This window comes from Eulemur rufifrons, chromosome 6, assembly GCF_041146395.1.
Source record: "Eulemur rufifrons isolate Redbay chromosome 6, OSU_ERuf_1, whole genome shotgun sequence".
Classification (NCBI taxonomy): Eukaryota; Metazoa; Chordata; class Mammalia; order Primates; family Lemuridae; genus Eulemur; species Eulemur rufifrons.
In genome coordinates this window covers 92,343,340-92,415,428 of record NC_090988.1, presented here as the reverse complement: position 1 = coordinate 92,415,428, position 72,089 = coordinate 92,343,340, and the positions used below count along the sequence as shown (strand labels likewise).

At 39.8% G+C, this 72,089-nt stretch overlaps 2 protein-coding genes across 2 annotated transcripts; one reads left to right on the top strand and one right to left on the bottom strand.

Moving 5' to 3' along the window:
- The first annotated feature begins 21,241 nt into the window (after window positions 1–21,241).
- LOC138384504 (fatty acid desaturase 2-like protein FADS2B) lies at window positions 21,242–57,203 on the top strand. The gene is made up of 12 exons (XM_069470010.1): window positions 21,242–21,562; window positions 31,141–31,251; window positions 34,153–34,350; window positions 35,671–35,772; window positions 41,343–41,468; window positions 44,801–44,858; window positions 50,294–50,374; window positions 50,534–50,663; window positions 51,655–51,751; window positions 54,120–54,199; window positions 55,425–55,550; window positions 57,030–57,203. Exons 1-12 carry the CDS (start codon window positions 21,242–21,244, stop codon window positions 57,079–57,081), a joined length of 1,482 nt encoding a protein of 493 aa, XP_069326111.1. The 3' UTR covers window positions 57,082–57,203.
- Window positions 57,204–69,825: 12,622 nt separating this feature from the next.
- On the bottom strand, window positions 69,826–70,758 carry LOC138384982 (putative olfactory receptor 5AK3). Its single transcript, XM_069470619.1, has one exon. It carries the CDS (start codon window positions 70,756–70,758, stop codon window positions 69,826–69,828), a length of 933 nt encoding a protein of 310 aa, XP_069326720.1.
- Between the last annotated feature and the right edge of the window lie 1,331 nt (window positions 70,759–72,089).

Here is a 72,089-nt window from a genome sequence, read left to right as displayed (position 1 = left end):
AAAACACTTAGGAATATATTTAACTAAGGAGGTAAAAGACCTCTACAGGGAGAACTACGAAACGCTGAGGAAGGAAACAACAGAGGACGTAAACAGGTGGAAAACCATACCACGCTCAATGGGTTGGCAGAATCAACATTGTTAAAATGTCTACACTACCCAAAGTGATCTACAGATTCAATGCAATCCCTATTAAATTACCAACATCATTTTTCACAGATCTACAAAAAAATAATTCTACACTTCATATGGAACCAGAGAAGACCCTGTATGGCAAAAGCAATCTTAAACAAAAAGAACATATTGTGAGGCATCACTTTACTACACTTCAAACTATACTACAAGGCTATAGTAACTAAAACAGCATGGTTCTGGCACAAGAACAGAGACATAGACCAATGGGACAGAACTGAGAACTCAGATATAAAACCATCCCCATATAGCCAACTAATCTTGGACAAAGCAGACAAAAACATACACTGGGGAAAAGAATCCTTATTCAATAAATGGTGCTGGGAAAATTGGATAGCCACATGTAGAAGATTGAAACAGGATTCTCACCTTTCATCTCTCATACAAATCAACTCATGGTGGATAACAGACTTAAACCTAAGGCATGAAACTATAAGAATTCTGGAAGAAAATGTTGGAAAAACTCTTACAGACATTGGTCTAGGCAAAGAATTTATGAAGAAGACCCCAAAGGCATCACAGCAACAACAAAAATAAATAAATGGGACCTGATCAAATTAAAAAGCTTCTGCACAGCCAAGGAAACTACCATGAGAGCAAACAGACAACCTACAAAATGAGAGAAAATATCCACATGTTATACATCCAATAAAGGGCTGATAACTAGTATCTATATAGAACTCAGGAAAATCAGCTAGAAAAAAATCAAACAACTGTATCAAAAAGTGGACAAAGGACATGAACAGAGACTTTTCAAAAGAAGATAGACTAATGGCCAACAAACATATGAAAAAATGCTCAACATCTCTAATCATCAGGGAAATGCAAATCAAAATGACAATGAGATATCACTTATCTCCAGTAAGAAGGGCCTTTATCAAAAAGTCCCAAAACAATAAATGTTGGCTTTGATGCAGAGAGATAGGAACATTCCTACACTGCTGGTGAGACTGTAAACTAGTGCAATCTCTGTGGAAAGTCATATAGAGATACTTCAAAGAGCTACAAGTAGAACTACCATTTGATCCAGCAATTCTATTACTGGGCATCTACCCAAAAGAACAAAAGACATTCTATAAAAAAGACATATGCACTAAAATGTTTATAGCAGCACAATTCACAATTGTAAATATGGAAACAACCTAAGTACGCATCAATACATGAGTGGATTAATAAAATGTGGTATATGTATACCATGGAGTTCTACTCAGCCACAAAAAACAATGGTGATATAGCACCTCTTGTATTATCCTGGACAGAGCTGGAATCCATTCTTCAAAGTCAAGCATCACAAGAATGGAAAAACAAGCATTGTATGTACTCACCATCAAATTAGTTTTAACTGATCAACACTTAAATGCACATATAGTAATAACATTGATGGGGTGTTGGGCAGATGGGAGGGAGGGGATGGGTACATTCACACCTAATGGGTGCAGTGCGCACTGTCTGAGGGATGGACATGCTTGAAGCTCTGACTTGGGTGGGGCAAAGGCAACATATGTAACTTAAACATTTGTACCCCCATAATATGCTGAGATAAAAAAAATAATAAAAAAGACACTTGGTGTACAACAGGTGAGCTTCGAGTGAGTTGCAGAAGGCTCTATGAAGCTTATGTCCCAAGCTGAAATAAAGTGGGCTCTGCAAGTTACTCAGAGGACCAGCTCTTCAAGGTTCAGTCTACTGTCACCTCAGGCATGAGGCTTCATCTATGCCCAGATTGGTGTCATCTCCCCAGACACTGGACTCCTTGATGTTTTAGCCAGACCTCTCTCATTTTAGACATCACAAGTATATATAATAGTTGGGCATGGTGGCTTATGCCTGTAACTCCAGCACCTTGGGAGGCTGAGGCAGGAGGATCACCTAAGCCTAGGAGTTTAAGACCAGCTGGGCAACATAGCAGGACCCCGTCTGTACAAAAGAAAAATTACCAGGGCATGGTGGCGTGTGCCTGTAGTCCTAGCTACTGGGGAGGCTGAGGTTGTAGGGGATATTAGAAAAGGCATAGAGACCTGTGTAAAGGGACTGTGAGAAAGGTGGAAATCTGGCAGTCCTGCAAACAGGACTTGGGACGTGAATGCTTATCAGCCTGCTGCATACAGGAGGCTTTGGAATGCGTGGGAGTATGACTGATGTTGGGTCTCTGCCCTTTTCTTTATAGCCTTAAGGAGTCACAAGGAATCCGAAGATAAATATGGATATGTTGCGTATCACTAACTAGATTTCTTTAGAATATTGTGTTTACTGGCACCGGAGATTCTTATCTATATGTTCTTTTCAAACATTCTCTCTGTATGTTCTTTGCTTTGACCTTGAATGCCTTTCTCTGCAATAAATACAGAGGTTTAGAGAGGTACGGGAGCTCTTTGAAAGGAAAAGAGCTTTCCTCCTCCTTCAGCCTGAGATTGTGATCTGGAGCATTCTTCGTTGCGTCGTGACACTGGTAGAGACACTGGATGATCTCTGCAGAGGTGGGAGAATCACTTGAGTCCAGAAGGTGGAAGACACAGTGAGCGGTGATTGAGCCACTGCACTTCAGCCAGGGTGACAGAGTGAAACTCAGTGTCTTAAAACAAAAGCAAAAATGAAAACGATATTACAAGGCACAGTTCTGTACTACGTAGAATTCTTCTTGAGGCTGGGACCTATACTGGAATGAGCACTTTATCCCCACTCCCTATAATGCCTGGCACATTCTTCTAAAAAATAAATAAAAACCTATATACATATATATTTGGCAGGTGCCATTCTTACACAGCTTGTAGCATATTAGTGTCAGTTACACCAGAAAGATAAACTAAGATTGGGCCACCACAAACAACGAGGTCAGAAATCAACTAATCTAAGACTTAGTTTCATGGTGCATACAATGGAAATGATAACAGTATCTACTTCATGGAATTATAACAATGATTACATGAGGGAACTTAGAGTAAAAATCTTAGTGCATTATCAAATAGCAAGTTTTCAATAAGCATTTGCTATTGTTATAATTAATTCATTCAGAAAACAAGAAGTAGAAAAACCAGAGCTAAAAAAATCCTTGTAAAACATGTTTAGCATAATGTTTAAGGATATGTGTTCTTGAGTCAGAATTTCCTGAGTTCAAATCCCAGCCCTGCCATTTATCAAGCAGGTTATGTGCTCTCTCTTTGCCACAGTTTCTTTAATTTCAAATCAAAATAATTGTTTTACTTTAGTCATATAACAGATATAATTTATTTAATAAATATATTGTAATCATAACAAATATTAGGCTATAATAATCAATTTTTTCGGCTATTTTGCAAAGGAGAAAACCACCACCCAAAGTAGTTATGACTTGGCCAAGGTCACAGAGCAAGTTAGTGGCACTGTTAGAACTAGAATCCATGCCTTCCTGATTCCCACCCACGCAAAAGAGTCAGGAAGCTTCCTAAGATCCAAAGAGAACTGGGAAATCTAGATCCAGCTGAATTGAGTCTCCTGAAGTAGCCTTCAAAACCTGGCCATTGACAAGAAAGGACCAACAGGTGGCAGCACCTGCACATACAAAGAGGTCAGCTGTACTGATTTCCTGTCTGCAAATTTTTTCTGTTCAAAATCACAACAGAAAACCTCAAACGCGACCATTAATATCCAGACCATACCACAGTATCTCCTCTTCCTGTGTGAGCTTTGAATATCCTCATTCTAAACTCTGCTACCAACTCAGAACAGAATCTCTCACAACAGATTGCTCCTGAAATCCTTGTTAGTTAACTGATTTGCAGAACCAAAACAACCTTTTAAAAACTTAAGGAGCATCACTGCACCTAAGATGTAAGTAGTAAAGCATTCTGGTGTTTATAAAACAGAAAATAGTAAGTAGTTCATGGGAGTAACATTAAGGTGCCTCTTCTCCACTCCCACAGCCCCAAGCCCCTGCCAAAACAAAATCTTTGAAATAAAATAACAAGCAGCAAGATAGAATCAGTAATAAAAATCCTTCCAACAAAAAAAGAGCCAGACCAGGTGGATTCACATCCACATTCTACTAGACCTACAAAGAAGAACTGGTACCCATACTGCAGATGTGTAAAGAACGGAGAAACAATCACCACATGTATGTGCTATTAAACTCGAACTGATGAGCACACGTGTGCACAGAGGGAAGTAAAACATAGTGGAAATCAAGCAAGGGGAAGGGCATGAAGAGGATGGGTGAAAACCTACTTACTGGGTACAACAAACACTATCTGGGTGATGGGCATACTTATAACCTTGAATCAAGCATAACAAAATCGATACATGTAACCAAAACCATTTATACCTGTGTAATATTTTGAAATTAAAAATCTAAGAACTTCTATTCATCAAAGACATTATAAAGAATGTGAATAAGCAGTCCACCCATTGGGGGATGGTATTTGCAATAGGCATACCTGACAAATCAATAACAAAAAGGCAAGCAGCCCAATTAAAAAAATGAATTAAAAGGCTGAACAATTATACTTTTCAAAAGATATTTGAATAACCAATAAGTATATGAAAGGGTGCTAAACTAATTCCTTGCCAGGGAAATGCAAGCTAAAACCAGTGTGCCAGTACCCACCAGAATAACTAAAATTAACAAGACTGTCAGCACAATATTAAGCATTGACCAGGATGTGGAGCAACTGAAACTGTCATCGCTGGTGGAAACTGCTTGTAGGAATGTAATTTGGTTCAAACCTCTGGGAAAACTGTTTGGTAATATCTATTAGTTAAATATACACCTATGCTATGACCCAGCAATTATGCTCCTTGATATATACCAAATAGAAATGAATGCAAATGTCCACCAAAAGACATATACAAGAATGTTCTTAGCAGCTTTATTTATAATAGTCAAATACTGGAAACAACCAAAATATCCATTAACAGGAAAATGGATAAATAAACTGCAGTATATTCATACAGAGGAATACTATGTAGCATTAAAAATGGAGAAACTATTCATACATGCATCTACATGGATAAATCTCATAGACATTGTGTTAAGGGAAAAAAGTCAGATGCAAGAGAGTGTATATATGGTATGATTCTGTCTTTAGGCAGTTCAAGTACAAGCAAAACTAATTCATGGTGATAGAAGTCAAAATAATCATTTCTTCTGGGGAGGGAAAGGGAAGGAATTGACTGAGAAGAGGCACGTGGGAAACAAAAAGTGATAAAGTGTTCTAGACATTGAACTAGAGACTGATTACATAGACGTAACATATTAAAAATTCATCATACTGTATTGTACACATAAAAATAAATAAATAAAATACATGCAAACACCTGATCAACCTGAGACACGTAGAGTCTGTCAACATTTGGCATGCCATGATTAAAATAGCATTACTTTAGCTTAAGGTTTTATCTGCCTATTCCATTTGGAATGCAAATACACTTGTGAGATATGTTACCAGTCAGTCAACACTTGAACAACTCTTCAAAGTAAAACAGCTCTTTCTCCCTAAAGAGGTATTTGGTAATGCATTGGCTTCTTCAATGATGCATTTAATGAGTGCCTAGTCTTATCAGAGACGGTGCTGAGAGTCGGAAATGAATATGACAGGTTGGCTGTCTTCATAGATTTCACAGTGTATATCAGGTGACAGAAGGACTTAATAAGATGGGATGTGTCATAGTGGTATTGTAAAAGCATAGTCTTTTTACTGCAGAGGACTAAAAACTAATTTTAATTAATGGGAATGGGACAAGGGAGAAAAAGGAAGGTTTCTCAGAGCTATGGCTCTGGGAAGGCATTGATGGGAGAATGCAGGAAAAATTAGGAGGGCGTGCTAAACCCAAGGGGGATGGGGAGAAGGGAGTGTGAAGGTAAGAGGAGAACTGCAAATCTGATATTTGGGTTGCTCAATGGCTGACTTTGTCTACTGCCATTGGACCTAGTCTAGCTACACCTAAGACACTTGGAGATGTGAGCTGAGAATACATAGATGTTTTACTGTATCATATTCCAGAGTGAAAACAAAACTAACGTAATGCATCAATTACAGAGGGTTGGAAAGCGGAAATGACTCATGAGACTCCACAAGGTACACCCTTTATAAAGGCGAAGAATACAATAAAGCAGAAAAAAAAAGGAAGCGCAGGCAAACATCAGAGAGGTTCCAGATCCGGCTTCCAGACCCTTTCTCAGTTTATTAGGATGTGCCTTGTAACTGAATCATGAACTACCAAGATACACACAAGTAACCTGGCCTCTGGAGAGCCACAGTTTTGTCCAAGTAGAGGTCTTTTACATCCATCTGGTCACACAGCCAAAATTAGGCCGCACAACCAAACTCAATACCTACTCTTCCTCCTGGAGCCAGACCTAGTAGTGACAATCACCGGTACATCCAACTCATGGCCGACCACTCTCTTCTCTGTTGCTGGAGCCAGAGGTTTCTCTCTTCAGCCTTAGTAACTGTGCTGTTCTCAGGCACAAGGAGAATCACTGCCTCGCTCTCTGCCACAGGTGAAACCTTTCGATCTGCCCTGGTTAAGGCTGGATACTCTGGACCTTGACTGCTAATTAATATGCAGTTGGGTTCATATTAAGCTTTGGAGTCACTGGTATAAATTTCTCTCTACCCAGATTGCAGGAATTCACGTAGCAAACTTTCAATGGTAGAAATGGACAGCACTTTCAGTCATGGTTAGAACACAGAGCTGGCAGCATAAAGATACACAGGTTCAGAGATGTCCCTGTTTGGGATGGTTTCCAAGGCCCTCTTCTAATGGCTCTTGTTGGACTTGAATCCTACAAAATTCCTACTTCTCTGAAAGATTGACTCATTGTCATGGAGACTGCAACTAGGATTTGGATGACAAGTTAGCAAGTTAGGTCTTGACTTGAAAAATGACTATAGAATTTTTATGTCCAGATCTGCAAAATGTTATTAAACCCCATGTTATCTGTAGACTTAATCTCTATATCTGGTAGGGCAAATTCAAAAGCGGGACTTGAACCCATAACCTTTAGGTCTCACAAGGGACATCATGTCTTTCCACCTCCCAAAAGTGAGTCCTCAATTTCACAATGTGGCAAAGGGAAGGAAAGAGAGTACTAAGAGGCTTTAAGTGAAGTTGCAAAGTCAAGAGTCAGGGTGCCAGAAGTTTCTCTGCCAGAGACCAGGGGAGAGGTGAAACCGGATCCTCTGCCTGCAAGGGTGGTCAGTCTTGGGGAGTCAATTCCCTTATAGACAACTTGCATGCATGAATATAAGGCAACTCAGTAAGAGACAGAGAAGGAGAATGTTCTTGTGATTATCAGACTTCCAGTCACTACACAGTTTGAGGTTTATCTCTCCACGAGTCTCATCAGTCTGTCTTCAGGGACAGCCTGTTTGACGGTGATCTGCACAGTGTGAGACAAGCCTCTCCCACCTCTACTGATCACCTCTCCAGGTAAGCTGCTGCCAGCCAGAGGGAACACGTTCTCACAGCCAGAGAGGAGTTAAGATATTTATTATTGTCTTGTAGTCACCTTTAAGTCTAGTTACCAAAAAGTGTGTAGGAGGGGAAAAAGATGCCAAATGGGTCCCATCTGGGTCATGAGAATATTACGTTATTGGCACAGACCTTTGGGCTCTTTGAGCAATAGAAATGGACAGAGGCTGAACGAGAGTCACAGGCAAGGCTTTATTCGGGCTCATGCTTTTATCGGAGCACAAGGGCAGCAGCACAAAGGACAAAGGACAAACTCCCTCAGTGGAGTTTGGGGAGAGTTTTAAGGAGGCTAGTTGAGAAAAGGGTGACATGTAAGCATGCAGAGGTAGAGATTGTTTCAAGCTTGAGCAGTTTTAGTACATGCTTCTTCATGGGTCTCATGCCTCACAGCATGTTAAATCTCCACCCTGGGCATGGTTTTCCCTGTTATCATGAGGGGATAGGTCAGTACAAGGTCAGTGCTGGGGTCCATCTTGATGCAAACCAGTCTTGTCTGGTTCCTGCAGTGGGAGTTTCTCCTAATCTTTGGGTTAACTATCTGGTCTCTGCATTCCTGGATGATACAGTTTAAGAGATATATGGCCTTGGGCTTTCCTTATATGGGCATGTGTTGGATTCTGTCTCTGGAAAACTGGATCTCAGCCCCTCTGTAAATAGCTGATAAGGGTGAGGGGCCTGAGTCCAAGCCCTCTTCTCTCTCAAAAGGAACCAATTTTCCTCAAAAGGAAAAATGCAGCATAGCATCTTCTCAGAAAAATAAATATCACTGCCACCATAACCATATGAAAATATACTCCTCCCTCTCATAAAATTGAAATTGAGACTATACAGAAAAAGTGTTTCTCACCTATTTTATTTGTAAAAGTTCACATTTTAACAAATTTGCCTTATAGAGGCATGTACTTTCTTACATTGCTGGTAAGTGGGCAGACTAATTCAGCCCCTAAGGAGGGCAGTTGTGTAATATCTACCAAATTATAAATGCAAAATGGCCATTGATGGATGAGTAGGTAAAGAAAATGTGACATATACGTAAAATGAAATATCATTGAGCCTTGAGGAAGAAAGAGATCCTGCCATTTGCAATCATGTAGATAGACCTGAAGGTCATATCCTAACTGAAATAAGCCAGAGGCAGAAACACAAATACTGCATGGTCTCACTTATAAGTGGAATCTAAAATAGTGAAGCGCATAGAAGCAGAGAACATATTGGAGTTGCCAGGGGCTAGAGGGAGGGGAGAATAGAGAATTGATGGCTACATGGTACAAAGTGTCAGTTATGCGGGATGAATAGGTATTGGAGATCTAACGTACAGCAATGTGCCTATAGCTAACAATACTGTATTGTACACCTAAAATTTGCAAAGAGGGTAGATCTCAAGGTAAGTGCTGTTACCACATATAATAATAATAATAAAGGGGCAGAATGAAACTTTGGGAGGTGATGTATAGGTGAGATCACTATGTCAAAGTAATTGATAAATGTTTCTTTATTGCCTTCCCCTGGGATAGTTCATTTTTACTCCCACTAACACTTAATGAAGTATTTTCCCAAAAGATCATCAGAGAAGTGCTTTGTAAACTTTTTTTTTTTTTTTAATTTCAGGATATTATGGGGGCACAAACATTTTGGGTACAAGTTATGACTTTGCCTCACCCAAGCCAGGGTTAGAGGCGTGTCCTTTCCCCATACGATGCTCACCGCATCCATTAGTGGTGAATTAACCCACCACCACCCCCTCAGCACCCAGCGAATATTATTACCATGTGAGCACCTTAATATTGATCAGTTAGCACCAATTTGGTGGCGAGTACATGTGGTGCTTATTCTTCCATTCTTGTGATACCTCACTTTGGAGGATGGGCTCAAGCTCTATCCAGGATAATATAAGAGGTGCTAGATCACCACTGATTTTTGTAACTGAGTAGTATTCCATAGTATACATAGACCATATTGTATTAATCCACTCATGGATTGAAGGGCACTTGCGTTGTTTCCACATCCTTGTAATAGTGAATTGTGCTGCCATAAACATTCGAGTGCCAATGTCTTTATTGTAGATCTTGTATGTTTGCCCATCAGATAGATGAAAATGGTATCTCTGCATTGGTCTAAATGTGTGACAGCAAGCCCTTTATGTTAAGGAAAATAACCATTTGTTTAGGATATGAATTGAAATTTTTTCCTCAATTTGACATTTGTCATTTGATTTTATTTATGGTGTTTGTGGGGAATTTTTAATTTGTTTTGTTTGATAAATATCATTCTATCATCTGGAATTTATTCTTATGTATGATAATGAGGTATGGATATAACCTCCAAAAACTGGGATATGAATTCAGGTCTGCCTGTGCTCTTTGGCTGTGCCCTAAAGTCAGGCAGTAGCTTCCAAATGAAACCTACTCAGATTCTAAAATCTAACCTATTCAAAATTAGTTTGTTGACACTAAGTATCACAGGTTTCTGGAGGGTTCATGACAGACTGTTTTAGACACCTCCATTCTTCTTTAGCCTGTCCTAAGGGGTAGGAGCCCACATAACCTGGGTGTGTAAAAGAGATTGAGGCAGAGAGACTGAGCACCTACTCCAAGCATCCTTCCCTCCCGTAAAGCATAGACATGGGATGGTGTGCTTGGAAGGCCCTTCACTTTCCATCAGAAGACCTGAGATTTAGAGCGACTTTGGACCCTTCCCAGTGGTGAGATTTGGAGAAGCCACTTCATTCGCCGGGGTCTTTGTTACATGAACTCCAGGGGGTGGCGTTTATACCCTTCCTGCTTTGATATTCTTAGTATTAATAGTTACTTATGGTCTTCAGTGGTCCAGCCAGAAATTCAATCCAGTGGTATGTCTACCATTTGATCTATTTCTAGGTATACAGTAACAATAGCATAATAAGCATGTACTGCATACCAGGCACTGGTCTAAGCATGTTTCATGTATGAGCACATTTTGCCCTCACAACAATACTGGGAGGTAGATACTGCTATAATTTTCATTTTGTGGGTAAGGACACTGAGGCACAAAACTTTCAAAGCACACCCAACATGAGGGAAAGTGGGATGGAGTGAATAATGAGAGAAGAAAGACTTGGCAGTTATAAAGGATTTCAGCAAAATGTCTTACTCTCTATAATCTCTACCCATCTTATGAGACAACGAGATTGAGATCTGTAAAATTTTCTCAGGGTATTAAATTCTTCATTGGCCTCAGTGGAAGGTGGAAAGGAAAAAAGTAAAACTCTCATAACTATAACTCTACCAACCAGGGCTTCCACTAGAAATACGACTTCTTGGAATCTCAGCAAGAGATGAGGAATGATGCCTGTGTTTCAGTGAAGAGGTGAGGAGGTGTCAGCACCTCCCCTCTCCCTCCCCGCCTCCCCCATCACCTTCAGGTCCTCCTGACCTCTCGCCTGAAACTATTGCACAGAACAGATTCTCTCCGCCTCCAGGCCTGCCGCACTTGAGTTCCCTCCACAGTCTTGCCCAATTCATCACCTTTCAAATAAAATTCTTACTAAAAACACTTTCCTTCACACAGTCTGAGGCTCCCCTACCGAATATTATAGAAATCACAAAATCTCTAAGAATGTTGAGGCCGGGCGCGGTGGCTCACGCCTGTAATCCTAGCACTCTGGGAGGCCGAGGTGGGCGGATCGTTTGAGCTCAGGAGTTCGAGACCAGCCTGAGCAAGAGCGAGACCCCACCTCTACTAAAAATAGAAAGAAATTATATGGACAGCTAAAAATATATATAGAAAAAATTAGCCGGGCATGGTGGTGCATGCCTGTAGTCCCAGCTACTCGGGAGGCTGAGACAGGAGGATCGCTTGAGCTCAGGAGTTTGAGGTTGCTGTGAGCTAGGCTGACGCCACGGCACTCACTCTAGTCTGGGCAACAGAGTGAGACTCTGTCTCAAAAAAAAAATCTCTAAGAATGTTGAGATTCAATTCCCCCCACTTGGCATACAAAGCCTTTGACCACCCAGTGCTTACATTATAATTTTCGTCTTCTTTCAGATTCCTGCATTAATTTAAGTGTGATTCAGAAATTATGAACGTGCCTCGAGCCCACTCCATGCTCTATATTGTTGCAAATGTAGTCCTCAGTTCATCTTGTCCCCTCTGCCCACGCGTTCTGCCCTGACCCCTGCCGTTGGAAAGCTTCTGTGTCTTTCACCATCTCATTCACCGGTGTCTCCTTTACGAAGCCTTCCTTGATCATGTCAAGTAAATGGGAATTCTTCCAACTTCATCCAACTCCCCATTATGGATTATTTGTATGTTTTTACGGCACTTTTAAGATGCTGCCTTTTGTCATCATGAATTGTGACATTATTTTATTCCCGTTATAGATTGTGAGCTCTCTGAGGCCAAAGCTAAAATATAGATCTTTTTTACCTCTTAAAGGGCCTAATTCAGCTCCTAGGGCACACAGAGTGCTCATTACCATATTTGATAAAAGGACAGGGCTGGCAGATCCTGAGTATTCAACTCCTTCAGTTTAGGAACAGCCCATAGAGAATAGGTCAGGAATTGAAAACAGATTCTTTTATAAAACATCCAAAATCTTTCCCCAAAGAGAGGGGGACAGAAGAAGGCTTATTATGATCTAGATTGACAGTAAATAGACATCCAATAAAACTAGTCATAGCCAAGTGACACCATGCCAGAGCTTCAGCTAGGAAGGTCTGCAAATATATTAGAATTCCAGTCAATTTCCAGCTGTGTAACTTTGAACAGGTTCCTGTCCATTCTGAATTTCATCTGTACAATGAGGCCACAAGTCAGCTCTTAACACTGCTTGAGAAACTGCAATTAACATTTTGGAACATGATACTTATGCAGTAAAAGGCAAAACAACTAACAGGATTAGAAAATCAACCGCAAAGTTGAATGTGTTTTACTGAGTATTAGCCTGCAGAGGCATGAAACTGCCACTTGAGGTAAATATCTCCTAAAAAAAAATGAAGCTTTGGGTTTTTATCTTTTCACCTGAAGGATTCATTAGGCCTTCAGGAAGCACATTTCTCCCTGCCTGAGAATTTGTTTTGCAGGCTCTGCAATTATCATCAGATCAAAAGAAGATGCAAATGACGTGAGGCTGTAAATAGCACATCCAAACAACAACAACAAAACCTTAAAGGAAAGTATGCACCTAGAATGAAATACCTGATGATGCTTCTAATTAGAGAAGGAGGGAATAATCAGGGATGGTGCTGAGAGGAGGCATAGGGCCTGGCATTGCTAAGATGGGAAGGGAGTTGGGGAGTTATTTTAGCTGAGACTTGCACCCATCCACCCAGCAACCTCCTTCCCAGAGAATTTATGGTCGCGTAGAGTGTGAACATCTCTGGACTTTAGTTAGCCATTGATATATTCATCACTCTGTAATCAAGTATTGAGCACTAGTTAGTGGTGGGTTTGAGAAATGGAGAAGTAAAGCAGATGTGGTCCCTGCCCTCAAACAATTCACAGTTTAGTGGAGAAAAGACACAACAACAACGATGAAAACAAAGTATAACAAGAGCTGTAATCACACCATGCCCAGGTACAGTATGGACACAAAGGAGTTCCAGTTCTTATTTTGAGTGTTCATGATAAGACAAAAGTTATGCTTGAGCTGAATTTTGAAGATTGTGCTAGAGGTTCCCTAGGAAGGCAGGATGGTATGGGACACTCCAGGTAAAAGGAGCCACCCAAGCAAAAGTATGGTGGCCTCCCTGTGACCTCATGCATAGTCTAATTTCTGGCAAATGACATGGGCACAGAAAATGCAAGAGAGCAGCAGACAGCAAATCACAGGTGGGCAGGGAGCACACACTCGTCCTTCCTTGTGTATCGTTCAAGAATTGTCTGGCACACAGTGTGTTCTCAGGAGATGAATGTTATTAAACCCCATGTTATCTGTAGATTTAGTCTCTATACTTTTGAATTGTCTATGGTCAGGAGAAGACTAATTACCTAAAAGTGATCTAATAGCGGGAAAATCAGATATGGCCAGAAGACAATACAGATATCCTCTAACGTATTGTTTCTTAACTTATCATCCTCAATGACTACAAGAAAAAAATTTGTTTTTATTCAAATTGTAAAGATAATACGTATATTAGTATGATCATCCCTATTATCAAGTTTTGCCATGCAATTTTGATAGTCAAATTTTGCTTTTCTGGTTTTGAAAATCTTGACCTCAAATGATCAGCCAAAATGACAGCTTTAGACTTCTAATTCAATATTCTCTAAGGTCCCTGAGTCCTCTGTTTGAGAACAACTTTGTCTGATGCGACGCCTCCATGGGAGATGAGGATATGGAGACCATGAAAGGGGAAGTAATTGTGTGATGCATCCAGCTACTCAGTGCAGGGACTGGCACCCAGGTGCTTGACTCAGTGATTGCTGCATCACTGTCCAGCCACTGCTGCTCTGAACAGGCACCAGGACCATGACTTTGGGTTCTCCAACTACAGATCCAAACTTGGAACTACCTCATAATTCAAAACGGTGCAATTGACCTTAAGGCTCAAAGTTTCCATTTCTGGTTTATCTTGGACTGTGTACGTTTCTTGCCTCTCTGAGAATCTGAGAAGCAGGTAGAACAGGTCAGGATAAAGAACCCCAGCTTAGGGTAATAAAAATAGCTTTTTTTTTTTTTTTTTTAAAGAAAACCACGTCCTTTGACCCTCTCATACCAAGGAATTTGTGATTTCACACACATAGGATTTTTACCTACATTGTGAGGAATGGTTCCATGAAACTTCTGACTCTGAAGAAAATATTGCTTTTTTTTTTTTTTTTTTAATTGAAAAGAGGTAGTAACTGCTTTCCTGTTAGGAAATTTTAAAAGAAGAGCAAACAATCAATTTGTGCTGTGTTTTACATATATTTGATAGTAAGTTTTCATTGAAAAATGAATAACTGACAAATTGATGTTACCTAAATGCCCACTGAATGCAATAATTAGAAGTGGGAGGTGATTGAGCCGCAGGGTGTGGGGTTTGTGGAACTGTCTGTTCAGCAGAGTTGCCTGGGGAGGTTTTTGAAAAATGCGGACTCTGAACATCCCCCTCCCACCGCCTGAATTTCCACCAGCAGAACCTAACATTTATAAAAGGTTTCCAGGTCACTCAGACAATCATCCAGTCCACACAAATGAACTCCTGCCATGTTTTTCAGCAAAGGTTTCTCAGGTAAAATGACACAATCTGCTATGGCAATTATAATCCTATACAAAATACAAAACCTCCCAAGATCAAGGCAATTGGGATCAGCAACCCCTTTTCTTCATCCAGCTGTTTCCTCTGCTTGACATGCTCCTTATTCATTCATCAAACAAATGATTATTAAATTCCTACCGTGCTACACTTGGGGGTTCAATAGTGAACATAATATCAATGGCCATTTTCTCATGGAGCCTGTGTATCTCAGTCGCTGGATTACAGTGAGAGTTCTATCCAGTTTTTTCTCAATTTATAAACTTGACTCTTTTTTCTTCCTGGCACCTCGTTTGTCACATTTGCTACAGACAAACCTTCTTGGCTTTGTGGGCCAAATGGTGGAAAGTAACCACCACCACCAGCTCTGGGATTTACATCTCCTCCACTCACGATAGCAACCACTTCCAAAAGAAACTCACAGGCTCAGCATGGGTTGGATACCTTTCCTGGACCAGCCACTGTGGCCTAGAGGAAAGGAGTCGCACTGCAGGGCCCTGATGCTCCCATGGACCTAAGTCCTTGGAGAGGGGTTGGGGCAATTCTGTTAGAAAGAGATGGCGAACAGACAACACAATACATTTCGAGGGCACTTCTCTGAGGACATGCATGCACTTCACAATACTATTGCCGTGCCATTCGTTTGGGCTGCTCAGAGTTTTATTCTGCTTACTATCTGAATTTTGGCTCTATTGAGATAATTGAAGGTTTTTTTTTTTTCATTCTTTCCATTATTCACTCATAAAACCTTTACTGGGCATTGACCTGACCCAGATCCTGGGGATAGGAATAAGAAAAAGGAAGCATCACATTGCTCCTCTTGGAGCTCACAGTGTAGTCGAAGTGGCAATATACACACACACATTGATAATTTAATGTGAAAGAGGCAAGTACCAAGTACTAAGGAAACAAGAGGGAAATTTAGGAACATTCACAGATTTTCCTAAATGGGTCCTAAGGGATACAGGGAATTTTGTAATTGGGTAGAGTGAGGAAGCTCTCAAGCAAAGTATATTATGAAAACAAAGTTGAGGTATGTGTAGCAGAAGGAATTTTTGTGGCCAAGAGGTGAAGTAGTGACTACCGATGGACAATTAGGAAAAAAAAAGTCACTATTTAAGTGACTTCCCAGCTGCACTGTTTAAGACCTATGTAAACTCTGGCAGGGACTAAAATTTTCTACACTTACCTCATAGGATTATTGTTAGAATTAACTTTTCTAACGCATGTGAAGTGTTCAGAATACTGCTGGCATATCTTGGGTGTTTAATAAATATTTTATTGCTACCATGATCACTATCATTATCATCAGGATTTCAAACAAATTTCCTACCTCCAGGTGTGCTTATAAAATTCCACTTGTGAGAGGAGAGCCCATTTTGTTTATCATCACACCACAGAGATTGTGATATGAACTTGACCCAGGATAAAAAGTAGTAAGTTCAGATATCACATGCATTAGATTGCTGACAAGATCATGGTAGATTTCACAGGATTAGCAAAGAAAATTCCATTGCAGTGTGACTTCACTGCTCGTGATACCCCATCCCACACAGCAGCGGGCCCAGGTAAGGACACCTGCTGCTTTTGCACAGCTGCAGCCTCTGATCATGAGATGCTGACTTCACTATGTTTGGTAAAGACTCTCACTGAGTAGACCAGTCACTCAGCCCAGCCCTCACCACGGGTACAACCATTTTCTTCCAGAAAAATGTTCCAGAGTATGAGCCAATTGTGAAAAGCACAACATCCACATTCCATAAGGAGGTAAATTTCAACTTCAGAACAATTTCCTACATGTTCTTGGGACATTGGCTCAAGTAATGAGATCAATGCCCTTCTTGGTTTTGGTAGGAATTATGGAATTCTTTCCATTTCTTCCTCTTCTTGTATCTTTTCACCAATTACCAGCAAGGAAAACAGTAACAGTTTGAACCAGCATATCCATCCCAAAGCCACATTCTTTGCTGATGCTAGTTGCATTTTCTCCTGGCTTAACAAAGGACCCAACCTTTTTCAGGCTGCTGCTTCTACACAAATAATGCTCTTTTTGCTAACGTCATCCAGTTGCCATATAGGTGGTTGGGAATGCAGACGGGAAAGTCATGGTCTCTGCCCATAAGCATGTGTGTGTGTATGTGTGTGTGTGGAGAGAGGGTGTCCCTCTGCAGGAGCAAAGCCAGACAAGTAGAGACATACACAATGAAGTAGCAACCAGCACAAGCTAGCACATAATAGACACTCCATGGTATATGTTCAACTGATGTAAATTTATTTGTTACACTGAACCCTATGGAACTAATGATATTTGAGTGACTTGACGTGCAAAACTGTGGCAATTATATGATTTAACCTAACTGATAGGACTGAGCATTAGGTATTATAGGAATATAGTGAAATGATTACATGGACCAAGGAGCTGCCTTTTTAAAATTCATATTTATTTTTTTTTCTGATTAGAAAAGCCATATATCAGGGAAGCCTCTTGAAGAATGAATTCTGTTGTACAATCTCTCCATTTCCTCTGACACTTGCCTTATCCAATCTGCCTTCCCCTCTTGCCTGAAGCCCTGCAAGAGCTTCCTAGCCGGTCACTTATATTCTTCTCCAATCTCTCTTTTTTAAAAATTTCAGCATATTCTGGGGGTACAAAAGTTTAGGTTACGTATATTGCCCTTGCCACACCCCTCCAAATCAGAGCTTCAAGCCTGTCCATCCCCTAGACTGTGCACATTGCTTTCTACACCATTTCCACAATGAATGATCTTTCAAAACCTCAGATCAGATCATGTCCCTCAGCTACTTACAACCTCTCAGTGATGACCAGTTTTATCGATACTTCCAATAAAATCCAGACCCCATGAAGGTACCAAAGTACCAAGATACCAGCATGATCTTGCATCTGTGACCCCTCTACTCTTTCCAAGCCACTACCCTCTCTCTCTCAAAAACTCTGGGATCACAGGCCTTCATTTTCAGTTTCTTCCTATAAAGAGCATATTTACTTGCACTCTGTTTCTCTGTGTGTTTTTGGTGTACAGTTCTGTGACATATTATCACACAGGTAGACTCAAGTAATCATCACATAATCAAGGTACAGATTGTTCCAAATCCACAAAGAAACTCTCTCATGTTACCCCTCAATAGTCACATCCTTTCCCCAACCATAATCTCTAATAACCACTGATCTGTTCTCTACCACTATAATTTTATCATTTCAACAATTTTATATAAATAGAATCATACAGTACATAGCCCTTGTGGTTTTATTCTTAATTTTCACTCAGCATAATACACTTAAAGAGTCATCCAAGTTGTTGTGTGTATCAATAGTTTATTCCTTCTTACTGATGAATGATATTCCATTATATGGATGTGCCAAAGTTTTTTTTACCCTTTACTTATTGAAGTACATGTGTGTTGTTTCCAGTTCTTTGCTCTTATAAATAAAGATGACATGAACTTTTTTTTATAGCTTTTTGTGTGAACATAAGTTTTCATCTCTCTAGGACAAATACCCAGGAGTGCAATTGCTCAATCATTTATGAATAAGTGTATATTATATATGGTATATAAATGTGTATTTTTTTATTTCTGCATATTATGGGGGTACAAAAGTTTAGATTATGTATATTGCCCTTGCCCCCTGCCCTGCCCCAATCAGAGCTTCAAGCATGTCCATTCCCTAGACGGATGTGATACATCCTTAGTGTAGAACATGGATGTGTCTCAAGGGAGGCAACCTCATCAGGTGGCCTTGCAACTTTCTGGGCTCAGATGATAAGCAGGGTCCATGATCCAGGCCAGCTAACCCAGAATCTCTCCTCCTTGGGCTACAGAATGAAAGTGAATCTTGTGTCCTTTTTTTTCATTATAACAAAAAGAATAGCACTTTGTATGAACTGAAATCTCAAACGTCTAGCTTTTACCAAGGAAGTTATATTTCTGAGAATGAAGCCAACATGGAGAAGAACCAAGTTGAACGTTGAAAAGGAGAGATAAGAACAATATTCCAAAAAAATGATTTTTGCCTATTACAGTCAGGCATCCTTGGAAACGTGTAGCCCTGGACTTTTCTGTTTTGTGAGCCAATCAATTCTTTTTTACCTTCATTTTGTGAGACTGTAAATTCCATTTTATCTTGAGTCAATTTGATTTGTGTTTTGTCTTCTTACTCACCGAGTTATTATTGATACATATAACATGTCCAAGGGGACAGCACAAGTTATTGAATCAGGAGAGAAAGAGGTCACTTCAGCCTGGATAACTGAGAAAATCTTCTCCGAGAAGAGGCAATTTGAGCTGGATTACAAATGCAAGGTGTTTGCTAAGAAGTTTTTAATGAAGTAGAGAGTTTTGTTGGGAAGCAGGAAGTGAAGTTGGTGGGGACAACGTTGTAATTATCAGGCTAATGAGTTTAGAAATTATGCTATAAGCAAGAAATGATCCATTAAAGATTTTTAATAAGAGTGAGACCTGTTGAAAATCATCCTTCCAGAAAAATAATTTAGGGGAAGGGCCATATCTAATGCAAGTGTAAACCTGGCACACTTCCCACCCTTCGTTTCCTCCTGTGATCTCTTCCCAGAGAAATTCACTAGCTAATCAACTGGCCTTTGATTTTCTATACTGACATATCCTCCACACGTTTTTTAGATAAAACTTTATAATATAGGTCTAATTGTGACAGCTAAAAGGCCAGGATGTTTCTTACTGTACATGCTGCAATATGGAGGAATCTCAAAACAAGTATGTTGCATGAGAGAAACCAAACCAAGGAAAAAAAATACATAGTGGATGATTCCATTTATATAAAATTCTAGAAAATGATAGAAAGCAGAGCTGTGGTGGCCTGGGGATGAGGACAGAGCTGAGGAACTGGAGTGAGATTGTTTCTAGAAGAGGACAAGAGAGGACTTCAGGGCAATGGCATGTTCACTATCTTCATTGTTGTTATGGTTTCACAGGCATATAGACGTGCCAAACTGTACACTTTAAATATGTTCAGTTTAGTGTATGTCAAATTGTACAGTTCTATCTCAATATAAATTATACCTCAATACAGCTGTTTTTTATTTTTTTTTAAAAAGAAGAAAACAATGTGATCTTGTGGTCCAGTCTTAAAGCAGTAAGCAAAAAAGTACAGTAAAACTAAAAATCAGTTTTGGAAATAGTTCAAGTTACTTTCTTCGATTTTCTGAACTCTGTGGCATTAACTCTAAAACACCTTTATTTTTTCTCATCCCACTTCTTCCCCAGATCCCTCTACTATCCCCACACCTTTGTGTTCTAAATTCCCTGAAAAGTTCATCATCTACCACCAGCCTAAGTGAACATATTATGTATTTTTCCAAATCATATTAAATCTAGCTCCAGATCCAAAATATTAGCAAAAAGGTGACAAATCAGGCATTTTTGCTGCTAACCCTTGCCCTATTATGGTTCAAGAACCTCAGGGTACCAGGGAAAAGAAATGATAGAAGATGCCTCATCTCTATGCTGTGGTGGCCACCCATGTTACTGTTGATCATTCTGCGGCATAGAACTACATTTTAGCAGTCACCATTGATTGGTTCTTCCACTGTCCCAGGCATTAAACTAAATGCATTTTCTTACTCCTCGTAACAACCCCCTAAGAAAGGTGCTAAATGCTCCCATTTTCTACTCCCTTGCTTTGTGATTAGGGCTAGTCACCAATCTTCTGATTACCAGCTTTCAAAGGGAAATGAAAAGAGAGAAAACTGATTATATTGATCTGCTTTTTTGGTAAAATAAAGCTTAAGTCTTTCTTTTAAGAAAAGTTTAAAAGTACTTAAAGCCTGTGGGAGAAATAACAGCTGTCCAAAACACATTTCCCAAGTTCACCAAGCACTCGTGTCATCACAGAGATGTTGAAAGCTTTTGCTCATGTGTTGTACTAACACATCCAAACATCTCCATTCAGAGGCAGGTCAGGGAGCCAGTGAAGCAAGCCCACCTCCACCCAGTGCAGGAGAATCACAGTGGCCAGAGTTTGGTCCCTCCTCCCTTGGGGCTGGTCAATTAGGCCAGAGTGTGACTGGCTCATGCTTTTTAACAGGGAACATTTGTTCGTGAAGGAGGATGCTGAAGAGGAGGCCAGACAGCAGGGAGAGGAGTGAAGAGAGGAAGGTGGTCTAGCCTCCATCAGGGCAGGGAAGATTCAGGACAGACAGGGAGGTTTGAACCTGAAAAGCTGCTCACTATCAGGTCTGTGAAGAGACAACTTGGCTGAAAAGTGTTCAGTGCAGGGATCATACTGCAGTGGAGAGAAAAGGGAGAAAAGCCACAATCTTGTGGTCCAAGCAGAGGCAAGCGTTAGGCATTTCAGGGGTCAACCCAGAAATCCTAGGGATTCAACGACAATGAAGCTCAAAGAAAAGTGTGGGGTCACCGGGAGCCTTGTGGGAAGCAGTCAGCCACACCTGGGTGAGGAGCATCAGGCATGCGGGAAAGCAGTGGCAAGTGCAGGGGCTGAGGTCTCTGGGAAGCAGGAGGCAAATGGGAAGCAGGAAGTTCCCAGGAAAAGCCTCAACACCTACATCTGGCAGGAGATCCAGAGACACAACCAGCTGGCCGACCAGTGGCTGGTCATCAACCGCAAGGTTTATGATGTCACTGGCTGGGCCTACAGACATCCAGGTGGGCGCCCAGTCCTCACCCACTATGCTGGGGAAGATGCCACGGTAAGATACTCTCTCTCTCTTTCTCTCCACCATGCCTAGCTGCTGAGTGGCTGAGATCTTGGCTGTCTTCCCCTAAAACATGTGATTATGTGTTCAGGCTCCATGATCACTTCCCTCCTCCCAAATCAATTTTTCAGGATCCTTATATATGAATAACAAGAACCTGGTAGCAAATGAAGCCTCAAGGTCTGGCTGTTAGCTGCACCCAGTTTGGGATGAGCTCAGGCATTGACAGTAAATACTCCATTTGTGTATTCTGGGTTTTGTTTTATTCTTAGTGTTTTGTTTGGGTTTGTTTGGAAGTGGAGTCACTGTCATAAGAAGAAAGATGCAAAGAAGTAAATATAATATGGGGGGAAAAATCTATACCCAAGTAGACATTTCTAAGACTCTTACAATTGGAGTGTCTAAAAGAAAGAAAATAATCCATCCATTCTTCTTCAGAATGTCATGAATAATGATTAAAGCTTACAATTACCTAGTCTTAGAGAGCTTAAAGAGCTCTTTTGCATCCTGCGGCTCACTCGGTGGGATACAGGTGATACAACCCACTTTTTTGGACACATTCAAATGCATCACCTTGCTTAGACCTACCCAGGAGGAGGGTGACTATTATTCTTATATTACAAATGAGAAAACTAATGTTCAAGGAGGTAAATAATGTGGCAGCCAGCCAGCAAGTGATAGTGCCACATTTTGATATCAGGTTGGATTGACCGTAAAGCTCTATATACCTGGATCCTTAAGAAAATAGCATTTGCACTGAATATTTGATAACAGATCCCCCCCAATCCTAAGTGCATTTAGGATTCCTATTTAATATGTTCCATAAGGAAGTTTGTTTTCTTCCTTTCTGGACATAGCCAGCTGCATCCCTGCCACTTCTCTCAGATTTGATATTTTTAAAAATGAATTTCAACCTTTTCTTAGGAAATGTGCATGAACTTGTAGTAAGGGATTTCCACACATATGTAGAAAGCTACAGAGGAGAGACTACGGGAAGCAAGGTGAGGAGCATTTGTGTGAAAGTAACAGCAGAAAATTAAAAAAAAAGAAAATGAAAAATAGAACAGACTCCTAGCTATCCATCCCTTCATTTCCCCAACTCAGAGAAAATATGGAGGAAGCTTTTCCAGTGTGAGTCACAGAATCACTTCAGAGGCCATGCTGGTGAGGATGTGGGTCTCCAACCACCTTGGAAATAACTGATCACCTCACTCGGTTCAAGGCAGCCTAGATGATAAGTCTGAAATTTGCATGTGGTTTGTATCACAGAGGTCCGGAAAAGACCCTGATGTCCTATCCAACTATAGCCAAGAAAGAGGAATTAATGTATATAATAGAAACCACCAAGATCTTAGGAACAAATATTCATGCCATCTTAGGATTCATATATATCAAGGAAAAATATCCTAAGCTTGGTCAGCCGTGTACATTAGACTTTAGTAAAATAACTACAAAAATGTTCAGAGAAAAGACGCTCTAAGGGAAGATAGCTTAAGAATAATGGGAGGTGCCAGCAGCATCCACCATACTCCAGGGCTACTCAGAGTGCGGGAGCCTGAGCCTTGGAATCGGTGATGTGAATCTGGGAAAGTTATTGAAATGCTCTGAGCTTCTGCTTCTGCAGAATGACCATGACATGAGCCATCTGTGGTTTACGGTAAATGGAACTAATGTGTATAGGGGGTTTGGCATAATGCCAGACTCTTGGTAAAAATTCATTCAATTGCAGCTATTAGTATTCATATCACCAGCATCCATGTCCTCAGAAATGCTAGTCTCTGTTTGTTCTCCACCAGCTTAGAAATCCTGGGTATATTTTGGGTCATCTGATTGGGAAAAGAAGGGTACATGATGGAGAAGCATCATGCTCTCTAGTGAAGGAGGCCAGAACATAAAGTCAGAGGACCTGAGGCCAAATGCTCACTCTGTAACTTACGAGGCATTTGCAGGTTGGGCCCCTGCGTGGCAAGTGTGTCCCAAAGTCTGGTCTCTGTGTCCCAGCCCTGGACCCAAGTCTGCACCTGCTCAAAGGGGAGGCACCTTTTTCTTATTTACATAGTAGCTCTTTTCCAGCCTCCGTCCTCCCCTTAAAGGTGGACAATGATACCTAAGTAATCCGTCACATGGAGTCCTTCATTCATTCATGAAGTCAGTTCTTTTAAAACCCATGTTAGGGGCTCAGCCTAATGGGAATGAAACTGGTCTGCTTTGCATCTGGGCTCCACATTTACCAGGAACGTCTTGAGGAGGTTGCTTAAGCTCTTGAAGTCTAGCTCCCTTATTTAGAAAATGGGGATAATAATACTTTCATCTTAGCATTGCTGTGAAAGTCAGCAGAGATAAAATGAAGTGCTCACTATGCTGCTTGGCACAGATTAAATACTCAAAAATGGCAGTTCCTGTATTTTATTATTATTTCACTCTTCTGAGAAGGATTTTAATTTCCTCCCAGGAACTTTACTAAGAAAAATAAATCTATAAAAATATTGGCACATAAACTCCTGTTATTGCACATATGAGTTATCTGGTTGTACTGGAACTGTATAATTTAAAACTAATGTCAGTACCCTAATAACTAGAGTTTAAGCCTAGATTTTTTTTTTGCTTGTAAGAGCTCACTCCCCAAAACGCCAGAAACAACCTGTACATCCAAAAAGAAGAATTGATTGCATAGATTTTAATATGATTGTAATATGACTAACCTTCAATTTAAAATAAGGATTACAAAGCATTTTGATGATATAAAATACATATGAACAAATAATTGGCCACAAGTTTTGTATGAAACAACAGTATGTTCTCAGTTCCACCAAAATAGAAAAGTAAATGCAATCTTGTGATAGATTCACAGAAGCAGCATGTTCAGAACAAAGAAAGCAGGTTTATTGTCCTGTGGGCAGAGCAGCCCATGGTTCATCTCTGGGCCACACACTACAGCAGTGACATTGAGAAAATCCAGTCCTTTCCTATGAGTGCAAGGCCAACATGACAAGGGAGGGATGACAAAGGCCTACAGGAAATACGGCAGAGTCCGTCTCAACTATTTCGAGGACTTTTACATGGAAGAAGGTAGAGATGTGTGCAGCTCCAGAAGAAAGCATCCCAACTGGTTGGGGATGAGTAGAGCCAATAGAAGCAAGGCTGGGCAGGGGGAAGAGAGGTGTGCAGGAGTGGAGCCCAGATATGACCCACGTCGTGAGTAAGCACCCACCCAGCATAGACAATTGCTCTACTTAGCACAATACTGGCCAGCAGTGGCCAGGCATGGTGGCCTATGCCAGTAATCCCAGCAATCTGGGGGGGCTGAGGCAGGAAGATCACTTGAGGTCAGGAGTTCGAGGCCAGCCTGAGCGAGACACCATCTCTACAAAACATAGAAAAAATTAGCCAGGCAACTAAAAATAGAAACAAACAAACAAAAAACCTAGCTAGGCATGGTGGTGAGTACCTGTAGTACCAGCTACTGGGGAGGCTGAAGCAGGAGGATTGCTTGAGCCCAGGAGTTTGAGGTTGCTGTGAGCTAGGCTGATGCCATGGCACTCTAGCCCAGGCAACAGACTGAGACCCTGTCTCAAAAAAAAAAAAAAAAAAAATATTGGCCAGAAGTAATTAATGTCAGCGACAATCATAGCAGGAAGTTTCAGGCGATGAGAAGAGGACAAGGCAGAGAGACAATGAAGAGAGAGGAGACATAGGAGGAAAGAAAAGAGAATGAGGAGCGAGAGAAGGATCCTGAATGCTGAGCTAAGGAGTTTGCATTTGACCCTCGCTGCCTGGCTGCCTCTCCTTCCTCCACCCGAGGATACTTCCCCTGCACAGCATCCCCCACCCTCATCATCACAACAAAACCAACCAGCATACCTAAGCTGTTGGTTAGAGGAAAGTAATAATCAGTAATAATTGCGTCTTTCTTGGGTTGTCAAAATTGTATAAATAATTTGCTTGTCATCTGATTGATCTAGTTAAGAAATAGATGGAGGAGAGGAGAAAGATGGGAGCTCAAGTGATAACAGAGGAAAATGGGGCTCTGGAGAGACTCTGCATTTCTGCAAGCTCAGCCTGTCAGATAAGTGAAGGATGAAATTGAGAAGAGCTGTTCAAGATGAAGGAAGACCAGGGTGGAGTCCAGGGAACATGCTGAAGGCCCAAGCAGGGTGGTAGCAACAGGAATGGAGACGAGGGAATGGGTGGGAAGGAGGTTCAGGTGACAGCCTTTATAATATTTGATGAGTGACTGGATAAATAAGCAGGATAGAGGAATCTAAGCTGACTTATCAACATCTGGTGTGGGGGACTAGATGGTGATATCCACTACAGGGTAGGGAAGCCAGGAGGATGCCTAGGTTTGGAAGAGAGAATGGAGAACTGGGGTGGTGGTGGGGAGAGTGTCTCTGGGCTAGAGCTTGGCTGAAAGTATCATAGGAAAAATTCTCAGTATAAGCAAGTTTTTAAATAATGAAAGTTCTCAAACAATAGAATGAGTTGGAGTGGAAAAATAACGCTCTGCCCATCCTTGTGGGTGAAGAGAAATCTGGTGATTTAATGTGATCATTCTCCACTTCAAAGCTGCTGTCTCGCAGAGCAAGGGCAAAGATGCATGCTCCCCACAGATCCGCCTACTCAGAACCCACCCTCCTGCTGAAATACGTGCAGACTTGTTCTAGCCGTTGCCTTAGAACAGGTGAAATCTGAGGAGGAAGCAGAAGAGGAACTATTCAAAGGTGTGGGAGTGGGATCTTCATAGAATAGTCTCGTGTGCTTTTGTGAGGTGCGTAAATCAAGGTCTGCATTTTAGTTATCTTCTTTTGTGACTACATATGCACATTCTCCATGATTGTTTTCTCAATTTATGTTTGTTTCTTAGTAAATTTCTTTTGGGAAATTTCAACCCACTGCAGATGAACTAAACAATAGCATACAATCATGGTCATTTGCTGATGTCTGATTCCAAAGCCTAACCACTTAGCCTCTAGGCTAGGTCCTTGATGGATTTTAGAATGACTGAATAAGTGCAGGAAGGAATTACTGAGTCCATGGGGGAGAATAGTTAGTATTATCTACGTTTAGGAAAAAATCCAAAGCTTGGAGAAATGAAGCAATTTGCACATATGAATCAGCCTACTCCTCAGCTACCCTATACTGTGCCTTAGTGTGAATTAGGAAAGGCACACTCTTTGGGTGGTTGTAGCCCCATAGGCACAAGGGTTGGTAAATGGAATGTCTGCTGGAAGTCAGGCCACAATTGCCCTCTCGGTTGAGTGCCTTTTTGAAGGGCACAATCTGTATGCAGCATTTAAGTTGTAAAAACAGGATTTTGTCTCTCTGACTTTACATACTTGTCTCTTCCATTAGGGATTATACTGCTTTAACAATAATGCACATCACCCCATTCTCCCCAAATAGCATAAAAAAATTAGCAGACTTTTCAAGTCAATTGCAAAAGCAAAGTAATAATCACATCTTTCTCACGTTACTATTCTGGAAATAATCAACTTCAAGAGGAGTTATGGTATAAATTTATGAGTAAGTTAAAGAGTAGAGAAGACTATTGAGAAGGGAGTCAAAAGGCTGACATGAAATGCGAGATGCTAAATTAGCAAGGTCAGAGAATAGAGATGCTGAGGGTAGAGATGCTGTATTCTCTGAGCACCACACTTTGACAATCCCATCTCCTACTTATAGAAATGCTACATCCATCCACTCATTCATCCTTTCCCTTATTCATCAGACATTTATTGATTATATACCATATTCCAGGCACACCAATACGCATTGAGTATACAGTGATCAATAATAAGACATAAATCTGGTCTTCAAAGAGCTTACACACCACTGAAGAAGAAGCAAGTACGTAAATTCATTACAACATAATTTGAAAAGCTCTAGTAACAAAGTGTCATGTGAGCCCAGGGGCAATCGGGAATAACTTTCCTGAGTGATCCGGGGAGGCGCAATTAATATGGGTCTTCAAGTGTGAGAGTAGATTTTACGGAGAGAAAACAGGGGAAGGAAGTCAAGGCAAAGGACAGTTTGTGTAAAGCTTCCGAAGCACAGAGGGGCGTGGGCTGAGCACTGAATGGGGAGGTGTCAGTAGGGAAGGTGGTGCGTGAAGGGTGTGGAGAACGTGAGTCTGGGGCCAGAGGCAAAGTGCTTTATGTGACTAAAACCTAAGGTGAGGAGACACCATCACCATCTGCCCAGCAGGTACCTACTAACTTTAGCATCATCACAAAACAACCTGCCTTTGCTCCTTTCTTGGGAGGACTTTCAGAAAAAGAATTTTACCATTCTTTAACAAAGACACATGTACCCGAATGTTTATAGCAGCACAATTCACAATAGCAAAGATGTGGAAACAACCCAAATGCCCATCAATACATGATTGGATTAGTAAGCTGTGGTATATGTATACCATGGAATATTACTCAGCTATAAGGAATGATGAAGATACGACATCTCTATGGTTCTCCTGGAGAGAGTTGGAACCCATTATATTAAGTGAAGTATCCCAAGAATGGAAAAACAAGCATCACATGTACTCACCAGAAAATTGGTTTCCCTGATCATCACCTAAATACACATCTGGGAACGACACCAATCGGATATCAGACTGAGGTGGGGGGTGGGGGAGGGGATGGGGGTATGCCTACACAACGAGTGCATTGTGCACCGTTTGGGGAGTGGTAACACTTGAAGGTGCTGACTCGGGAAGGGGGGGATGGGGAAGGGAGGGATATATACCTACATGATGGGTGCAATGCGCACGACCTGGGGAACAGACACGCCTGGAGCTCTGACTTGAGGGGAAAGGCGGTACAGGAGCAATGTATGTAACCTGCAATTCTGTATCCCCCATAACAAGATGAAATAAAAAAAAAATGTTATAATGAAAAAAAAAAAAAAAGAAAAAGAATTTTACATATTAAGGCTGGAATGGCCCTTTAGGGCTTCATGGCTTTAGACTCACATAGCTCTGAGTTCAAATCCTGACTCTGCTATTGTCTGTGGCATTTGGGGGCAAAACTTTTCTCCTCTCTGAGAATCAATGACTTTATTTGTACAACAGAAGCGATGGAAGCTCACAGAACTAAGATGATGCCTATGAGTTGGCCCATACAGCGCCTTGTACATAGGACACACTTTACAAACTCGGGCACTAGCCCCTCTCCCCTTCATCTTACCTCCTCCCCTTCTTTCAGCAGAATTTACTTGCCCAAGAATGTTGGTAACAGGACCTGTTGTTGCAGGCCTTTCAAGAAGGAAATTTCACAACAGAGTATCCAGGTTCTATTAGAAAATTCTTTTAAACAGGATATTCTAAGACTACTTCACCTCCTTTGTTTTACTGCCCCCTGATGCAAGCAAAAGAGTTCCATGGAGCAGCCGATGCCTCCACTTCTGGAAAGCTGTAGCTCTGCAGTATCTGTTGTCACCGTGCTGACTGTGCACCTTCCTGGTAATCAGAAGAAACAATAAACCCTGAAGAATATTATTGTCAGCCCATTGTTCCAGGGCTCTAGATAGCTGCTCAGAGCATGATGAAATTGCAATAGATTGCACTCTTCTGCACCTTGATCTTGATCCATCAGGATGTTTTCCATCCTAACCTGCTCTGAAATAACAAGCAGAACGTGATTTTTCACTATGGGTCACCGTGAGACACTTGAATCACCCCATTAATCACTGAATCACTCTTTTCCTGGTTAGAGGATCTAAGCTTTAGTATCATAGAATGTGAAAATTAGATAACAGCTTTGTTTTTTTTTTCTTTTCTTTTTTTTATTTCAGCATATTATGGGGGTACAAAAGTTTAGGTTATGCATATTGCCCTAGCCCCCACCCCCCGCCCCAGTCAGAACTTCAAGCGCATTCCCCAGACGGTGAGCATCGCACTCATTATGTAGGTATACATCCATCCCCTCCCCCGCTCACATCTGCCCGACACCTAGTTGGTGTCATTCCCAAATGTGCTAGATAACAACTTTGAAATCATGTAGTCCAGCATTTCCCAAGGCGGTCAGGAGAAGTGTGCAGAAGCAGAATGGACACTAGTGTCTGGGCTGGTTCTAGCAGATAAAAGCCCATTTTACATTTTTGCCTCTGGAGACACTGAGGTGAAATGAATCTGAAGAGTTGATATTGCACCTTTCTAATGAACCTTGTTCATTACGTAAGTACCTTCCTAAAAGTAGGCTTGTATATAGCTCTTGGATACATCTAAAGATGCTTCAAGATTTGAAGAGGTGGGATTCGTTATATTCACTAACATAATTCAGAGCTCACTCCACATTAGACACTGGGGTACAGAAAGAAAATCTCTGAATTTCTGAATTGAAGAGAAAGTAGGTATTGAGTTCTTGTCACTAAAATTATACTTGTAAGAAAGATCTAATGTGTATTGAGACCTTAGTATATGCCATTCAGCATTCCAATTGGTTTATTTAATCATTGTAATAACTTTATGAATTGAGTGGCTGTTACCATCACCACCATTTAAGAATGAGAATATAGAAGTAGCATGGAAAGTTAAGAGCCTTGTCCACAATGATACAGCTAGTATGTAGCAAAGCCAGAATTTAGATGTAGGAATTCAGCTATGGGCTCCACTCTCTTAATCAGTACTATGCAATAGCACCAAGCCAGATTAATTTGTATGGCTCCCATGTCTTCCATTTACAACTTTGGTGATATTTTATCATTTTTAATCATCCCCAAAGCATAATACCAGGAAGTCCAGAATCTCCCTTTTGAAGTACTTTCATCCCTTCAAAAACTGTTTAAATCCCTGGAATGAAAGAGTTTCTTCCTTCCAAACATCAGCAGGGTACAGGAACCACTGCTGCTTCTTATAGCCACATGGAATTGCTGCTCAATGTACACCTGAGATGAAAAAAATACAGTTGCTCACCTCTATTCTGGACCTGACTGTTGCCACTCCCTGCATGGAATGCCACAGAGTTTTTTTTTTACAGAGAGTGAAGAGAGTGACAAACTCATCCAAGAGTGTTTGACAACCCAGGGCTCCAGGGCTGTGCTCCCATGATCTTTCATGTCTTTGCCTTAAGCCATCGTCAACTTTAACCTGCCCTTCTCTAGAAATAACTAGAGAAATAATGGTCTTCTGTGCTTTGGCCAAGAACCAAAAGGGACCCCTCAATGGGAGATGACCTCAATTGCTGGATGCCTCAGAGAGTGTGAGCAACTTCCACACCAAGACTGATGCTGGACTGTAAAGAGTCATCAGGGCCTATAAGCTCAACCAACTATTTCTCCTGGTTCTTAACACAATAAACAGTGGTGTTGTCAATGCTCCAGGATAACCTGGCTGTGTTATTCATGCCTAGAGAAGCATTGTGTACAGTGGGTGGGTATCTAGCATGGGACTTTCATAGAGGGGCTCTCAAGGGTAATTTTGATCAATCAACTTGAAGCATCAACCTGGAGTAGATGCAAATCCTCTGTATGGATACTGTGCTGGTTGCCACGGTTGGCACAGAGTGAAATAAGCAAGGGGATGATCTGTAGATAAGTCTGTCCCTTCTAAGCCTCTAACAGGTCTCTCTGATTTACAGGATGTCTTCAGGGCTGTACACCCAGAGCTTGACGTTGTGCAGCTGTACCTTAAGCCACTGCTCATTGGAGAGCTTGCCCCCGGAGAACCCAGCCAGGAGAGACACAAAAACGTGAGTGAGTTTTTAGGATCCAAGTGTGTGGAAGGATGGAGACAAGGCATAGAGGCCAATTTACTCTTTTCTGTGAGAAACCAGCTGTTGTGCCTCGGTGTGCCCACAACAGAGTAAATGAGTGGATTCTGCATATTTCAAAACAGTATCTTTCTCTACATCCTCAGAACTCTTAGCCCTCTGTGAAAAGAATAGAAGTTTTGTCCTTGCATCAAACAGTAATGTCACTTCTCTAAGCACCTACTGCCTGCCAGGCAACTTACACATGTAATTCTTTTTCAGTGGCTGCTTGTAATTATGCATTTTCTGCCTGTGTCTATGTTCCCTGCTGAACTAAGTTCCATGAGAACAGAGAATCTGCCTATCTGGCTTATTGCTGTCCTCAGGACCAACCTGCACAGGATCAGACATGTAGTAGGAACTCCATGAATAGCTGTTGAGTGAAAGATGTAAATATTTCCTAACTACAGCCCTTTTTCTATTTGGGGAAATTATTATTCAGGGAGAATAAATTAGTTTCAGAAAGTCCCACGGCTTGTATATCAAAGAGCTGAGACTCCAAATCACTTCTTTCTGGCTCCAATCCCTTAGGTATTCCCAAGGATGAATCCCATTCTTTCTTTAATATTTTGACAACATGAAGTATTATCTTCACAATGTGTCTATAAGACTGAAACTTCGCCTGAATGGTTTTACATAAAGCTTAAAGGGATTTCACTTAATATGGAGCAATTCCATTTTTTGCAATTTTTGGTAACAGCTTACATTTGTCTGATTCTTAATTCTTTTGAAGTAATTAGTACAAAACACGGGTCCATATACAACTATGAAGCAGAAAGAGTTAAAATTTTATTCCCTCTCTAAGAAATGAAGAGACAGACTTGCAGACGTAGCAGGGCTGATCTGAGGACACACAACTGGTTATGAGCAAATCTGAGACTAATGCTTAGGGTCACTCCATGGGCCCTTGTGCATCCTGCAGCACAGCTCTGTTGGGAGGACTGGGCTCTGAGGGTGGACGGCCTTAACTTACCCCAGCCCTGCCATTCTCAGGTCGTGTAAGTTTAGGCCAGATCCCAAACCTCCCTGTGGCTCAGTTTCTCTCCTTGTAAAATAGCAACTACAGGACCAACCTGAGAAGAGTTACTGGGAAGATGACTGAAAGAAGCAAAGTCATTTGTAGTGCTTACAACAATGTCTGAACACAGTCAATGCTTCATAAACTTTAAATATTACCCTTATTATGAATCCAATGGTGATACTAGTAATTTACAAACGTCCAGCTATATCTCTATCATTTGGGTCAGGTGGCCCTAGGTTAAAAGGAAAGATAATGGAAACCTATATTGCTTTTTCTAAAAATTCCCTGTAAGAAAAAGAAAATCCCACTAATGGCTGAGAGATATAGGACAATCACTATATAAAAGACTATTGGTCTCTGGGGGTAAACATCTACCATAAATTTTCTTTTGCACATCTGTGTGGATATGCAAGTCACTATGTATAGAAAATTAGTGTTTGAGCATGAACCTGGGTGTCAGGTGTGGGTTTAGGTCCAGCATCTGTCACTGACTTGCTTATGACTTCAGGCCAGTCACTTTTCTGGGTTTCGATGGCCCCCTCCCCTACAGTAAATGGGTAGGAAATTATGACTAGGCTGGGAGGTAGCCTGGAAATGACCAATTAACATCAGAAAATTATTGAAATGATCTATGGCCACAAGAATTACAAGGTGGATGGGGGCTTGTGAGATGAATCTATCCAGACTTTTGCCAGGGAGTGGGCCCTTTAAAAGTTGCATCAGGCTGGGTGTGGTAGCACATGCCTGTAATTCCAGCGTTTGGGGAGGCCAAAGCAGGAGGATTGACTGAGGCCAGGAGTTCAAGGCTGCAGTGAGCTACTATCACGTTACTGCACTATAGCCTGGGCGACAGAGCAAGACCCTGTCTTAAAAATAAAATAAAATAAAATAAAAGTTTCTTCAGTGACTTTTGAAATGATATTTTTGAATCTAGAATTATTGTCATAGCTCTTCTTATTTCTATTTTCTCTCTTTTCTTCCATCTGTACAACCCTACTATCTCGTACCCTGGGCACCTTCTGAATTGCCTTAGTTTCCAACCATTTTAGTTAATTAGACAAAAGGTATTTCTTTCCAACCTTGCACATGCCCCAGTATGCTGCGGCAAACGCATAAACCAATGCTAATATTGTACATGAACACACACACAGGCACATGCACACAGTGTACTTACACAGGACCACTCTAACCCATAGACACACACTAAAGCCACTGGAGACTCTGTCTTGTTTCTGGAGATTTACTGAGCAGCTCTCAGAAAATTCATCCTTAGTGTTAATCTAAGTGAAGTACATTGTTCTATGTTCACCATTTTGTGTGAAAAAGCCCTTTATATACATTAAAAATTTGACTTCACAGCACTTTGTAAACTGTACCAGTAACTATGGTATCACAGAACCATATAGATGACCAAGTTCTCCAAAGCAAAGCCGGAGCTTAATCAACACATGAAATAATACTGATGGCTTAAAAGGCAGCCGTTAGGCTTATGTATCCTTCTACTGAGCTGTTCTCCCCTTCCTCCTCCTCTGCAAAAACCTAATTCTGAGTTCCATAACAGTTTGAGAACAGTTTACAAGTCACTAATCATCTTTCTTTTCTCCAGAAAAAAAGTAATTATAATCACCTTTTCCCCAAAGGTTTTGTTTACTGGGTTCATCACTTTTTGTTTTTAATTCTGGAAAATTAAGTTTATATATCTTAATAAAATTCTATTGACAAAATGAATTTATCACTAAATTAATAAAATATTAATGATGTTAATTAGTATTTCTTTTTCCCTAAAAGAACTAATTTTTTTAAAAATATTTATTTCACAGTCCCAGTTGGTGAAAGATTTCCAAGAATTACGGAAGACAGTAGAAGCTATGAAGATGTTCGATGCCAACCTGGGGTTCTTCTTCCTTCATTTAGCCCAGATCTTGATTTTGGAAGTCCTGGTTTGGCTAATACTGTGTCAGTTTGGCAGTGGCTGGTGTGTTACAATGTTCATCACATTTCTTCTCACAATTTCCCGGGTGAGCAGATATCCTAAGGGTGGGCAGTATCTTCACAGGATAGTTCAGAGTTTTTTCTTTCCTGGCATTCGTGTCAGCTGCTGCCTGATGGTTACTGGAAAGCTACTCATCACTGTCAGGCACTTACCAGCAAGTTGCCGAACTTCACTGGGCACCAGTTCTCTCATTTGTAAAATGAGGCTAATAATGAATATGGAATTATGCTGAGAAGGACTAAACAAACTCAGGTGTAAAATACCTAGTATAGTGTCAGGCTTATGGTAAATATTTAATTAATGACAGTTGCTACTGCTTGCCCTGTTTTATTCTCGCAATTTCAGTAACTGAAGTTCTGTCCTTGGCCATGTAACACTCATCTTTTTTCTTTGTTCATTAACCAATCAACATTTATCATAGATCGTTAATTCTCCAAGGGCAGAGGCTATATCTTATTATATGAGAATAGGAACATATAAGTTCCTCTGTAAATGACAAAAAGCAACTGATACTTAGCAGGGTATTTGATAAATCCTTGTGGAATAAAGTGTGGATCTCTGAACATGGCCTTCTATGAATGCTACTCTGTGTTGTGGATACAAAGGGAAAGTCACATGCTTCCTGCTCCTGAGAAAGGAGCCATCTAGTGGAGCAGATAGTCACTCAATCGGCTAATCATACTGCATGGCAGAATGGTATTAATGCTGATGAGAGGAACAGTTGTGCACTGGTGGAGTTGAAATGAGTATTTAATTCTCATTGGAATGAGTGGGAAAGGTTTTGTAGAGAATTAACAGCAATGAATTACCAAATTATGGAATTTTGCATGTTAATTTTTTTCTTGAAAAGCCATCTTGCTTTATATCATAAAAAGTGACTTTTGGAAATAATAAAAGAATCCAAGTTGTTTGGTGCTTAGCAGGAGCTGGGCACTTTGCACCTAGATAAGTTGTACAACAGCCCATGAGTCAGGTATTAGTATCCCTGTTTATCAGATGAAGAACTGAAGGTCAGAGCTACCAAGGAACTTGCCAGAGTCATGAAAATCAATAGTGGTAAAGAACAGTTTAGAATCCAAATCTGTCTCACTCCAAAATCCGTGCTCTTTATTCCATCCTGGAAGATTTTGGCAGCAGGAAGGAGAGCATTCCAGGCTGGGAGAACCACCTGCGCTAGGGCACGGAGGTTAGAGAAAGCAGGACATGGTGGAAAATAAAAACTTGGCTTGAGGTCAGATGAGATCACCCAGTATTTTCAAACAGGCTCACGAATCTACTATCGGGTTCATTTATTGATTTCTTCTGGAGTTCCCAACATCTCTAACAACAACTTCGTCTCTCCTAGGCTCAGAGTGGATTTTTGCAGCATGATGCGGGACACCTTTCCATATTTAAGAAGTCCAAGTGGAACCATCTGTTGCACAAATTTTTGATGTGCCATCTCAAGGTACAGGATGTCAGGGAGTATGATGGGGATTCTTGAATGTCATTTCCTCAGGCACTGGCTTCCACGTTTGTTTGTGGACTCGTATTAGTAAAAAATATTTATCATACTCCACTAATAAACGTAAATGTACTAATAGTGTAGATAATATATATACTAATATGTAATACAGTGTTATAAAATATGTGCTAAAATGAGGGCTTTAAAATTTTATGGGGAAAATGATTAGTTTTATTCAGGAAGTTCTTATATTCTTCATTATCCTGATAGACTGTTTTGCCCAATCCCTGGCACCCCATTTCTCTAAGGAACCACCTCACAGGAGAAAGTTTGTGCCTTTAAAAATGAAGATATGCACTGTAACATCATGAATGGGAATATTCTTAGAAGAGATTTGGACATTTATTGCTGGGAAGCCAGGGGAATTCAGCAGGCTTGATTAGTCCTTGAAGCGTGGGGCTGTGAAGAAATAAAGAAAAAGATGCAAGAGCACAGATAAAAGTGAAGATAAAGAGAAAGAGTAGCCAGGGAAATGCAGGTGTTTCTGCTCAAGAGCTGTGGGTTGCACAACCCAGACTGCTGGAAAAAGCAGACAGTGATAGGACAGCTGGTCTAATCCCCCCAATATATGCTAGGAAGCTCCAGGAAGCAAGTACACTGTCCTGCAGCACCTAGGAGAGTGCCTGGCACATAGTAGGCCTTCAATAAACATTATTGAATGAATGAATGAATGAATGAATGAGTGAGTGCATGAGCAAACATGATTTCTCAGGGCAGCTTCCAGCCCCGGCTCTGACAATGCTCATTGTGTGATTCTGAGTAAAGCACATTCTATCTATGGCCTTCAGTGTTCCCATCTGTAATATTAGAAGTAAAACTAGATCTCTGCTTTTCTAGAACTTTCTAGGATTTAGTGACTCTGTCCTCTGGCCCAGAAGGAAGGCCAGAGCCTTCCTCTACCCAAGCCTGCATTCAAACAAGGGCCTCTGAAGGAAAACTGACTCAGAGCCCAGAAAGTGTCCCCTACAAAAGGGTGAAGGAAACGCAGGGGTCAGGCCCACAGAGAGCCATGAGCAGTAACCACTGCCAGCAAATGGTGAGGAAGGGCAGATGGGACCCACGTCAGATGAGAGCCTGCCACGTGCCAGGTTCAGAACAAGCCCCTTTGGGCTATTGTCTCGTGTAATTCTTATAAGATGCAGATTATAGCACCTTATATTATAGCTGTTTTTCAGCTGCAATTGATGTTCAACGAGGTTAACTATTTAAGCCAATGGCCACAAACTAGTAAATGGAAGAATTCCTAGCACAGTATGAAATAGTGCAGGCTCTAGAGCAGTGCTTCTCATTTCTAGCTGTCATTCTCAGTCACCTGTAGAACTTAAAAAAAAATGATGCCTATGCACCATCTCTAGATGTGTTGATTAAAGTCATCTGCAGTGGAGCCTGGGATCAGCATGGTTTTGAAATCTCCTCAAGGCCATTCTAACCTGAAGCTAGGATGGAGAACTGCTGCTTTAACAGCAGACCTGCCTTCTTAATGTCTTTGAACCTCAGTTTCTTCAACTGTAAAATGAGCTTAGGGACCTGATAGGGACGTTGTCAGGATTACATACGATACTCACGTGTCATGCTCAACACAGTGCCTGGCTATGGGAAATGCTCAGTAATGGTTAGCTGTTCCCAATAGTGGGCACAATCTTCTATAACCAAAATGAGGACCCAGAATCATGAAGACACAGGTTTAATGATGATGGTGTGAGGAGGACAGGGAAGTAGCACATAAGTCACAGTATCACTGAGTTGCAAGACACTTGGAACATCTGTTCTTATCTGCAGTCTCTCCCATTGAGCAGACTGAGGCTTAAGTAGATTAAATAGCAAGGATTTGAATTTGGATCCATATTAGATGCATATCTGTCCCTCAAAGTGATTAGAATGAATAATAAATTGTCATTTTATATGACAAGTTTCACTTAACCAGAGAATTCCTGTAGGCACACTATTGTACCCTTTTTCCACCAGTGTTAGACAGATGAGGTGTTTCTGGATACACTCAGAAACACTTACCACAGAATAAAAGCAGAGGCTTTTATTATGTCCTTGTGCTTTTCAGGTAATGTCCCTTCCCATTTTCCCTCCTCTGATCTGAGGAATCAGGGGAAAGGCAAGACTCACATGCCCCGGAGTGACTGGCAGTTGATTTGGTGCCAGTGTGTGGAATATTTTAGATCATCCCCACCCTTGGGGGAACTTTTAAAAAATCACTGCTATCCCATTGCTCCAAATTTGTACACAGCTCTTTATATACCAATTGTGTCTCCAGAAACAGTTTTGCACTAGTTGAAATGAATATAACCTTGATGATTTATGAGCAGAATGATAAAATGGGAAATGACTTTTAAAAGCAAATGAAGTGTACTCTGCATTTTTGCAACCAAAATGAGTGATTCATGAGCAAAATGAATATAAGCTTCAACAATGTGCAGGAGAGACTATTACTTGTGGAGAGGACACGACAAAGAAAATTATGATATAAACCGCAACATCTCCACCTTATATATCTCTCAAGATTTTAAATGTCAAAACTTAACTTCACGTCAGTTACCTCTTTCCTCTCCTTTTCCATAAAAAGCACAGATATTGAGATTCTTTGGGGTTTTCATTTCCTGGTTTCATAAAAATATATATGTTCTGGTCTTCGCAGTGTTTGTGCAATAAAAGAGTCCTTCTGAAAATAAACCATGAAATGTCTGCATACATTTTGGACTTTTGCACAATACTAAAATCAAAATGGACTCTCTGTACCATATTTTTATAACCCCCACTATGCACATTTTAAAAACTATGAGAATCAAATCTCATTATAGGGATAATGGGACAGAATACTGAAATTACAATCTTCCTAGAAAATCTGGCGTATACTGATTCCACGACTACATGCTATAACACTTCATTTTGGTGGGAGGAGGGAAGGTGTCAAACATGTTATTTCCTGTAATCCGCTCAGAAATCTCATCCATGTCAGAGATGAGGAGATTGCCCACGATCACATACCTAAATAGGTGGCCAAGCAGAGATTTCAATTAAAGTTGCTTTTTACCACACTGAGAAAAGACCTCTCTTGGAAATGAGAAATGACTGAGGGTGGTTCATGTTTAGAACTTGGTGCAGGGGCAGCCTATTTGGTACAGAGTTTATAACCTTCACTTGTCCATGAAGTGTTCTCTCCTTTCTCTCCAGTAATAGTGGCTTCCAGACAGAGGGGTTAGGGGGAGCCAACTAGTTTAGATCACACATTATTCTGACCACTGTTCTAAGCTTTATCTGTCAAGATCTGCTCCCCGAACCATTGGGAATCAAATCCTGTCTCTCATATTACCAGATAGCATAGGTAGCCAGTGGCTAAAGAAGTTCAGTGAATGGTGGAAGAGGCCAAAATGTTGGCTTTTGAAGGACTGAATTGAAAAGGAGAATCATTCCTTATCACACTGGCTGAGCATAGCTGTCTACTGCTCTCATTAGATTGTACGTTTCATAAGTGTGGGAACCCCATTTTATCACATTTATCTTCATATTCTAAATGCCTAGCTCATTGTCTGATACATGGTAAATACTTCAAAATTAACAATGGATGAGTGAATAAATGCACAATTGTAATACTGAGTTGGTCATATTCAATTTTTAACGTATTTCTCCCAGTGTCTTTTCTTTTTTTAAATTTTATTTTATTTAAAATTGACATAATAATTGTGCATATTTATTGGGTATAACATGATGCTTTGATGCATGTATACATTGTATACTGACCAAATCAGGGTAAATAGCATATCCATAACTTTAAACTGTTTTATTTCTTTGTAGTAAAATTTAAATTCCTCTCTTCTAAGTATTGTAAAATATACGATATTTTATTATTACCTGTAGTCACCCTACTGTGTAATAGAACACCCGAACTTATTCTTCTTGTTTAACTGTAACTTTGTATCCATCATATGGAATTTGATGGGGAAAATGAAGAGCAGTGATGGGCTCCAGAAGGGGAATAGAAATTGTTGAATATAGTTTGGGACATGTTGAGTTTGAGACATCACGAGACACCCAAAATAAAATATTTGGAAAGTGCCCATTCAGGCATGAGATTAAGGACAGGGATCTGGGCTGGAGGGAAGAATTCCACTGAAAGGATGTTGTGGAGCGTTAGAAATGAGAGGAGAATACGGCTCCTGTTGGTTGGGGGTGGGAGGAGTTGCTGAGAGGGGACTCTGCAAAGAAGACTGTGGAAAGGCAGTGCCAACACTTACAGAATTTCAAACTTACACATCCCTTCTGCCGTAGATGTATAAGGCCTAGGCCAGTATGCTTCAAGAAAAATACAAAGCAAGTCACATGAAAATGACATATGCATTTTAAATTTTCTAATAGCCACATTTAAAAGATAATTTTATTACAGCACATATGTTAAAGATATCATTTCAACATGCAGTCAATATAAAAATTATTGAGATATTTCATATTCCTTTTTTCTAACTGAGCCTTCAAATTCCAGTGTGTTTTTTATACTGACAGCCCATCTTAATTCCACCGGCCACATTTCAAGTGCTCAATAGCCACATGTGGCTAATGGCTATTGTATTAGTGCAGAGTAAAACATGTATAGATTAGTTACTAAGAGATGTCAAATATGCAATCAAAAACTACTACTGTTTATTCTTCCATGAAGAATAAATTATTAACGTGAAGGAGGTAAAATTGAATATCTCAGTGTGCCAGCATTTCACATACAGCATCTCATGTCTCCCCGAACAACCCACGGAGGTAAATGTGCTTTTCCTGTGTGTGCTGGAGATGGAGCTGAGCCTCTCAGAGGGTGGGTGATTTGCTCAAACCACACAGCAGTATTTGTACATCTAGTTTATGTAACTAGGTTGTTGTGCCTCCAAATCCTTTGCTTTATTACAACTTTCAGACATTCAATGAGAGAGAGAATCACAAACAAGCTAATCAGAGGTGATTCAAGCTTGCCATCAGCTAAAATATTTTTATTCTCACTCACTTTGATATGAAAGCATTGAAGCTGGAACATGCGATGATCTGAGCCAAACCCCACAGAGAGATCCCTTCAGATCCATTCTTTGAAATATTCACTGAAGTAGGAAACCTGGGGCCACTTCTTTTCTCCAGAACTAATTAAAGTCTTGGAGCTGAGACTTCTTTACGTGTTAAGTAGCAATAATACTCTCTGCCTCACCTCCCTTCAGATTTTTTTTGGCAGGGGGAAATGAGGATCAAATAAGAGAAGGACAGAAAAACATTTTGTTTCAACAGGCTTTTATGATTGTCACTATCAGAAGTTGTTTTAGCCTGAAGTTATGTTTCTGGATGAGGAAATTATTTCTTCATAAGCTATGACAGCCTCTGTCCAATGAGTCATTCTGTGACCCAGCAGTGGGGCAAGGTCGAGACTCTCAAATATCTTATTTTGACTTTGGGGACGGATTCAGAAAACTCTGATAGTGAAGGGTATTTCAGGAGAGAAGTCTTCCAGCTAACAAGCCCTCTTTTCTCCTCAGGGCCTGTCAGGAAACTGGTGGAATTACGGGCACTTCCAACATCATGTAAAACCAAATATCTACCCCAAAGACCCGGATGTCAAATTGGGTCCACTTTTTGTGCTTGGAGATTTGCAACCTGTTGAGGTACGCTTAGAAATCCTGGCAGCTGAGAAATGTTCCTGGAAGTGGTTTCTGCAGAGGCTGACCGTTGGCCTTGCCTTGGCAAGATCAAGCTGAATGCTCTGGGTTCACACACGATCTGGGAGCATCGTTCCTTCTTTTAGGTCCAAAATATAGACTCGATGTAACTGAACCTGGGGTTAAGATTTGGAATCATGACTCCTGGCTTTCAAGGTCATCTGGTCCAACCTCCTCCTCCAGGAACTAGAGAACCCACATCACTCTATCTGAGTCACCCCGGTGACAATGGGTCCCTGCCCAGTGCCTATATCAATACCTCTGTGGCAACACCAGCCAGGGAGAGATAGTGGATCTAGATGAGTGAGTTTGGCAGTGACTGTCCAGAGTTTAATGAAGATGTGGAGAAACAGTCACCAAGAGAAGACAGGACAGTATGTTCTATAAACACTAGATCACAAATACCTAAATATCTAGTTATCGCAACTACTTCTAGTCCAGTTAAAAGAGACTACGCTGTTACAATTAGTTCATATCCCTTTTGGTGCATTTATACATAAACCACAGCCTAAATCCCTCTTAACACAACTAGAGGTGCCAGCTCTAATTTAAACTTCTTAAACTACAGAAAATGGAGGAGAAAAGTCATCTTCAGAATTTCTGAGTTATTGATTTTTTTTTTTTTAACTTCAACTTAAAACCATCATGTTAAGTAGTACTTAAATTGCCAAGTATTTTAGGAGGGAGACTTCCTTAAACAAACGAGGTATAAGGATAAGCAAGGAAATGCATCTCTTCTCAAAGGGAAATGCTGGCTCCTGAATGTCAGGTACTTAGGCAGAAGTTGCTATCTCCTTCTGGAAAAATTTAGGAGATTTATAAAATAGCAGAGTATAGCTTTGTCAGTTGTCACCTAGGCGTATCTGGTACATAAACCAAAAATCCTGGGACCTTTCGAAAATAGTTTTTCCCAGTTTGAAAAGACTCACCCTCTTCCCCAGCTGAAATAGGAAACAATGTCTCTTATTTCAATTTTTTAAAAAAAATTGTTGGCTGTGATCAGAAACCATTTGCTTTTGACAGTGGCTCCCCAAACAAGTTGGACTTCCTGATGTTTGTGTTAGGGTGTGAGCTAGTGCACCCAGGTTTGAGAAAGATTTCTCCAGACAAAGTTTAGGGTAAGAAGAAGTTTATTTACTTTTTCCTGGGTGGGGATGGGCCAGAGAAAGGGCCAGAAGGAAGGTGGGGAAAGGGAGGATGTGCTGGCCTTGAAAACCAGCCATTCAGACATTTTAAACGGGGAGGGTGTAAATCAGTGGGGTACAGCTGAGAAACTGCTGCATCTCCTGCTTTCTTTCTTCTCTATGACAAGATGATAACAGAAGGGGCAGCAGATGTCACAGCCTAAGATTTGGCTCCCCTGCCTTTCCTTGGAGAAGGAATTATGGCAGGAGATGTGACCCTGCCCTCCAGCTATGGCTGAGGCCTGAAGCTCGCAGCTGCTGTTCACTCTGGGACCCTTTAGGCAGAAAAAAAAAAAAAAAAAGCAGATTATAAAAGAAGTTTTGAAAGAGAGATACTTATACTTAATATCTCTTTTCCATCTAGTCAGCTCTTTTCAGAGGTTATGCAAAACAGAACTGCTAGGTACCTGTTAGTGAGAGAACTCATAGGATTGCTCTTTAACAGTTACTAGGAAATTGCAAGATTAGATATTTTCCCGTTAATTTTACAAGGACACCCCTTTCACTTTGTGCACTTCTGTGCTTATCACTAGAATCGAGACATGTTGATTTCTCTAGTTTCCCCCCACTGCCCAGAGCAAAGGAGGTTGTCCCACCGCAGTTCATGAAGCAGCCTGGCTCTCTCCGCATCTGCCTTCCCCAGAGCTGCGTTCAGTGCACCTGCTGCCTCTGCACAGATGAGGGAGGCCCCTCTCCAACCTCTGCACCTGCCCCAGGGACACATGCTTAGAGCCTTAGAGTTCTATATAGTATAGTTTCAAAGCCGCTGTACAGGACATTGCTGATACTCTGTTTAAATGCTAAAATTATTTAGATCCTAAAACTCAGCAGTTTCTCATCAAAAACGTTTCTGATGAGCCCTGAGTTTTTCCTTCCTTCCCTCTTTACTGCCAGTCTTTCTACTACTTTCTTCAGACATTAATTTTTTCAACAAGCGTTTATTGAAACTTCCATGTCCTGAGCTCTCATCCTGAAAGACTTGGAATCCTCCTTTGACGAGATAACCAAAATCAGACCAGTCGCTTTCTACCTAGTCCCTTTTCCATATTTCCCACTACTGAAATATTTGGAGATTGGGAGTAACTGCAAATAGCTATTATTACTTTATCACCATGACAGTTCTTTTAATTTGTGAAAATAAGAGAAGGAAGAGCCAACCATACCATCCAAATAAAAGAAATCTATCCATAGGAGGGAAGATATCTAAGGAACAGGGAAGCAGTGGTCAAATGCTGCTTGTAGTGTTGCAACTAGGTAAACATAGGGAAAACTATGGAATGTGTGTGAATTATCATTCACTCATTAATTCCTTCAATAAACTTTTATGGAATGTCTGCCAGGTACTGGAGATATAACCATTAGTTCTATCCTCCTCTCAAAGCATTTGCTGTCTTTGTGTCCTAAGCACGGCCACATTAACTAAGAGGACTCCTAGAAAAAAGAATCAAATTCTCAATAGTGAGTGTAATATAACAATTATGTGATAATATATAATAAATAAATGTATATAATATGTAATACATATTATGAATATTAGCATTATGCCTTAAAATAGCAAATCATAGTGTGAGGTCCATGATGAGAAGACAAAAGAAGAAAGATGGGAAAGATAAGAGAGAGTCATGCCTATATCTTTTATAATATGCCCATTAGTTATCTGTTGGATAAATGAATGAAAATGGAATCTGAGTTACAAACAGGATCCTAAATTACACCGTTGAAGAAGAGCTAGAAAAACTCATTAGAAATATTCCTTTTCAGTCACTATTCCACTTTACATAAGGAGAAAAAATTTTAAAATGATTTTCATGGGAATAAAAAAATTATCACAATCCCCACAATCCATTCGTGCAAGAATTGCTCACATTTAATTAAAGCAAAAAGGTGCCACAATATTTACTCCCATCTCAGTTTTGATTCTTTTAGTGACTCAGGTTTGACAGTCAACAAAAACTGAATAGACATGGCTCTTTCAATAGAGATTTTAGACACAAACATCCACACACTGACACACACACTCACACATACATGTCCTTGAGTGTAATGAGAAGTGTTTTCTCCTATTTCAGTTTTTTTTTCTCTCTCTCCATTCAGTATGGCAAGAAAAAAATCAAATACATCGACTATGAAAAGCAGCACTTGTACTTCGTGGGTGAGTCTGCCAGAGGCACATTCCTTACCATCCCATTTCCTTGAAGCCACCACTTGTCAGCCAGAAGGCTGACTGCAGTTCTCTCACAGAAACCTGCCAGGTCTTACTGTTACTGGGAAAAGCACCATGTCTTGTTTCAGACTCACTAAGGTAGAAATCTGCAAAGGGAAATGGAAAAGCAAATAGGGGTTTCTAACTACCATCTCCTCACTCTGTGTGGTGAGCAGGGAGGGAGAGAGATGCCCACGGTGGGGGGCGGGGAGGGGAAGGCGGCTGCCAGTCCAGGGATCCTGCACCCAGGACTCTCATCCTGGAAAGACAAAACACGTGTCAAAAGAAAAGGAGAGGGGTATTTGGGCAGGAAGGGAAAGGAGATGGGAAAACAGTCCTGAAGCATTTAGTGTGACACCAGAGAAAGGAGAGGCCCAGGAATAAAAGGGATCTCCCACGACCCTGTGTGGAAGAAAGCTGACTGCTCCATGGCCTACGTACAGCTGTAGAAGGTATGAGACCCACACAGCTGAGTGTGAACACGTAGGCCAGGCCTGAGAGAAAGAAAGGTAGCTGAGTAATTCTGATGCCAAGAAAAGAACATAATGAGCGAAAAGCCTTTGCTCTTAACAAAAATCAAACTCATGGCAGCTCACAAAGAGAGTTTTCAAGGAACCTCAAATCTGCCCATCTAAAACATGGAACACATTTGGGAAATAAACCAAAATCAGGGGAGGAAACAAACATTTGTTGTAGATCAGTGGTTCTTAACCAGGGGCAATTTTGCCCCCCAGAGGACATTTGACAGTGTCCAGAGTCATATCTTGGTTATCACAATAGAAGTGGGGGGTGGTGCTGATATCCAGTGGGCAGAAGCCAGAGATGCCTTGTAAACGTTCTACAATGCACAGGACAGCCCCTCATAACAAATAATCATCTGGCCAAAATGGCAACAGTGCTGAGGTTGAGAAACACTGGTGCAGGTGATCTGATTTGCCCAAGTGTCTGCCACTAGGGGCCACCTGTTACATTCCTGAGGATGATGGTGGTGGGTGAATTTTTTGAATGGTGGGGCTGACCATCCCTGCTGGCTCCTCCACAGCTGGACTCTAGCCTCCCCCATCCCTCACTGGTCACCTTTCCCTACTCTTCAAGAAGGAGGACATTGATCCCCTATTTTGAAAGGTAGCAGATCCCCAGCCTAACTAAATGAGTGTTTGAAGAAGAAAAAGCTGTTGGAGTTTCTTTTACGAACCTTCCTGAGAAATGTGTGTTTACCTACCCTGTCTGCAGGGTGCTATATGCCTTGAGCTAATGAGGAATGAGTGAATGGTGTGGATTCACTGCAGAATGCCCACTGCACAAACCACATTGCCCCCAAAGAGCTGTTTCATTGAGGCTTTTCCCTGCAAATGTCAGTTTAGCATCTTGGGTATGAATGATTCCTACTCAAATGTCAAAGAGAAGGAGAACTGGACATTTGTTAAAGGCAGCAAGACAGATTTTATTCAGGCTACTGAAGTACGGGAGACTTCAGTATATGATGAGCTTAATTCTGCTGAAACAAAAGGTGGGAGAGAGATTTTTCAAATGCTGGGTCAAGCTAAAGTACTGAAAGATGTTCGAGTTTTGGTAGGGGAGCTGGTCAATGTGATTAGTCCAGGCCATTGTTTCTACTGACTGGAGCTTATTGAAGATGGGCTCCTGCCCTCCCACACAGACCAGGACGCAGGGGCCTTGCCCTTCCTGATGACTATGTCTCAGACGGATGGCTCTAATGTCCTCGAGAAAGACATTTCTGGATTGTAAGATTTTTTTTATTGCTGCTTCAGTTGCATTGCTCATTATTGTTCTGTTCAGGAGGGCTAGTTCTTCCTGATTGAGTCTTGGGACGTTGTGTGTTTCCAGAAAATTTTCCATTTCCTCTATGTTTCTGAGTTTGTATGTATGGAGATTTTCTTAGTATTCACGTATGACAATTTGTATTTCTGTGGTATCAATTGTGATATCTCCTTTTTAATTCATAATTGAGCTTGAGTCTTTTCTATTCTATTCCTGGTTAATCTGGCAAGATGTCTATCAATTTTGTTTACCTTTTCAGGGAACCAACTTTTAGTTTCGTTGATCTGTATAATTTTCTTAATTTCCATTTTGTGTGGTTCTGCTCTGATCTTAGTTATTTATTTTCTTCTGCTGGCTTTGGGCTTGGTTTTCCCTTCCTTTTCTAGTTCCTTGAGATATATCATTAGATTGTTAATTTGTAATCTTTCTGTCTTTTTGTTATTGGTATTTATGGCTATGAATTTTCCCTCAGGACTGCTTTTGTTACATCCCATATATTTTGGTAGCTTGTGTCCTCTTTGTCATTCCTTTGTCAAGGAATCTTTTGATTTCCATCTTAATTTTGTCATTATTCCAATAATCATTCAGCAGCAGGTTGTTTAATTTCCATGACTTTGTGTAGAATTGTGTGTTTCTCTTAGAGTTTATTTCTAGTTTTATTCCACTGTGGTCTGAGAAGAGACATGATATGATTTTGATTTTTTGAATTTGTTGAACCATGTTTTATGGCCTAAAATATGATCAATCTTGTAGAATGTTCCATGTGTGGATGAGTAGAATGTATATTCAATGGTTTGAGGATAAAATGTTCTGTATATATATGCTAGGGCCAATTGTTTTATAATCTCATTTAGGTCCAGTGTTTCTTTATTTATTTTCTACTTGGATGATCTGTCCAGTTCTGCCAGTGGAGTGTTGAAGTCCCTGGCAATCACAATGTTGCTGTTTATCTGTCTACTTAGAGCTAGTAGAGTTTGCTTTATGAATCTTCCACCACCACCACCAACAAAAAAGCCCTGGACCAGATGGACTCATAGCAACATTGTATGAGACCCACCAAGAAGCGTTGGTACCTATTCTGCAGAAATTATTCCATAGAATCAAGAAGAAGGGAATCCTCCACAAGTCATTCTATGAGACCAGTATCACCTTGATACCAAACCAGAAAAGGACACAACAAAAAAAGAAAACTACAGATCAATATTCCTTATGAAAATAGATGCAAATATGCTCAATAAAATCCCAGCAAAAAGAACTGAACGGCATATCAAAAAAATAATCCGCCATGACCAAGTGGGCTTCATTGTAGGGATGCAAGGATAGTTCAACATACATAAGTCAACAAATGTGATTCACCTCCTAAACAGAAGCAAAAACAAAGATCATCATGATCATCTCAACTGATGCAGAAAAATCATTCAGAACACTGTCATGATCAAAACTCTCAACAAACTAGGCATCAAAGGAACATACTCAAAATTATAAAAGCCATAGATGACAAACTCACAGCTAGCATCATACTGAATGGAAAAAAGTAAAAGCATTCCCATTAAGAACTGCAACAAGACAAGGATGCCCACTGTTACCAATTCTATTCAACATTGTGCTGGAAGTCTTAGCCAGAGCAATCAGGCAAGAGAAAGAAATAAAGCATCCCCAAATGGGGACAGACCATTTCAAACTATTGTTTTTTTCAGACAACACGATCTTATACCTAGAAGACAACAAAGATGCCACCAAGAGACTTCTGGAATTGGTAAATACATTCATCAAAGGTTCAGTTTACAAAATCAATGTACCCAAATCAGTAGCATAACCATACAACAATAACAGTGAAGCTGAAAATCAAATCAAAGACTTGATACCTTCACAATAACTACAAAGGAAATAAAATACTTAGGAAAATACTTAACCAAGGAGGTGAAAGATCTTTACAGAAAGACTGCTCCACTAAAAAGTATACAAAAGACGTGAACAGAAGCTTTTCAAAAAAAGATAGACAAATGGCCAATAAACATGAAGAAATGTTCAACATCACTAATCACCTTGGAAAGCAAATTAAAATCACAATGAAATTTTACCTTACCCCAGTCAGAATGGCCTTTTTTAAAAAATCCCAAACAGTAGATGTCAGTGTGGCTGCAGAGAGAAAGGAATGCTTATACACTCTTGATACCCAAAAGAAATGAAGACACTTGATCAAAAAGACACCTTCACTTGAATGTTTATCACAACACAATTCATAATTGCAAAGATGTGGAATCAACCCAAATGCCTGTCAATTCGTGAGTGGATTAATAAAATGCGGTATATGTATATCACAGAGGTATATGTATAAATGTGGTATATGTATACCAGCCTTGAAGAAGGCTGACTTAATGCCTTTTACAACAATTTGGATGGAATTTGAGACCATTATCCTAAGTGAAGTATCTAAAGAATGAAAACACAAAAAACACATATACTCACTATTAAATTGGTTCTAACGAATCAGCATAAAAGTGCATAGAGGGAAGGAAAATTCAACTGAAATGAGCCAGAGGGGTGGGGTGAGGAGACAGACAAAAACTGAAATGAAGGATACAATGGCCATTATCTGAGAGTTGGACACACTTATACCCCTGACTCAAGTATTATAAAAGCAACCCATATAACCGAAACATATGTATCCCTGTAATATATTGAAATAAAAAATACAATATGGTAAAATAAAATGAAATAAAATATTACACAAGTGGGAAAAAAAGAAAGACATTTCTCGGTTGTAGAAGATATATCTCAAACCAAGAGAGGAAGGATTTACAATTGTAAGTTTTCTAAAGTAAATGCTCTAAGAAAAGGAGGGCACATGTCTATAGTCATGTTAGGGCTGGAATAAAGAGTAAACTGTTTTGGCAGCACTGAGCTTTCTCAGGCAGAAACTTAAAGGGGGCTGGAGTCTTCCTAGAGAGAGGACACTGAGCTTTTAGAAACAATGCTAGTGTTTATTCAATATTTTTTAGTGTAGGGGTGGGTGAAATCATTTGTGCTGAGAGTTTGCAGTCCTCATAAGACAACATTGAGACTCTGTCCAGGAGAAGAGGGTTCAGAGGATCCTGACTAGAGTTTGGCCAAGAAGAGAGTCTTTGTTGAAAGCCAAAGGGTCTCCATAAGACTCCTGTGAGATCTGGGTGGCCTTGATGGTGCTGGGGGAGACACAGGTAAATAACTCTTTGACCAGGAAATGAAGACATCTTCTTTATTTCCACCACCCTAACATTGTGTGTGACAAGGCTCAATCCAAATGATTTTGGGAGACTGAACGACCTTGAATATACTTGAAAGCTCAGAGCAGAAGCTCTTTGGAGATACCTCCATCAAAAATGACTCAAATCTTCAAAGCTTCTCTAGCCTCTGTGATGGAGCTAGAATCTGGAACTGCTGACCAAATTCCTGCTTCAGCTTCTTGAACTTGGAAAGTCCAATGGAGTCCAGGATGTGGGCTTGCGTCCCTTCCCAGGGGCAGCACCCCAGGAGTGACATGATAAGGAGATAAACTCCTGCTGATTTGCACTGGGGTCACATTCTACTCATTTATTCACCGTGTTTTTGTTCCTTTTCAGGAGTGCTCCCCTTTTACGTTCCTACATATATCAGTCTGAAATCCCTCCGGATGATGTACCTTAGAAAAGACTGGGTGGTGAGTAATGTGGCTCATACTCTGAAACCAGACCACTTAGAAGAGAGAAAATGAAAATGCTTGGACCCCTCCAGACATAGCTTCCTTGAGCAGCAGGGCATAAGATTTAGCCAGTACCTGAAGGGACCCCAGGCCAATGAAGAGGAAATGAAATTATGTTCAGGGCATCTAACTTTCAAATACTTTTCTCTTCAGGACATCGCCTGGGTTAGCAGCTTTTATATCCGACATTTCATCACATTTGGCCCTTTCTATGGAATCTTTGGAACCCTATTGCTCATATATTTTGTCATGTAAGTATATTCTTTTATTACCATAACCCAGGTGGCCCTCTTACCTTCCTTATCAGAGCTATTTGTCTTTGGCAGAAAATGATGACACCATGCCCCATTTCCTAGAACTGAGGTGTTTTTAAGCAAAGGTTAAAAAAAAAAAAATAGTTGAAATAGTTGAAAAAAACAAGCTCTTTGCAAGAAGTATTATCTTTGTCTCTACTTTTTCCACTGGCTTCATTCACAGTTGAAGCATTTCAGCTTATGCCCAAGTCCTTTAAAAGTGTAATCTGTTGACACCCATCATAATCTCTGGCAAAGGTAACGACAGGACAGGAATATTTTAAAGTTCTTTTATGACTAGAGATTTTCCCAAAAGCAAACTGACCTCAGATTATTCTTTTTGCCTGAATAGCCCTCTACAACTTTCCAGTGTATTTCTCCCTCATTCTGTTGCATTATTATTCTCAATCCTAAATAACTGTAAAGATAATTGTCCCTACTGTGCTTCAGGCACATTGTTAAAGGTTTTATATGTATTATCTTATTTGATGTAATCCCCACGCAACCCTGTAAGGGAGTATCACCTTAATTTTTCTGCTGCAGGAATTGAAGTTCAAAGGGATTAAATGACATGCCCAAAGGTATGTAAGAGCAAGTTAGGGCTAAGGCCAGTGCCAAACCAGAACTTGAACCCACTCTGAGGACAAAGCCCAGGCTGTCAACCACTTTGCATATGCCCTGGAGTTCCCCTGGTGTTTTTGATCTTTGCACCAGAACTCTAGATGTTTGGCAGCAGGGAAGGTCATGGGCTGAATCCTTATTGTGTCATCTGTGGTTATATAGGACATAAAGGGCTTTCAAAAAGGAAAAAGAACGACCACCATTTTACCGGAACCTTTGATTCTCCAATGCTCAGCCAGGTGTTCCAGGGGTTATGCAAGCCCAGTGATGTGCCTACTACTGAAAAACCCCAGAGAGTCCTCACCTGCTCCTTGTATTCCCCCAAAAGGTGTCTTGAAAGTCTCTGGATGACATATATTACCCAGATGAGCCACATACCAATGCAAATAAGCATGGAGGAGAACTGGGACTGGCTCAGCACTCAGGTAATGGTGGAGGGAGAATCCTTCAAACCACACTGATTTAGAATCTGGTTACCTCAAATGATAATGACTCACTCTTAAAGAGTACGTGCCGTGGCAGGGCCAGGGACTGTCAAGTGCTCCACATTTATCTGCATGAGGTACTATTTAATCATAAAAATGTATGATTATTCTTACTTTACAGATGAAAATTTCAGCCATGAATTTGAATAACTTATATAAGGTCACACAAATAAGTGATTGAACCATATTTTAAAACCTAGGCAGTTGGATTATCAGGCCTTTACTCTAAACCAAGGATCAGTCAACTGTACTCTAGAGGCCAAATCCAGGCCACTGCTTATGTTTGTAAATAAAGTTCCACTGGAGCACAGCCATTGACATGTTATTTGAGACTGCCTGCATGCTGCAACAGCAGAATTGGTTTGTTGTGAAAAACTGAAATATTTACTAATTGGCACTTTATAGAAAATGTTTGCTGACCCCTCCCCTGCTCTAAACTCTAGCGTGACACAGACCTTCAAGTGAAGTGGAGACTTCTAGAGTTACAGAATGAATTTTATGCCTGTAAGAACCATGGAAATCATATTATTTCACTGTATGGGTAGAGCGTCCCAGAGAGAGGAAATGGCATGCTCTCCAAACATGCCACTAATTCTTAGAAAAGCTATAATCAGATCAGCACAGAACACTGCTGGCTTCTAAGCCAAAGTTCCCCCACTGGCCATTCTATGCTTAACAGGGAACCATGATCTTGCTTCCTTCTCCCAGTTCACACCCAAACTAAGTGGCCTCTTGATGAGGCACAGAGGACTGTTTCTCAAACACTTTAGTCACAGAACCAATTATTTTTTGATCTTATAGATTTCCTGTTTCATTTATGTAGTCATTAGCAGGTTGAATGCTTTTCATATATTTATTACTTCTTTGTATTTCTTTTTCTGTGAATCACTTGCCGATGTTCTTAATCTGTTGTTCTATCTGGGTATTCAGATATTTTTCTTATTGAACTTCAATTGTTCTTTGTAGAGTAAGGATATTGACACATTATATGTAATTTTTGTTATAAATATTTTCCAAGTTGATTTTTGTGTCCTGTAATTTTATTGTGGAAAGCATTTATTAATATTTCAGATGGTCTTGCATGTAGGATCTGTGATAGTGAACTGGTCAATTTTCTTTTTTCACACAGGCTACCTTGTGATGCTTATGGCACAAAGTTATATTAAGACATTTAATTAAAATAATATAGTACCATATCATATCTGTAGCTTTTATATGAAGTTAGCAAACCTCCTCACCAGCCTGCCAGATTCCTGGTCCTCAGAATGCCCTCCATCTCACTTACAATGACCAAAGACTGTAGAACCACTTCACACTCTTAAAAGCTGTTGAGAACCTCAAAGCTTTTGTTTATGTAGGTTATATCCACTGATATCTATTGTAATTGAAATTAAAACATAAATTATACAATCTGTATTTATTAATTAATTTTAAAGTAACAAGAATAAAGTCAATGCATTTTGACATCAGAGTGATGATGGCCATCCCGTGTTTAGTTGCCTCTGGAAAACTCCACTGTACAAGCATGAGAAAATGCAAATTAAAAAGTCAAATGACGTCTTAGATTTATTGTGAAAATAGTATCAACCTTGCAGGTTTCATTAAGGCATCCTGGGGAACTTCCAGATTCTGGGAACTACACTTTGAGAAGCACTAACAGAGCAACAGTAGATACAGCATTCAAAATGGCAACAACCCCAGCTAGAATAAAACCTTTAAAAACATTGAATAAAATGATATTTATAGGGGTTCTTAATCTGGGCAGCATAGAGAAACTATAAATTCCTTCTCAGGATAATGTTTTTAATGCATAAAATACATAAGACTACAAAGGAAACTGCTTAAAATGGAATGTACTTCCATGCACTAAACCCTTGGATAGAACCTTTGAACGAATTACTTGTCATTTAGAATTCCTTCAAGTCCGCTGTATAGAAATGGTATTCTACCCCTGCAATCCCTACCGAAATCCTACAATCCTACATCCATCTGCCAATGTGCTCATTTATGATACCTCAGTCTTCCATATCTCTGTGCCGACAGAGACTTTTCCCCTCAAATCCTACATACAGTGTTATTAATATATAGATTGCCTTGTATGTACTTCTTAGCTAAATGTCTTATTTCCTTCTTGAATTGTAAGCTCGTTAGACTAGGGACTGTGTATCTTCTATATACTTCATAGTTTCTCACATAAAATAGGTCCTCCATAAGTACCTGATGAATGGTTGACTAAATAGAAGAATAAATAAACATTTTCTCTGACACTTGGGATCATTTATATCTAATATAAGTTTTTTCTTTGCAGATCTTGGCCACCTGTAATGTTGAACAGTCTTTTTTCAATGACTGGTTCACTGGACACCTGAACTTCCAAATCGAGCACCAGTGAGTGACAGAAATAGTCCATGACAGGGGCAAGAGTAGTCACTTATAACAACCCAAATGCAGTTTAGAGCAGAGCCTTAGGGTCAGGGTCTCAGAGGGGAAAAAATGAACCAGGATTCACTAACCGTTGCTATCTTTCTAATATCATCAATGGTAAGGGAGAGAAGAAAGAAAGGAAGGAAGGAACATTAACAACTCTGAGTATGGAGTGGAGTCTTGGAAAAGTACCAGTGACTCAGTTTCCAGAAACTTACAGGGTTAGGAATTTGTGATTGTTTTCTATGTGTTTGGTTTGTTGGTGAAACCACAAACAATCATACCACTTGGGTAACCAAGTTATATTGAAATTTAATTAGAATTTAAATACCTGTCTCTTTAGAGCCAAAGTTATAAAATAATCAACAATGAAACCCAGTCTCTGATGCAATTTCCAAATGGTATCTGGCAATACTTCACCAATGGGTCAGTTATTTGGACAGGCAACAAAGAAAGAGAAAACGGTGACACTTGGAGAGCCAATTCTTTAGAATATTCAGGGGAGGGCCTTTTTGCACCCTTTTATCTAAGCCATATCTGGGGTAGTCAGAGAAGAAAAGAGATCTTTTAGCTGTGCACAGTGTTCTCTCATCCTTTTTTTCATGTTAGTCCTCTAAAACCTCAGCCAAACAAGAAATGATTATTATTCATATTTTATCAAAGAGGAGGTTAAAACCCAAGAAGGTCACCTGGCTGATTAGTGGAAACCTTTAGCTAAGAAGCCATTACCTTATTTCTATCCTAAGATTTTTCCCTATGTACCATGACAAGAACTTATTGAATACTCATCTATTCATGGGGTAGAAGTTAGATGGAGAGAGAGAAAGAGAGAGACAGACAGAGACAGAGACGGGGAAGGGGATATCTACAGCTCTCCGACACAATTAAAAATGATAGACAACCCATACCTTCATTTGATTTGGCCAAAAATAAACATAGTCTATGGAATTAACATTTATTCTATTAGCATTGTCCAAATCTTTACAACCCACGTGGCTCATAGAGGTGTAAAGAGATAAGATGAGAGTATTTCAGTAAGCGTTTTTGAACTTCTCAAACAGAAAAGTATTGTGCAAGGTCAAGGTTGAGCCTACATTGGTGTTATAATTTTATTTGGTAACAGAGGAAAGAAAAGTCCTTTGGGCTTCTCTTTAGGTCTAAGTTTTGTATTTCCCGTCTGTTTCCCTAGCCTGTTCCCCACAATGCCGCGTCATAATTATCACAAAGTGGCACCTCTGGTGAGGTCACTGTGTGCCAAGCACGGATTGCAGTATGTGAATAAGCCCATGCTGACGGCGTTTGGAGATATTGTCAGGTAAGAACATAATTTCTCTCAGCTCACAGCTCTCACTTCTCTTCACTGCCAGTCCTCAGACCACTCACTGGCTTGTGAGTCATTCACCCAACACCCATTTATTGAGGGGCACCTGTGTGCACAGCATGGACACAAGACTCTACAGGGAACCATCTCAACAACAAAGATATTAATAACAATAATAATACCACTTTATTTTTTTCCCCCTCTCCACAGCTATTATTTATTTATTTATTTATTTTTTTAATTTCAGCTCATTATGGGGGTATAAAAGTTCAGGTTATATATATTGCCCATGCCCCCCCACCCCATCTCCCCGAGTCTGAGCTTCAAGCGTGTCCATTATTTACCACTTTAAAATGCCTTACTCCGTACTACATTTCAAGTTTCTTGAAGCCCAGGCTGTGTGTTATTTGCTTTTCTATCCCCCACAGCACTGTGCACACACTTTAGAACTTACGTGGTGGGAGGGACTGTGGAACCATCTGGTCCAGTGTTGCAAATGTAGATACCTCAGGGTCCAGTGGGACAGAAACCTGTGAATCAGGCTGGGCTGACTGATTAAGAATAGGGCAGCGTGCAGGGACTGAAATCCGTGCTCATTCTTAGGTGTTCACATACAATTACCTGGAGAACCGTGATTGTGCTGGTCAAATTAACAGCTAGAGGTCTGGGTGTAATAACTTTCTCTTCCTTTTAGGATTGGAAACAAAACATATCTTGAATCAGGCTGGCAGGGCAGGCCTGGTCTGACTTAATTCCTGACTAATGCTCCAGCTACAGACTGTCTACCACCACCCTCCTCCCTTTTTGCCCTCTAGATATCTGGCCCACCTTCAGTTGCTACAAACTCACTGCCACCGGCCATCTCACGCCTTTGCCACTTTTTTCTTCCAAACCACCACCTCCCCTCATATCACCTTGTCAATTCCCATTCATTCTCCAAGTCTCGTCTCAAATGCCTTTTCCCCATGTCAGTCTTCTCTGACCCCAGGACTAAATCCATCACATGCCTTGTAGCACCTGGTTCTCTTCATTTGCGACCTTTATCACAATCATTTTTAAATAACATACTGTGTAACAAATTGTTTAATATGTGTCTCTCAAGCTAGACCAGGAACTCTCTGTGGACAGAACTCAAATCTCTCCTCGTCATTGCTGTACCCCTAGAGCCCAGAAAAATATCTTTCACTTATAAAATAGGGTGGGTAGGTGGATATAGGATGCGTTGTTATACAGGTATGTGGGCAGAGAAGAAAACAATATGAAAGAAAATCTCAATCTCCTCCATAAAGGAAAGGTGAACTCACCTGCTAAAAGCAATTTGGTGACCCATCTCCACTGGTGAACAGAGAATGACATTTATCAAATGTAGCTGGAAATGATGACATTGCCCTGAACCTGGCAGATGAGCAAACTGAGAAGCCCCTTTTACATTGCAATCTCACCTACTGATAGTTTTATTTACTCCTCCCACAGGGCTTTGAAGAAATACGGAGCGCTCTGGAAGGAAGCTTACTACGAAACATGATGCCTGCATGCAACTGCATCTCTGAAGGGGGGTGGTGGGTGTGCAAGAGCCCTTCCCTGCTTAGCTAGAAATTAATTAGCACCATGGGCATATCTGATTGTGCTAGGAATGTGAATCCCAAGGATAACTGATGACCCCTTGCCGAAGTTATTCTCTGCAAATAAGAAGCCAGGAAACACAAGATGACATTGGCCAAGGTGGCAAAAAGGAAGTGGAAGCCCAATGTTTCTATTGTTTTTATTTTTTCATTAGAATCTTAAACAATGTGTTGCTTCTTTAGGGATTCATAAACATATAGAAATGCTATAAGAGAATCAAGAGAATAGTAAAACAAAATTAAGGATCAAGAAGGAAAAAGGGTGCTAGGCAAGAATGGAAATTTATTGATGGAGTACATTTTAATTTGCTTAGTGGGTTGCTACTCAATAAAAATCATCATTTTTCTGAATTCCCCATCTCAGTTGATTTGTTTCACTCACCCTGTGCTGACTGGTATTTGCACTGATGAGACATTGACTGTATTTCCATTGCTTGTTCAACACGCTTCCCAGAGGAGAAGAACCAAAGCCTGTTGCTTTCACAACTTCCCAGACTGCTGAGCACTGAGTTATATTTAGATGACCTGTCCTGCAGGTCTTCTTACCTCTGTCCTTCATGCTGTGGGGCGTGGCTCCATGGGTATATGAATAAAGGTGGCTTCATCAGCCAGGCTCCTGCCTCTTTACACTAAGTGACTTCCAAGAGTTATGTCACAGCCCTACCCAAAACTCTCCAGTGGATTCCCATGACTCTTGGTGTAAAGATCCAACCCTGAGACTGCCCCGCCTGGTACCACTCTGGCCTTGTTCTCTCTGCTTCAGTCCACGGGCTGTCTTCAAGTCTTCATGTCCCCTTCTGCCACAGGGCCTTTGCTCCTGATTCCAGTCTCAGAACCACTTTGTCACCCTCCCTGCCCTCACTCCCTCTCACCTGACCATGCTGCCACTCGCCTTTACATTCACTGGTATAATTCCTTAATTTGTTTGTCCTCCCCCGTAGCCTGCAATAGCCATGACAGCAAGAACTGCCTGACATGTGGTAGACTCTCAGTGAAGATGCACTCAAGGCACCTCTGACCTGTCTCCTCTGCTGCCTCCCACAGCATGCCTCATTTTGTGTTTCCTGCCCTGCGCTGCTGAGGGAGCTCCACAGCTGTGACTGAGCTGTGCAGAAATTCGCTAACAGGGCCAAAGAAATCCAGTCTTTCTCTATTTGGACCCCTCAGACGCCTCTAGACTCTGCTAGCAGCTTTTCTCCATTCTCAGCTTTCACTAAGTCCTGTATAGAGAGAGCCTTTTATAATGTGTTTTATGTTTCAATTACGGGGATTGGGGTTTTGGTGGTGGTGGAAGGTGTTTTTGAGGTTTGTGTTTGAGGTGTTTGAGGTTCTTTTGTTTTTGTTTTTCTTGCGTGTATGTGTTTTTTTTTTTTTTTTTTTTTGGTCATGCCTTATCCGATTTATCCGCACTTTCCCCTACTCCTTCTATCTTCCCCATCACAGTTAAATGACACCACCATTCATACAAGCAATCAGAACTAGAATCTAGGAGTCAAACTCCAATTCTCCCTTCCTTTCACTTCCTAAATTCAATCTAAAAGCAAATCCTGTAAACTCTGCCTTCTCAAAGTCATGCAGTTAAGTAGCATTCTCTCCTTTTCCCTCACACACAACCCTAGTTCAGGATGCTGATATCTCTCAATTCGAGGAACTGCATGAGCCTTGTACATAGTCCCCTGACGTCCTTTCTTTTCTTATAATCTGTGCTCCAGTCAGTGGCAAGAATGATCTGTCTAATGTCACATCCCCCACTTATCCTACAATGGCTACCATACTTATAATTACATGTGAACTCCTCACCAAAACCCCAAAGGCTCAACATCACAAGACCCTTGCATCAATCTGTGACCAGACATGTAAAATGTTTCCCTTCAGTCCATCCAGTCTTTTTTTTTGCACTTGGAAAACATAAGCCAAGGTCACATCAATCCCCACTTTAAAGATTTTGTACCATCTTTTCCCTCAATTGGGTTTGCTTCTCCCACAGGGCCATATGGATAAGAAGGCCTCTTTTTCGGGCTGAGGTTGTGCCTCCTCTCAGTCACTATCATTCCTCTGTATTTTATTTTCTTTAGAGCACTTACCCCCGTCAGAAATTATCTTACTTATTGATGATTTACTTGTTTTTGCTCTGTTTCCACGCACACACTAGAAGGCAAATTCTATGAGTCAGAGCCATATATTCCTGTGGCCTGTGTGTTCCCAATGCCTAGATTAGCGGTGAGCACATAACAGGTGTTAATAACATCTGTTGTAATTACCTAGAGCACTGGTGAGTTAACATAGAAAATTTAATGGAGAATCACTGAATTTATGGTTTTTCTCGAGAAGACTGAAGATTTCTCCATTTGGGTTCTTATCACACTTGGAGTCTGGCTTAGCCTGACACAAGGATGTGGAGAAAATCAAACCCTTGCACAATGTTGGTGGGAATGTAGATTAATATAGCCATTATGGAAATGGTAGGCAGGTTTCTCTAAAAATTAAAAATAAAACCTCCCTATGATCCAGCAACCCCACTTCTGGGTATGTATTCAAAAGAAAGTAAATCTTTACCTTAAAGAGATATTGCTTGTTCATGTTTATTGCACCACTATTCAAAATAGCCAAGACATGGAAACAACTTACATATCTATCAATGGATAAATGAATAAAGACAATGTTATTCTCTCTCTCTGTCTCTCTCTCACACACAGAATGGGATATTATTCAGTTGTAAAAAGAAGAAAATCCTTTAACAATTCTGAAATTAAATAACCTGGACAACAACTTAAATAAAAGGTGAAAAGTGATTAAACATTATATGGGTCTTTTCAGGTGTATCACAACATCATAAGTATATGTGTGTTAAGAAAAGGATGGATATATAAAATTATTTGGTCCATGATAAGAGGACTTTTTCTTTCAGTACTTTGAAATGCTGCTCCACTGTCTTTTCACTTTCATGGTTTCCGACCAAAAATATACTTTTATCCTTTTTTTGTTCTGTCCTTCATAACAAGTCTTTTTTTTATTTGGATGCATTTGAAATTTTCCTTTTATTCCTGGTTTTGAGCAATTTTATTATGATGTTTCTTTTTTTTTTTTTTGAGACAGAGTCTCACTCTGTTGCCCAGGCTAGAGTGAGTGCCGTGGCGTCAGTCTAGCTCACAGCAACCTCAAACTCCTGGGCTTAAGCGATCCTACTGCCTCAGCCTCCCGAGTAGCTGGGACTACAGGCATGTGCCACCATGCCCGGCTAATTTTTTGTATATATATATTTTAGTTGTCCATATAATTTCTTTCTATTTTTAGTAGAGACAGGGTCTCACTCTTGCTCAGGCTGGTCTCGAACTCCTGACCTCGAGCGATCCACCCGCCTCGGCCTCCCAGAGTGCTAGGATTACAGGCGTGAGCCACCGCGCCCGGCCTATGTTTCTTGATGTAGTTTTTGCATGTTTCTTGTGCTGGGGGTTTCTTGTGATTCTCTCTTCAAACTGTGGGCTTATAGCTTTTATAAAGTTAACAAAATTTTGATCATTATTTTTCAAAAAAGTTTTTAATGTCAACCCTGTTTCTCTTTTCCTTCAGCAACTCCAGTTGCACATATTTAAGGCTGCATAAAGGTGTTCCACAGCTCACCGATGCCCTGTTAATTAATTTATGTTTTTGATTCATTTTTCTTTCATTTTGCATAGTTTTTATTGCTATGTCTGCAAGGTCACTAATTATTTATTTTGTATTATGCTTAATTGGTAGCTACTCTGATCCATTTTTTTTTTTAACCATCAGACTAGTCTTCGTGTTATCTTTCACATCTCTATGTATCTTCTTTGAACATATGGAGTTCAGTTATAATAATTGTTTTAGTGCTCTTTGGTAATTGTAACACCTTTGGCCGTTCTTGGTCAGTTTTCATTACTGATTTTTCTTCTTATCATGGTCGTGTATACTTACTTTTTTCATGCCTAATTATTTTTGATTGGATGACAAACATTGTGACTATGCTATGGAGCACAGTTCAGTTACTGGGGAACTGTGTGATCCTTTTGAGTCTTGTTTTGTAGATTTGTTAGTTGGAACTGAAGCAGACCTCTGTCTAGGGCTAACTACTTCCCACTCCTGGGGTAAGTCCTTTCTGTCTGCTCCACCCAATGCATCCTGAATCTTGAGGTTTTCAGTCTGGCTGGTGAGAACAGGCACATTCCCAGGCTTACATGAGCATCGAGCATTGCTATCTTTAACCTTTTCAGTGTGTTCTTCCTGGGCCCCTGGTTGTTTCTGTATGTGTGAGTACTGACCAGCATTCAGCTAAGTAATCCAGGGGTATCCTCTGCAGGTCTAGGGGTTCTCTCTCTGCACAGCTCGTTTTCTCCAGGATTCTGTGCTGTAAACTCTACCTGCCTTGGTCCCTGCAGACATTCAACTCCTTCTCCTTTAGGACATCCCGGAGCTCTTCCCTCCTGCTCCCTCTCTGCGTTGCCGGCTGGAAACTGTCCTAAGGAAGTGAGCAGGGGCAATTTTAGGGCTCATTTCTTTCTTGACTCTCAAGGATCATTGTTCTTTACTCCTTGATATGCAGTGTCTTGAAAACTATTATTTCATATATTTTTGTCGAATTTTCTTGCTTTAGGCAGAAGGGTAAATCCAGTCCCTGTGACCCTATCTTGGCCAGAAGTAGAAGTTTTGGAAAGGATTTTTAATTGGATGAATATAAGTGTTTTGAAGTTGTTCAAACTATTTTTTATCCAAGTCCCTTTGAAGCTTCGTTTTTTATTACCTACAATGGGAAGTAAATAGGCTTTGCAGTTACAAAGTTAGAGATAGCTAGGTTTGCATCTTGGAAACACCATTTAGTTGGTGTGTAATGTTAGGCATAAAAAGTAACTTTCCTCAACCTCAGTTTAATTTTTGATATAATCAGATTGAAAAATTTACCTGAAATATGGGGGATTCCAGGCAGTATTGTTACGTATAGCAAAATATTGGAAATAGATAAGGTGATGCTCAAATAAACCAGAATTAGTTTATCTTTTTCACTTGCATTAAACAAGTAAAATAATGAGCCAGATCTATATGCATTCTTATGGGGAAAAGTTAGTGAAATACTGTTAATTGAGTACAATATTTCACAGAAAAATATGTAGGGTGTGAATCTATTTTAATTTAAAAAACCTCTGTGCGTTTATGTGTGTGTGTGTGTGTGTGTGTGTGTGTATGTTTATACGAGGAAAACACCATTTGGAAGGATACGTGACAATTTTAAATTAAAGAATAATTTTAAAAAGTAATGAATCCATGTGAGTTAATTTTGCAATAAAAAATGAATAATAAAAATAAGCTGGGTTCAAGAGACTTAATAGCTATGCCTGGCACAATTCACACTGTCAATGGCCGATAGCCAACCAGTGCCAGGAACATGTATGCAGTCACACAAAGTCCGGATCATTTTTTTGGCTGCAGCAAGATAGAGCATGCACCAAAGGGACCAGAGTGTTGGATAAGAGGAAATTGGGAAGGCCTGTCATAGGATTTAGGTTTGTGCCTGGTGATTCTAAGAAGGATTTAGGAAGTAGAAGTGAGTTCTGAATTGAGTGTTACCAAAAACTTTGGTGATTGGATATCTTGGTAACTTACGTCTAAGAGGCAGAAAAATTAAAGTAGGTAAAGAAGGAGTAGTTACGCATGTTCTTTGCAAGAAGGGAATGCTTACTTTTCTCGTGGGTTACAAGAGTTCTTGCTCCTGTTTGATTTCAGATATAACCACAGAGTAGAATTTTCTCTGTCTTGTTCCTTTCTGGTCATGGAGTAGCCTTGTCTACTTATTGCTTATAGTCTATAATGATGATTTATGTTCAGCTGGGAATATTATGGATAATATATCAATTGCCATTTCCTAAGAGATTTTCCAATTGCTCAATACCATTGAGAGCCTCCCCTCTTCATTTATATTTTACTTTGTCAGACATAAGATGAGTCTATCCAACCTTGGAGTTAATCATGCTGACATTCTGGCTCTAATTCTGTAGATTTTACTATGGTCCTCACGTGTCAAAATAATGCACAGCCATTTTTATATCTTCTTTTGAAAAATTTCTATTCATGTCCTTTGCCCACTTTTTGATAGGGTTGTTCGATTTTTTCGTACTGATTTTCCTGAGTTCTAAATAGATTCTTGTTATCAGTTCTTTATCAAACATATGAAAAAGTGTTCAACATCTCTAATCATCAGGGAAATGCAAATCAAAACCACAATGAGATATCACTTAACTCCAGTGAGAATGGCCTTTATCAAAAAGTCCCAAAACTATACATGTTGGTGTGGGTGTGGAGAGATAGGTACACTCATACACTGCTGGTGGGACTGTAAACTAGTGCAGCCCCTGTGGAAAGCAATGTGGAGATACCTTAAACAGATTCAAGTAGACCTACCATTCGACCCAGCAATCCCATTACTGGGCATCTACCCAGAAGAACAAAAGTCATTCTATAAAAAAGACACCTGCACCCGAATGTTTATAGCAGCACAATTCACAATCGCAAAGATGTGGAAACAACCCAAATGCCCATTGATTCATGAATGGATTAGCAAAATGTGGTATATGTTTACCATGGAATATTACTCAGCTATTAGAAATGATAGCGATATGGCATCTCTTTGGTTCTCCTGGAGTGAGCTGGAACCCATTCTATTAAGTGAAGTATCCCAAGAATGGAAAAACAAGCACCACATGTACTCACCAGCAAACTGGTTTCCCTGAGTGCACATTTGGGATTAACATCAAATGGGTATTGGACAGAGGTCGGGGCTGGGTGGAAGGGATGGGTGTATACCTACTTGATGAGTGCGATGCGCACTGCCTGGGGAATGGACACGATTGAAGTTCTGACTGGCGGGGATGGAGTGGGGGGAGGGGAGGAGTGCACACCTACATGATGAGAGTGATGTGCACTGTCTAGGGAATGGACACAACTAAAGCTCAGACTCGGGGGGATGGGGAGGCATGAGCAATGTATATAGCCTGATCTTTTGTACCCCCTTAATGAGCTGAAAAACAAACAAACAAACAAACAAAATATAATTATCTAATTAATGTTTTTAAAATACTATTACATGTTGAAATGGCAATATGTTAGATATAGTGAGTTAAATAACATATTTTATTAAAATTAAAAAAAAATAATGCACAGCTGGATAGGAAAAATGTAAATTTATTTATAGGAGATTTGTCTTTAAAATTTTTTTACAGAGTGGTGCACGCTGATTGCCCACCAAATGATTTCTCCACAGATCCTCACAGAGCATTTTTAGCTGAGGTCTATGGGATCAATACCAGTTCCCTTGAGCGTCTGTGGCTCTAGGTGCTGAGACAGGATCAAGGAAAACAACCTTCATTAGTTAGTTTTCTGTTGAAGGAGAGAGGAGCTTCCCAGAGGGGAAAAGTTTGCACATTAACAAACGTTAGGTGATTCTTATGGAGTCTGCATGTGTGCATGTGTGGGCTTGTGTGTGATGATGATGCTCTGATAATGTCTGCCACATCCATGTTGAAATCATTTTGCTAATACTTATTACTATTAACATTTATTGAGGGTTTATGATTTCTATACATTATCCTATTAATAACAGATAAGCAAATAAACAAATTAAAATATCTCATGAGATATGTATTACTATGCGAAACAAGGTCTTAAAAGCTCAATTACCTTGCAAAGAGACACTGCTGGTGAGCGGCAGAGTTGGGACATAAACTATGTTCTAAGAGATTCCAAATCCTCTGCACTCTACCGCCACCCCGTGGAACATGTCGTTAAAGCAACATTCAGGGATACTTCTAGATATTGGGCTCCATCCAATATTACTGAAGAAACATCTGCAGGGATGGGCTATTTTATATACATACTTTAAAAAACTATTCCTGGTCATTTTAATGCTACTGTCCACAGATCGATATTTAGAGACCACTAATGTAGGCTACACACTCACCTGCCTTCCAGTTAGGAAGCTGTTCATATTATTGTTTCTTTTTCACCATTCATTCATTCACTCATTCATTTAATATGTATAGAATATCTACTTTCTAAACCTCTAAACCACATGTTAAGAGGTTATAGAAAGAAAGTGTATCTCAACTGCCTTATACATTGTAGGTAAGCTCTTTTTGTGGTTCCAAACGAATTTTAAGATTGTTTTTTCTCTTTCTGTGCAAAATGCCATTGGAATTTTGATAGGGATTGCACTGAAAGTGTAGATTTCTTTGGGTAGTATAGACAGTTTAACAATATTAATTCTTCCAGTCCTTGCACATAGGATATCATTCCACTTATCTGTGGCTTCTTTAATTTTTTCATCAATGCCTTATAGATTTCAGTGTATAGATCTTTCGCCTCCTTGGTTAAATTTATTCTTAAATATTTTATTCTTTTGCTGCTATTGTAAATGGAATCATTTTAAAATTTCCTTTATGAATAGTTTTTTGTTAGTGTATAGAAACACTACTGATTTTTATATGTTGATTTTGTATCTTGTAACTTTGCTGAAGTTATTTATTAGTTTTAACAGTTCTTTTGGTGAAGTCTTTAGGGTTTTCTATATATAAGATTGTGTCTTCTGCAAACAGAGATATTTTTACTTCTTTCTTTCAGATTTGGATAATTTTATTTCTTTTTCTTGCCTAATTGCACTGGCTAGAACTTCCAGTACTGTGGGTGAATATAAGTGGCAAGAATGGGCTTCCTTTTCCTGTTCCTGGTCTTACTGGAAAATCTTTCTGCTTTTCACCGTTAAGTATGATGTTAGCTATGGGTTTGTCATACATGGATTTTATTATTTTCCAGTACATTGCTTCTATGCCTAATTTGTTGAGCATTTTTACCATAAAACATTGCTGAATTTTGTCAAATGATTTTGTAAATGATTAAAGTTTTGTCAATTTTGTTTATCTTTTCAAAAAACCAACTAGGTTTTGTTGATCTTTTCTATTGTCTTCCTAGTCTCTATTTCATTTATTTCTGCTCTAACCTCTTTCCTTTTAGTGATGTTGGGTTTAGATTTTATTTTTCTAGTTCCTTGAGGTATGAAGTTAGGTTTTTGAGATCTTTCTTGTTTTCTTAATGTAGATATTTATTATTATATACTTCTTCTTGGTGCTGGTTTTGCTGCATCCCAAAAGTTTTGGTATGTTGTGTTCTATTTCCATTTGTTTTAAGATTTAAAAAAATTTTCCTTTTGATTACTACTTCCACCTATTGGTTGATAGGAGTATGTTTTAAAATTTCCTTTTGTTTGTGAATTTTCCAAAATCTCTTCTGCTGTTGATTTTTAGTTTTATATTATTGTGGTCAGAACAGATATTTGAGATGATTTCAATCAGATTAAATTTGTTAAGACTTGTTTTGTGGCTCAGCATATGATCCATCCCAGAGAATGTAATGTATGTGCTTGACAAGAATGTATATTCCAGTTTTGTTGGATTGAATGCTCTGTATATGTCTATTATATCCATTTGGCCCATAGTATTATTCAAGCCCAGAAACCTGTTCCTTACTGATTTTCTGCCTGGATGATCTGTCCATAATTGGCAATGGGGTATTGAAGTCCCCTACTCTTACTGTATTGCAATTTCTTCCTTCATGTCTGTCAATATTTGCTTTATATAATTAGGTGCTTCAATGTTAGGTGCATATATATTTATAATTTTTATATTCTCTTGGTGAATTGACCCCTTATCATCAAATATTGAACTTCCTTGTCTCTTATGACAGATTTTGACTGAAAGTCTATTTTGTTTGATATAAGTATAGCTACCTCTGCTCTCTTTTATTTACCATTTGCATGGAATAACTTTTTCCATGCCTTCACTTTCAGTCTTTGTGGGTTGTTTAGTATAAAGTGAGTCACTTGTAGGAAGCATATTATTGGATCTTATATTTTTATCCATTCAATCACTCTTTTGATTAGAGAAGTTAATCTATTTAAATTTAAAGTAATTATTGATAGGCAAGAACTTATTGCCATTTTGTTGATTATTTACTGACTATTTTTTAGTTCCTTTGTTCCTATCTTTAAATCTTGCTGTATTTCTCTGTGATTTGGTGAATTTTTATGGTGGTATGCTTTGATTACTTTTTTAAAAAATAATTTATATAGCTAGAGAGATTTCTTTGTGGTTATTGAAGGGCTTACATAAAACATCTTATAGTTATAATATTCTCATTTAAACTTATAACAATGTAACTCCAGTTGCATTCTAAAACTCTGTACTTTTACACCTCTTTACCCTGACATTTTTTGCTTTTGATATCACCCTTCTTTTGAATGATTATTCCTTTCTTAGCAATGACATGATCATTTTTATTTTCTTCTGCCCACCTCTTGAGCAATGTCTATTGGAATATCTAATTGCTGATCTTTCCCTGCTCTTTAATAGTATCCAAATCTGGAGAGAGCTCTTGCTTTCTTAATTTATGCTTGGATTCATTCAGCAAAGCCCATATCCTATAAAATGTCCCTCATCCATCCCTCTTACTGAGATACCCACAGCTTCTGTAGAGTGTATACTGCAAAAGCAAGATAAACCTAAATTTTTGACTCTAGCCATTTTTGGTCAGTGGATTTTAACAAGGTAGACTTCCTATATATGAATTTGATTCATCTTACTAATTATGTGGAATCACTCTTCTATAACTTTATTTTTAAATTTTTTTCTCAACTTTCTCTGTCATGGACTGAAAGAGATGAATTAATATTTACTATTACTATTGTGTTTCTTTCGTCCATTTAATTCCTGTTTATTTTTCATTGTGTGAATATTAAAGCTATATTACTGGTATACAGATTCTCAATGAATATTTCACATTTCTCCACAGTCTAGTTCCTGTGAGCACAGGTATTTACAGTCATTACATTTAAGAATGTTTTGTAAGGAGACATATCAGGGTAGTAAAACTTAGAGATGTCTGCCTCCCCAGAGATAGTCCAAGATATAAACAAAGACTTGATTTTCCCTAACTGGAGAAGATTTGCTTACTTTTCAGACCAGGAAGGGAGGGTGGGCAGGTCACCAGCAATGCTATACAAGCTCAAGATTTTCCTAATTTTTGTACTTCTCTCCTTTGATGCACCCTGCTGCAGGGACTGGTACCATGTGGTTTCTCTTGGTATTGTTTGGGTTATGATTAGCTCCCTTTCCCCACGTTTCTGCCTCAGTCCATGGGTTTGGACCTCCTGAAAGCATTGAGAAAAGTGGTGAACTTTATCCTGTTCATCCTCCCACTCTTTCCTCCCTATGGTTTAACTGACTAATGAGATTGGAAGAATTAGTACATGTGTTCTCAGCTGTTTTGTTTACATTGGTGGATGGGCAAGTGCTTGATATACATATATATTTTACATATTATATATTAATATATTTCTTTTATTTTACTTCCAAATGGTGAACAAACTGGGCCTTGAACCCATATTTGAGCTCTAGATTTAGGACTAGAGTGCTGCATCAAACCTCATTCTTGGAAATTGAGGAATATATGGCATCATTTCCAGGTAAATGAGTCTGCCCTGTAGTTCTGCACTCTGCACTGGATTTTTCTTTTTTCCCTGAGATGTATACCTACAAGAAGTTATAGCTGAATATTCAAGTTATATTTATCAACGATAAAATTGATATGATCCATAGTTTCCTGACTCCTGTGTCAACTTCGTAATTGTTTAGAAAATTAAGGAAAGGATGGAATTGGTCCTTAATGCCCCAAAATCTATGAGAATTTACTCAATTGTTCTTTCTTTCTGCCTCTTCTTTTCTAAACATATTATCCAAAGAAATGGTGTTTCAAATTTTGCTTTACAGTAACAAATAGATTCACAGTAGAGAAATAGCAAGAGTAACAGTTCCTTTCAAGAGAAGATCAAAAAGGTTTCCCCCTTACATGAGTCTTTATACTCTATTTAATACTTATAAGTACTTATAGGCTGGGCGCGGTGGCTCACGCCTGTAATCCTAGCACTCTGGGAGGCAGAGGTGGGCGGATCGTTTGAGCTCAGGAGTTCGAGACCAGCCTGAGCAAGAGCGAGACCCCATCTCTACTAAAAATAGAAAGAAATTATATGGACAGCTAAAAATATATATAGAAAAAATTAGCCAGGCATGGTGGTGCATGCCTGTAGTCCCAGCTACTCGGGAGGCTGAGACAGGAGGATCGCTTGAGCTCAGGAGTTTGAGGTTGCTGTGAGCTAGGCTGATGCCACGGCACTCACTCTACCCTGGGCAACAGAGAGAGACTCTGTCTCAAAAAAAAAAAAAAAAAAAAAAAAGAGAAAAAGTACTTATACAGCATTGATTATGCAATTCTCTTTGATTAACTTTACTTTTTTTCTGATGCCAAATATTTCCAAAAATAAGCTCGTCAAACTGTACAAAATCAATGTCAAAGACACCTTTTCAGAGATGAAACACATGAATTAGACATTTTCTTTAAGAAACACATGAATTAGACATTTATTTAATTAATCATTAAAGATGTTTTCTATATCTTTTGTATGCCACTGACATATCTACATACTGTCGTTGTGTTTCACAAGCATTTGTTACATTCTATGAGGTTGAGAAATAACAGAGCATTGTTGGTTTGGTTGTTGAACCATGTTAAAATAGAAATTGAGGTTCAAATTATTAATAGAAACACTTCTTTCCTACCCTTTTCAGGGCTTCTATCACATCTTGGTTTCTCAGGCTATAGATCAAGGGGTTTAACATGGGGATAATAATGCCATAAAACACAGAAGCCACTTTTTCTTGCTCTTGGGACTCATCAATATGAGGGTGTAGATACATGTAGGAGAGAGTCCCATAGAAAATGGTGACTGCTGTCAGGTGGGAGGCACATGTGGAGAAGGCTTTTTTCCTCCCCACAGCAGAAGATATCCTCAGGATGGCAGCCAGGATATATATGTAGGAAAAGATGACCACCATTACAGTGCACATCAAGTTCCATCCTACAAATATTGTGAGTAGCATAATGTTGAAGTTGATACTGGAGCATGAAAGGGCAAGAATTGGAGGTTCATCACAGAAAAAGTGATTAATTGTATTGGATTTGCAAAAGTTCAAAGAGAAAGTAAAACTTCCATTTACAGAGGCATTCAGGAAACCAATGACATAGGAACCAACTAACAGTTGAATGCAGAGTCTCTTGGACATGACAACTGGATAGCGGAGTGGGTTACAGATGGCCACATAACGGTCTACTGCCATAGCAGCCAGGAGGTAGCAGTCAGTTGTTACAAAAGTACCATAGACTAGTAATTGCACCATACATCCTATGAATGAGATGGATTGTTTTGTCCCTATGAAGTTTTTCAACATCTTGGGAGTGATAGCAGAGGTGTAACAGAGATCAACAAAAGCCAAGTGTTGGAGAAAGAAGTACATGGGGGTGTGAAGGGAAGAATCAATCTTGATGAGTAGCATCATTCCAATATTACCCACTAGGGTAGCCACATAGATCACTAGAAATACTATGAAGAGGATATGCCAATACTTGTGTTGACCAGCAAATCCCAGGAGAATGAATTCAGTCACTTCAGTGCCATTGTTTTGTTCCATGGCTAGCATAGATTTAATATCAGCTAAAAATACGCAAAGAAAGAAGAGAAGAGAAAAGAAAACTGAGATCATTTTGATCCTTTAATTTATCCTGGAATTGGAAACAATATAAGAATTGGTTTCATAGTGGGGTCAGAGTATACTTCTGTGACAAAACTGACTTTGAGTTTAAAGGCTGAAACTTGACACCCAAATTGGACTTAGAATTTCATTTACAGTTTGGACAAATATCCATGGAGCAGTCTCTGACCAGCATTTCATAAATATATCAATTAAGAAATGTATGAAGCATCTTTTTATTTAATTATAATTTCTTTTATGCAGTATGTATTTAAATTAAAGTACCCCAATTTGCCTAACTAGTAATTTTATATCTGAAAATACTGACTTCTCCTTAAGGTTCTATCTGATCTTCTTCCAACTTATCTCCATATTCTCCTTTCTCCCTTGTCCCTTCTTACTAACTACCATGGCCATCCTGACTCACGGCTGTGTAGAGTTCTCTATGGAAGTATTTATCCAAGTGTCTATGCCAGTGATCACATTCCTTTACTAATTCCTGATCAGTTGTCTCCTAGTGATAGATAGCAGATTGTCTACAACTGTTTTCCAATACTATGATCTCAGTGTGAAAATTTCTCTGAGTATATTCCTAGGGGTAAAATTGTTGAATCTGAGTATATGCCCACATTTAACTAGAGCAAGTATTGCCATGGCAGTGTACAGTCTCTAATGGATGCACCAGTGTACAGTCCTAGTAATTGTGTGTGGGGATTCCCATATCCTCACTTCCTTGTGAACATTTGTATTTTACCATTTTTTCTTTTTGGCCAGAAAAACAGGTGTGCTGTGATATCTCATATTTATTTTTTCTCTCTGATTACATATGATTTTGATCATTGTCGTAGAACTTTAGGATTCTAGTTTTCTATAATTTGCCTGTTCATATTCTTTGAAAATATTTCTATTGAGATCATCTGTAAATGTTCTTAATTAATCCTAGATTTATGTCCCTTGTCAGTTGTTGACAAAGACCTTCAAACATTCTGTCATCTATTAACTTTGCCTATGGTATCCTTTATAGAGAAGAAATCGTTAAACTTGAAATAATTATCATGTTTCGCTTTATGGTTTATTCTTTCGAACAAACTTAAGTCCATTTCTTTCTCTAATTCACTTCTCCAGTAGATAGAATTGCAATAATGAAACATATTTCCTCCTGAGAGTGGGTTGTTGGTTATGATTCTTGTTGAATCATGATACTTTATACCACAGATATAAATTGATAAATGTTTATTGTGGTTTCTAAATGCTTTTTAAAAAGAATACTA

Coding starts and splice junctions, on each gene's coding strand:
- LOC138384982 (XM_069470619.1), bottom strand. CDS start 70,758: ATGGAACAAAACAATGGCACTGAAGTGACTGAATTCATTCTCCTGGGA.
- LOC138384504 (XM_069470010.1), top strand. CDS start 21,242: ATGAAGCTCAAAGAAAAGTGTGGGGTCACCGGGAGCCTTGTGGGAAGC. Junction 44,859..50,293: donor GCAGCACTTGTACTTCGTGG/GTGAGTCTGCCA, acceptor GTTCCTTTTCAG/GAGTGCTCCCCTTTTACGTT. Junction 50,664..51,654: donor TTGCTCATATATTTTGTCAT/GTAAGTATATTC, acceptor TTCCCCCAAAAG/GTGTCTTGAAAGTCTCTGGA.